Below are 72,089 nucleotides of genomic sequence, written 5' to 3' on the forward strand. Positions count from 1 at the left end.
TTTGTACTTTTATTTGGAGAGACCTTGCACATCTCTCATTAGATTTAATTCTATTTCACAGTAGTAAATGTTGTTGATCCAGCCCTTGTCATTGTATGACACATGTCTCTAATATTCTTTATTCTGTAATTTCTATTTGCTTTTCTTTCTGCTTCAGTTTTGGGTATGTTTTATTTTCTGAAATTTTTAGCCTCTCATCTGTTATTAAATTAATAATCAGTATATATTGGCTCAGCGCTCCCCTCAAAGTCACTATGAATCAGAGTAGCATTTTATAAATGCCCCAAGTTTCTTTGAAAGCAACGTGTATTCTCTTACGTTTGGTTATAGAGCACAGGCCCAGTAACTCAAGCTAATTTTGTTTTTGGATATAGTATTACATTTAGATTTTTCCCTCAAACTTATTTAGTGATAGAGGGGTATTGAAGTCTTCTACTGCGGTTATAGATCAACAAATTCTTTTTTGTTTTTTTGTCATTTTTTTCTTTATATATTTGGATGTAATGTAAATAAGTACATATAGGATTAGGTCTTTTCTTGTGAATTGTTCCTTTATATAATGCGGCCTTATTTTTTCATAGCAAAGTATTTCAGTACATTAATAAATGATCAAATATTTCTTCTGATAGACCAGGCACTCTTCCAAATGCCTTATGAATATTAACTTAGGGAGTACTAAATATAAACTTAAGAAGTGTGTACTAGTATCATCCCCACTTTAGATATGAGAAAACTGGCATGTCACTTGCCTGAGCTCTCTGCTTAGCAAGTGGTAGAGCCCGGATTTGAGCCCAGTGTCTCTGAGTGGCATAAGTGGTGGACCATCATGGAGACAGTGGTATATTTTCTAGATTCTTCTTTCAGGACTGTCACTCGTTCCTGTAGCTGCAGAAAGTCTTCTAAGGGCTCATCCTGCCAACCTCACCGGGAATTTCCTTGGGCCAAAGGAAAGTGCCACACCTAAGATTATGACCACTCCCAATGGCAGCCCACTTCCAATGACTGATTCACGGGGGCTTACAAAGGCCTAATTCCTTTGCCTCAATTTGATAAAGCCCTGAATGTTCACCTCAGCTCCAGAGCTCCCACTGGGATAAACTGTTGTCTCCGTTTTTAACTTATCATAGTTCAATCTCTTCTTCTGCCAATCTCAGTTCTCTTCTTTACAGATGGTTACCTCAAGCAAGTAACAAACTTTTTATGTCAAAGTTTCTTCATCTGTATAATGAGAACAATGAGAGTGCTTACTTCACAGACTTGTATTAAATATTCAATCAGCTACGATATGTAAAGCATTTATGAGACTCCCAGTATATAGGAAACATTATATATTACATCTTTTATTGTGAATTAATTTAAATCCATTGTAGGATTATACTGAGAAAAATGAGCCACACACAAAAAAGAGTAAATATTGTATGATTCTATTTGTATGAGTTCCAAGAACAGTCAAAAAATAATCTGTGATAGGAAAAATAATCAGAACAGTGGTTGCATCTAACCTCATATTGTGGAGAAGGGGTGAGGCAGGAGCAAGGATTGACCGAGAAGGGACATGGAGGAACTTTATGGGGTGAGGAGAACGTTCTATATCTTGAAAGGAGTATAGATTACATAGGTGTATGCATTTGTCAAAACTCATTAAGTTCTACACCTAAGATCTATGTGTTGTGCTATATTTAACATATACCTCAATTTAAATCAGATTCATTTTCCTAAGTGAAAGAAGCCAGAGACAAAAAGCCATTTATTGTATATTCCATAGTACGCCATTTGGGGAAAAACAAAATTGTAGTGAAGGACAACAAATCAATGTTTCCTGGGGCAAAGAGTAAGAAAGGGGGATGACTGCAAAAGGGCAGCAGAAAGGAATTTGGGAGTGATGGAATTGTCCTATCAAGACTGTTCATGTGTGTATCATGTTCGATAATGACTATGTTGATGGATACACAACTCTATGCATTTGCCAAGACCCATAGAACTGTACACCCCAGAGTGGATATTACTGTAGGTTAAAAAAATTAATCCACCAGGTAGTGAAGGGAACATAAAATGGAAAACAAGCTATAACAAATGAATCTAAATGTTGTGGAAAAGGAATAACACAGCCACAATGAAGGCTATGAAAAGGAAACCAAATTTACTTTGGAAAACTATGTTTCACCAGATCCTGTAAGCCTGGATCAAAAGAAGTGACCAGAAATCATCTACTCTAGTTCATACATAATGTTTCTCAGAATGGTATGGGTTAGCAATTCTGAAACTAGTTTAGGCATATATTAGATCTGAAAAACTAAGTAAATATATTGCAGACGATGAGAGCTAGTGTATCACAGTCAAAGAAAGATGTTATAAACAAGGAAAGAAAGAAGGCTAGCTCTTATTCCACTCCAACTGAGGCGTTTGATTGGAATAAAAGCTACTGTTATCAATTCCTGCTTTTCAAGGATGGATGGGTAGATAAAGAGAAAGAGAGAGAGAGATAATGTGTGTATGTAGAGGATAGTATATATTCATATCTTTCCAAGGCCTGTCAGCTCAGAAGACCTAGAAGAACGACACTCCAGTAATAATGACAATACCTATCAACCACCCAGAAATTGGTTTCTAAGATACTATTCTAAAGAAAATGGAAGAAACCAGGGCTCTCGGGAGGAATAGTGGATTCTAGGGCTATGGTAGAGGAAATACAACCTGATCCTGAAATATCACTGAAGGATATTCTAGTGGAAAATAAAGATTCACAAAAAGAAGCCCCTAAAATCTGCTTAAAAATCCCCCCTCAGGTCTTTGAATAGCACCTAACTTGTGCATGTGCAGGGAATGAATCTAGGAGACTTAGAAGAGAAAAGCCACTGAAAACTGAATATTGTGCAGAAATTTCGGAGATCACACATGCCAGGATTTGAAGTTTGGCTTTTGGAGTCATCTGGAGTGGAATGACCTTGATAAAAAAAAAAAAAAAAGTCCTGGCTTTCAATTATGATCCTAGAAATGTCACAGCCTGAGAGTCAGTGCCACACACTAAGAGTAAGATCTACATTTTGGGAGTCAGTGCAAAACTGAAATAAATATGTCATTTTAGGTTCTCCTTCAGAGGCTCAGCATGATCCATTCGTACGGGAAACCTAATCTTTAGAGGAAGGAAACATGATGAAGAGCTTCTACAAGGTATTTTTCACAAGATCCAGCGCACAATAAAAGATTAATAGACATGCAGAGCAGTAGGAAAATGCTCTCAATTATGAACATATAAATCAGTAGAAGCAGACCCAGAGACAATCCAGATACTGGAGTTAGCAGACAAGGATTTCAAAATAACTATGAATGAAAGAAACATGCACAACTGTAGAAAATGAAAGACAAACTAGAAATCTTTAAAACAACCAAAGGAAAAGGACACGTTTCCTTCAAAAGAGCAATAAGAAGTCTGGAAACTTTTCAAAAGAAACTGTGGAAGCAAGAAGACATGAATGACATCTGACAGCTAAAGGGTTGAATGGGAAGGAAAAAAAACCCTGCCAATTTAACATTATTTGACTTAAGAAAAATGTTCTTCAAAAATGCAGACAATTTAAACATATTTTCCAAAGGGGGTTTAAAAAAACAAGCTAAAACAATTAAACAACAGCAGAACTGAAATTCAAGAAACTCTAAAGAGCGTTTTCAGGCTGAAGGAAAACAATTACACCCAAAGACACATAATGTTAGGAATGATTATTGGCAGGAAACAAAATGTAAGTTTTTATAATGAATATTGACTTACTAAAACAATCCTGTACACTTTTACAACTTTTACGTAAGTCTCAACATTTTCAAAATAAAATGCGTTTAAAAACACGTTGAACTGATACCCGAAATCTAGCGATGATGGAATCCCTTCCAAGGGAATTCCCACTTCCCCCTCCAAGACTAGAGATTATGCAGCCCCAGCAAATTGTGCTCACAATCTGCATCCAACAGCAGATGTGACAGAAGCCCTTGCAAGACACCACCAGTTCCTTCCAAAACTAGAGGCAAGCGGAACGCAGATAACATCTGTCATCCACAAACACAAATGCTGGGGTCTGAGCAAGCAAGACCTCCATCCCCTCAAAACTAGAAATTATGAGACTCCAGCAAGAACCCCCTAGTACTTCCAATTCTAGAAATGACAGCAGCCCCATAAGTCACACACTTACCTGCTCCTCAACACTAGAAAATGGGATGCCACAGCCCAGTGACCCACCCAGTCTATGCCAACAATACCGACAAGGGCAGACCCAGAAAGAGAGACTTCTGATCTCCCACAACACTAGAAGAAAGGAGTTCTATAAAGACCCCTCCAGAGCCCCCTGACTAAAGATAAGTCGAATCTCATGCAATTATCCCAATCCTCTCCCTGAATTAGAGACAATGGCCCTCCATCCGGTGACCGCTCCATGTCACCCCAACACTTGAGAAGTGTGAGCCCCATACAAGCAGTGGTTCTCCAGCGTCCAAGCACCAGAGGCAACAGGAACCTCACTCTCATACCTCAGTTATCCCAAACATCATGAGGACTCCATCAAATGATGGAAGCATCAGCAAGTGATCTCCCACATTCCTGCAAGATTAGAGATGTGGGAAACCCCAAAAAGCAACTTACAACCCCCTATACACCAAGAAGAAGGGAGCCCCAACAAATACCACACCATTTTAACCAACACAAACCCCAGCTTGCCTCTTTACTCCTCAGACTAGATATGAGTATACCCAGCGAAGAGTAACCCAGTGTCCCCGCCCAGAAAAGAAATGACCAGAGTCTCCCTAGGCAACACACCAGGCTCTCCAATGTAAGTGTCAAACAGATCCTCAGAAAACTCCCTCTCTTCCCATTATCACAAAATAAGTGTCTATAGAAGCATCAGCAAGCAGCACTCAACACAAATGAGAGGAGCCCACAATGCAAGACTCTCAAGTCCCTATCAACAGGAGACGACGGCCCTTGTGGTGATTCCTCCCTAATCTCAAAAACAAGGATCATTCTGAGCCCCAGCTGCCAGCTCGTCAGTGTCCTCTTGCTATGTATATGTCTCTGTCCCCAACTGTAGTGGAGAGATGGAGCCCCATCTAATATCCCCTGCCCTGGGGAATGTTGAGGACCCAGTCTCAGAATAAGGAACACAGCAGTTGTCCTGACAAGCCACCAAACACCCCCAAGCTCCCTTTCTACAGAAGGTGACAGGAGCCCAGGAAGCAGACTTTCCCCCACCATATCCTACTCCAGCAAACCTCTCTTATCTGTTGCACATCCTGCTGACCATCAGAATATCCTTTACTGTTAAAAGAGTCACTAGGAGCCAAGGAAGGCTGGAGCTGGGGGAGAGGCTGAGAAGGATAGAGAGGGGAGAGGAGCAAGAGTAAAGGGAAAGATGAGACTTTCCATGTTGTCCCAAACACAGCCATGAATTCCAGAGGGCCCAAATAGCTCCAATCAAACCAGGTTCTCAGGGGTGAGCTGGAGCAGAATAAAAGGAATTCTGGGCTGATGAGGCTAGGTCGCCTGGAGGAAAGGTGGGTGTGTAGGCTAGCAGCCAAGATAGCCACCAATGCTACTTTCCACCTGTATTTAGGCCCTGTGCAGTCTCCTCTCACATCCAATTAGCCGTGAATTGTCATGAACCCAAATTATCAATACAGTGCTGCAGAAATGACAGTGTCTCACATCTGAGGCTACATCATGAAACACACTGAAGCTTCCTCCTTGGTCTCTTAGATTGCTCCCTCTCTAGGGGAAGCCATCCACCATGCCATGAGGATGCTCAAGTAGCCCTGTGGAGAGGTCCACGTGGACAGGAACCAACTTGTTAGCACCAATTGCTCACCATTCAGTGAGCCACCTGGGAAGCTCTTCCAGCCTCAGTCAAATTTTGAACTTTAATGACTATGTATGCTAGCATGTTTAGGAGTTAAGTATACTGCTGTCTGCAACCTACTTGGAAATGCATTAAACAGAGATGGATTCTTGGGTGATAAATGGATGGAGGTGGCAAAGTAAATATAGTAAATTATAACTGATGGAATGTAGGTGTGGGTTGTCTTCATTAGGGCTGCCATAGGAAAGTACCACAGACTGGGTGGTTTAAACAGTAGAAACTTTCTTTCTCATAATTCTGGAGGCTGGAAGTCCAACATCAAGGTGCCTGCAGGATTGGCTTCTCCTGAGTCCTCTCTCGTTGTCTTCCAGATGACCATCCTCTTGCTGCCTCTTCACGTGGTCATCCCTCTGTGCATGCGTGCCCCTGGCGTCTCTTGGTCTATATGTCCTAATCTCCTCTTATAAGGACAGTGATCAGATTGGATTAGTGTCCACCCTAATGGCCCTATTTTATCTCAGTTACTTTCTATTAAGTCACAGCATCCAAATAAATTCACAATAAGAGGTACTAGAGATTAGCGGTTCAACACATGACTGTTGAGGGGACAGAATTCTGTCCATAACTTGACTGTTCAACTCTTTCAAATTATCTCCATGCCTGAACATTTTTCCTAATAAAGTGGGTGCAGGTGATGTTCTAAGGCAGGAAAGAAAAAATGAATTGTTAACAAAAAAATTATGTTGAAACCCCCAGTTGTTCTGTGGAATAGGGATTATCATGGATTTAATACAAATATTAAAGCTGTGAAAGTCCTAGAAAAAAAACAAGGGAAAAGTATTTTATATAGCATCTCAGAGAAAAGATGGTCTTTTAAAAGTATAACATAAAACAAGAAACGAAGTTAACATTTTGATTTCCTTTAAAAATCTGCATGGCAGTCGTTGCATGGTAGCACCGACTAGAGGCAAAGACAAAAAAACAGAAAAGAGGAGAATGTTGGCAACTCATCACAAAAATCTAATTTATTAACATTAAGGAACACTTACCAACCAAAAACGAACAAGAATCCGTTGGAGAATTGGACCAATTACGAAGAACAGTTCACAGGAAACACAGAATGCTCTCAGTATAAGAGATGATTCTCAACTTCACCCACCAAAGGAAAAATACGAAGTAAAACACCAAGATTCTTGTTTTTATTTATCAGATTAGGAACATTTACTGTTTGTTTAATATGTTGATCTATTAGGATGTAGAGAAAGTGGCACTCTCATACCACAGTGAAGAGGGGGTAAATTTGAACAACCTCCGCCCCAGGACACGAGGACCTTGACAGTCAGAGAGAGCCCAGCTGAGCCCAGGATTTGGCAGGAAAGAGCGGAACTGTGGCAGTGAACTCGGAGAAAGCCGAAACCAGACGGAGAGAGAGGAACCCGAACCGCTGAGCCAAGGAGCGGCGGGGAGAGGCGGAGGGAGCTGAAGCGGGCGGAAAGAGCCGAAGAGAAACGGAAAGAGCCGAAGATGTGAAGACACAGCTGAGGCCAGGCAGAAGGGCCCGAAGCCTGGTTGGAGGAGCCAAGCCCAGCCGAAAAGCAGCGAGAAGTGGCGTAGTGAGCCGAGCCCAGGGACCGCTGGGAAGAGCTGAGAGGTCTTGGGCGGGCGGAGAGAGGACAAGCTGGCGGCGCCACAGAAGGAAGCGGAGGAGAGGACGGCGGAGAATGAAGGCGACCTCGCTGGATGGGAGCCCGGATCCTCCCACGCGCCCGAGCTGCCCCGAGTGCCCCGCCGGAGTGTCGTCGACCCGGTCCCCGCTGCCCTCCTCCCCGCTCCTCCGGCGCTGCCACTGCCCACGGCGCGGGGCAGTCTGGCCAGACAGCGGCGTGTCCTCCGCCCACGATGAGGACGCACGTGTCCCCCAGCCGTGATGGCTCCGTGGAGTCTGGCACCGATGTCCGTTGTGGGGACTGACCCTGGTGGTGCAGAGTCTGACCCACGCTGAGCCTGTGGACCCAGCCTGTGGGGAAGGCCGCTGGGGGGCAGTGACCATGCTGGCTGACCGGAGGTCTGAGAAGAGGCCCCCATCCTAGACCAAGGCTGGAATGCTAACTGTGGGCCCCTCCTGACCGTCTCCCCACTTCCAACTCCAGCGCCAGGCTCTCATTCAGGGCTCTTGATTGTGTCCAGCAGAGGATTGTTAGAGTAATCGCTCACAGAGCCTCTGGGAGGATGGGGATGGGCTGGAGCCCCGCTGAGGCTGCTTCTATTGGCTGTTGTCCAAATCCATTGTCATCAGAGCGTTGTTCCCACTTCCTGGTTCAGAGTCTGTGTGGGTGCTTCTGATCCACAGAACTGTTACCCTGGCTGCAGTGTGGAGGCTGCAAATGGACGTATCTGGCATTTTCTGCTTTTAAATCAGGAAGCTGGTGTTGTCTCCCCCCAGGATCACAAAGTGAGGGAAGCCAACAAACCTAGGACAGGGGTTCAGTGGCTGAGAAACCAAGAAGGATGACAAATGTCTACTAGGAGGCCCTGTACTTGAAGTTTGTTAAGAGGAATCACTGGAGACCACATGTGTCATCAACCTTGGGAATTTCCACTCTAATTGTTTAGGTTAAAGTTACTGCAGCTGGAAAGCATGTATTAGACTTGGTAGTCTTCAGCGCGGTGGCAACTACTGGTCCCAACCTCTGCCTTTTAGAGCCCTTGCTAAAGGCTCCACCAGTGTTTACATTGAGGAGACCTGGTGCCTAAGCAGACATGAGCTGACTGGATGGCAGTGAATACGAAGTGTGGTGGGAGACATTGATGTTGGGCTTCTGAAGGTGAGAGTGAGACCAGCAAAAGGTGGACCAGAGCAACCCAAATATCATCATCTGATGAATGTATAAACACAATGTGATCCGTATCTCTGTACATTGTATGTTCTTCAGCCATAAAGATATGAAGGACACGTGCTACACCATGGATGCACCTTGAAGACCATCTGCTAATTGAAAGCATCTAGTCAAAGAAGACCACTTATTATATGATTCCATTTACATGGAATGTCAAATATGGGCAAATCTGTACAGACAGGAAGTAAATTTGTGGTTGTTTAAGGTTGGGGGTGGGAGAAGGAAGTGCATGGGTAATACTCAATTATTTCTGTTTGGTTCTTTTTACAATTTCTATTTATTGATATTCTCTGTGAATTGAGACATCATTCTCTTTATTTTCGTTGGTCCTTTGTCCCTACTTTCCATTAGCTCTTTGAGCGTATATAAGAGAGTTGTTTTAAAGTCTTTGTCTCATGAGTCCAATGCCTGGGCGTCCTCAGGAAAAACTTATGTCAGTTTCCATTTTATTCATATGAACCGGCTATACTTTTCTCCAGCTTCATATCATTTGTAATTTTGTGGTGGTAACTGGACATTTTGTGTATTAGAATGTGGTCGTTGTGAGAATCAGACTCTTCTCTCTCTCCAGGTTTTGCTGTTGTAGCTTTTTATGAGCTGCAATCATCCTTTTGTTTAGTGACTTTTCAAACTATTTTTGCAAAGACTATGTTCTTTGATGTGTGTGGTCACTGAAATCTCTTTTCAGTTGTCTTAACAATCAGCAAGTGACCTGACAGAGATTTCTTTAAATGCAAGGATCCAAAAGAACATATTTTAACAAAAGAAAAACTTAAAATATCTCCAGTCTTTTTTTTTTTTGTGAGGAAGATCAGCCCTGAGCTAATATCCATTGCCAATCCTCCTCTCCTTTTTTTTTTTTTTTTTGCTGAGGAAGACTGACCCTGGGATAACATCCATGCACATCTTCCTCTACTTTATATGGGATGCCAGCACAGCATGGCTTGACAAGCGATGCATTGGTGTGCGCCCGGGATCCGAACCTGCGAACCCTGAGCAGCCAAAGCAGAGCGTGTGCACTTAACTGCTTGTGCCACTGGGCCGGCCCCAAAATATCTCCAGTCTTTGCTGCTGGGCCCCCGTAGCTCTTCCTTAGACTTTACCCCCTACCTGCATGGAGCCCACAGATCTGCCAGAGGTGCAAGCCCAGGTCTTCTCAGTTCATTTCTGAGCACCCGTCCATCCTGGGCATGCGCATTGCACTCCGGCTTCCCTGGTAGATGCAGTGGCCGTTCTAAGCCTTGATTCCCCAATAAACTTCCTACTCAGATGCCTCTTTTCCAGATTTTTATGTATGTCTCCTGCCCCAGCCATCATCCCTCACCCAGACATCTACCAGTAGCATAGACCTTTAAATCTTTCATCAGACAATGACACCACTTGGAAAGTCCCTCCTGCCTGAGGAGGAGAAATACCTGTCACCTTCTGCGCTGGTCCCTCAGGGATCCAAAAGAGAGATCACTACCACCCAGTCACACAATCACCCTATTTGAAGAAGCAGGTTAGTATTTGTCATCTGTCATGAGGGAGCCATGCAAGGAATCTTGGCTCCCATCCTCTCACATCCTCGGCTGTAGTAGGGTATGGCAGCGGGTAGGCATTAACCAAAAACACCACAGTACTTTCTTACCCAAATTCAGCCACATTTTCCTTCATTAATCACTCTTCTGGATGCTGTAAGATTTTTATTATAATTCAGAGTTCTGAAACACTTGATTCTGTCAGTTTTGTCCAACGGAACGGTTGCTTCAGTGGAGAGAATGATTCTGTGAGCACGTTAATTTGCCTTTTTTGTTAACGGAACTGGAGAAATGTTCTGATTTGTCACTTTGTCCTTATTCTCCTTCATGTTTATTTTGTTTGGTGGTTGGTTCTCAAAAATTCTTCTTTCATTTCATAGACTTTCTCTTCCATATGAATTTAAGAATCACCATCACGATTTCAAAAAAAGTTATTTTTAAGTTTATTATGTTGAATCAAGTACTTTTGAGGAAAACAACTCCTCCAATATTGTTGAAAACAACTCCTCTTATATTGTTACCATTCATATCTGCCTGAGCCAGCTCCCAAACTCAATTGAGGGTAGAGGATGTACTCGGTTGAATAACGTCTCCCAAAGATTCAAGTTCACCCAGAACCTCAGAATATGACTTTATTCGCAAACAGTGTCTTTGCAGATGTGATTAAAGATCCACAGATGAACTCATCCTGCATTTAGGGTGGGGCTTCAATTCAATGACTGGTGTCCTAATAAAAGGACAGGACACAGAGACATGGAGGGAAGAAGATCACGTGGAAAACGTAGGCATAGTTTGGAGATCTGCTGCCACAAGACAGGGAAGCAGGTACCACCAGGAGCTGGAAGAAGTGAGGGACGATTCTCTGCTGTTGGTAAACTGAATCAATTGTAGGGCTCCCCTTTGTTCTCACTCAAACCACCAAATCCTAATAGTACCTTGTCTTAAAAATTCTGATTATCACGTGGCTTATCATATGGATGTCCTGAAGATCATGGACCAGGCCCGATGTCATCATTTAAATTTCTCATGTCCACAATTATCACATATGAACACCTTCGTTTTTCAATGTAACTCATTGAAATCATGGTCTACATCTAAGAATTCGTCAGGAATAAATTAAAGGTATGGGAAAGAAAACCCAACTAAAGTTAACTTAAAATAATTTAACAAAATATAAGAGGGAAGAAAACATCCAATGAGGGAAGAAATCAGCTCATGGTAACGAGACTTAAGGAGTGGATTGTGTCCAGGCACTGAGATGCAGCATACAAATGAGGGGACAGGTCTTGTCCTGACCGTCCGCCAAGCCCACCCCTACTCTGCTGTCCTCCCAGGGGGCCTAAGACACTGTCAGTGGCTCCTACACTGTGATCTCTCTCAGCTCCACTCCCCAGAACTCTAGGTTTGGCAGGTAAGAACCCCATGTATACCCAGCTCTACCTCCTGTTAGATAAAGGGTCCTGTGCCTGGATCCTATTGGACCAGAGAGGGCCATTTGACACCCCCTGTCCCAGGACATCAGGGGGTTTGGAATATGCAGATTAGCTCACACTGAGGAATTAGAACAGCCTAATCCTAGGGAGGAGTCAGCCCCACACCAAAGCTGTGGGCTCCAGGAGGGAGCCATTGTTGTGTCAAATCCAGAGGCCATTGTCAGGAGCCACAAGGCACAGCTGTCCACCTCCACTCACTCTCTGCCCTTCTGTTTCTCAATCACTATGAACTTCTGAAATAGGCTTCCTTCCCCATGGCTGCTAAGACTGCTCTATCAAAGCTCTTCAAGAAAGTCCAGAAAATTCCAGATCCTTCCAAAACCACATCAGTCCTTTTCCATCCTGACCCAGTAAAAGTGTCCTACCATCTGACTTCTGCAACTTGACCCTTTTTGCCACCAAATATTGTTCATCACATATTTATTGAATAATTATGGTGTGACATACTCTGTGAGCAGGTGGACAAGTATCGTTGACTCAGGACCTAGTGTCAAGGTGAAGGCAGGGAGCCTGCTGCCAAGATTCACTCAGTGCAAAATGCTCCCAAACAACATTTTCCTTGTTAAGAATCTAAGGTGAATTCTATTTTAAAAAATCATCGAGGTTATTTTAGGTAACAGATAAGGCTGTAACAGGTAGACTAAGGGCTAGTTAAATTATATGAAAATGGCTTGTATTTGAGTTAGCATTTGGCAAAGATAAGGATACAACTTATGTTAGAATGAGATATAAAAGCAAGATTAGTAAAGTAAGACTTTTATGGAATCAAATTAATTTAACGTTAAACAACGTTAAAGCTCTTCACAATAGGTATCATCTTTTCCTGATTGCAAGTATTCTAAATAAATATAACTAAAAATACTAAATTATCCCTTAGGCCAAATTACCTTTAATATACAAGTGAATAAGAATCATGGTAAGCAGAAATTGCAGTATACAAGGACAAGTAAAGATCTTCTTTCCTGTCACATGAAACCCGATCTTTCACTCACACAACTGTCGACTCTTCACATTTATATCTCTCAAAAGAGTTTAATAAAGTACAATTATAAAATGACAAAGCATCACGGTCCAGAGCAAGAAGAGGGGTTGACATTAAATGAGGTGAGTGAAACTGGGGACTGTTCATGGGGAACCACTTCCCCAGGGCCACAATTCTTGGCTTCTTCAGCATGACCTTCTCCTATTTTCCATCAGGTCCCAGAACATCATTCCTGGCTCCTTGCTCTCTCTGCCTCCCTGTCAAACCTGTCTGCCCTCAGGGCATCAGTCAGTCTTTCCTTTGCTTTTTTCACTTTCTGACTCTGTCTCCAGATGTCTATATAAGTTATGGGCTGTCTGTAGAGTGGTTGGGGGAGAGTGAGACCCACTCCTGGGATCACCTCTGCCCAGTCTGAAGACTGTGTGGCAGTGGGGTTGAGGCTGGGGTTTAGAGACCCAGCACCAACACAGCCCAGGTATTCACCTGGACCACCTGGTGCAATTATATTTAAGGTATTTGTGATATAGAAAATACTTAAAAGTTCTCCTTCACTGCAGCAGGCCCGGAGTCCCTGCAGTATCCTGAATGCACAGACTTACGGAGGGTTCTGCAGGGTCTCCTCCCGTTGACTGTACCTGACCTCATTGCCAGGGTGGGAATTTATCCTTGTAACTGGTCTCTTGAAAACGCAGCTGGTGAGTCTTATAGGAAGTGCAGACCTTTCACGATGTCTCCACTTGCTCTTGGCTAAATGGGCCTGTCTTTTCTTCTCTGAAGTCTGTGGCATCATATTTCTTTTGAGCTTCCCCTTTCAAAACAAAATGAAATGTGAAATCTGAATAAAATGGGGGATGCAGACTGCCAGCCATGGAGAATGTTCTCACCTCATTTGGATCTTCCATCCTCCTGTATCCTGGAGAAATATCTCTCAAACTGCCCTGTGCATCACAATCATCTGGAGGATTGTTAAAATACAGATTGCTGGACCACAACCCAAGAAGCCCTGGGGAGGTCTAAGAATTTGCGCTTCTCATTGTTCCCTGATGATGCTGATGCTGCTGGCACAGGCACCACACACTGAGAACTAGATCCTGGGATATCAAGCTGATATGAGTCAAGGGCAGAGAGGACTATGAAAACTAGATAGTCGTGTGCCCAGAGCATAGTAATTTAGTGCCTCATCTCTAATGAAATCACGTTCCTCTCAGCAATTAGATGCTCACTTCACTTGCACACCCAAGTCCCATCTTCACTCAAATATTCTCCTGTTCATAAGTGAATAACTCACACACGCCATATTCCCATCACACAGTCCTATCCACTGTAAATAACCATTTTTCCTCCCCTGACTCTTCCTCTCTCCTCCTACTCCTCCCTGTCAATCTGGGTTCCACCATCTGACTTAACACAATTGATGCTTCTTAGAAGTCAATCCTGCTCTCACATTTGTTCCACTTCCACACCCTCTTCTAGGCCATCCCATCCATTTCCCTGGCTTCAAATACCAGTAATGAACTAGATATGCGCGGAGAGTCAGCACACATCTGGCTTCAACCCTGAGACCCAAATATCCATCTGCCCACTCACCACATCAGTGATAACTCGATGACTCAGCTTGCAGTTAGCTGGTCCCAAGTTGAACAAACCAGTTCTCCAAATAATCACCCATATCTCAGGGTCCCCTAATCTCACTTTTTGGTACTGATATCCTTTCTACACCTGAGTGCCATTCTGGACACCCTGCCACTCCACACTTGTACATCAATGAACCATCCGTCCTCCCTCCTGAATCCACATAAAAATTCTCCACTTTTGAATAATTCTTAAGCACCTTTCAGATTTCCTACAAAATGCCATTTCCACAGAGTGGCATTTGCTGATCCAGCCATCAAAATTAATGTCACATTGTCTCTGTTAATTTTTAAAATTTTTAATTGTACGTGTATTATCATCTATTTGTCTCATAGTGTTTTTCTCACTGAATTGGATACTCCATGAAGTGAAGACTAATGTGGACTGTAATGTTTTACACTGCCGTATTCACTCATTGCTGTGCCCTTAGAAGGTACTCAATATATTAATTGAAAGAAATTATTCAAACTCCAATGCTTTCTAAAATTTTCAAAAAAATTCACTCGACTGAAGTTATACCAGGATATAACATGTTTTGTGGTATACTGCAATAAATTATCACTAATATTGCAAATCCTTTCTGTCTGTAATTCATTTTAAGTGTCTAGCAACAATAATCTATTTGAAATGTAAACCTAATCAGTGCACCTTCCTTTACAATCTTTCATTTCTGTCTTCAGTTACTCTTTTTTTCTGTGTGTGTGAGGAAGATCGGCCCTGAGCTAACATCTGCCAATCCTCTCTTTTTTTTTTTGCTGAGGAAGACTGGCCCTGGGCTAACATCCATGCCCACCTTCCTCTACTTCATATGAGATACCGCCACAGCATGGCTTGACAAGAGGTGCATTGGTGCACCCCGGGATCCCAACCGGCGAACCCTGGGCTGCCTCAGCAGAGTGCACACACTTTATTGCTTGCGCCATCAGGTCAGCCCCTCAGATACTTTTTAACAGTGAAGTCATAAATCTCGTTTCATCCCTGTTGTCCTGCCGTAATGATTAATACCATCCCTTTCATTCTACAACATGTCCCAGTTTGGAGGGAAAGTTATTTGATCCTCCCATTTATAGAGCACCTATTATAAGCCAAGTTATGTACTAAAACCCATGATCCAGAATTTAACTTAAAAAGTCACTGCCCCTGTTTATTTTAATCTTAGTGAAAGGGATGAGTTAATAAAGAGACTAATGAATGTGTAATATAGTGTTAGGTATAATTAGATCCTGTAATAAACAGTAAGGGCTATGCAGAGAGACAGAGACAAATGGAGGGATGGAGGAAGAACAGTAAGGAGTGATAAAGGGAAAGAAATTACCTACAATTATTTCATTTATTTATTTATTTTGTGAGGAAGATCAGCCCTGAGCTAACATCCATGTCAATCCTCCTCTTTTTTTTGCTGAGGAAGACTTGCCCTGTGTTATCATCTGTGCCCATCTTCCTCAACTTTATATGGGATCCCGCCACAGCTTTGCCTGACAAGTGGTGCCTTAGTGCGTGCCAAGGATCTGAACCCAGGCTGCCAGCAGAGGAGCGTGCGCAAATAACAACTATGGCATGAGGCCACCCACCTACAATTATTGATGATGAAGAGATTAGGGAAGGACTAACTGATGAGGTGATATTTGAGCACAGAACTGAATATTTTTTAAAAAAGACCAATCACATTGTGGGTAAAAACTTTTCCAGAGATGGGAACTATGTGAAAGGTGCAGGGCTGAATACTAATTCCACTTCCCAGTGATTTTGTTGGTTAAAAACAAAACAAAACCAATGTCTGGCCTATTAACCCAAGAAAGCTACCTCTACAGAAAAGTACAATACCTTGAACATTACCTAACAAACATTAACACCTAAGAAACAACTTTCAGTAAGGTTTCTTCTTGTTTTAAGAGCTACGGCCTGCTCACTTAAAGAGGTTTCACAGAAGGACAAAGTGCAGAAATGGACATTCTTGCCGTCCATATGGATTCCACGCTCACCAGAATAGGCTGGCTTGGAAAACAGAACAATGCAGATTCCTCCATGGCTGCAGAGTTGTCCTGCTGACCCCACTGCTGATGTGCAGACAGCCTGTGGATTGCTGGAAAAGGCAGGGACTTCTGCCTCTGATTTCCCTTTTATGGAGGAAGGGAGTGGATAATCCAATCAGTGGATGATCCAGAAGAGACATCTTGTCTCTTATCAATGGGATTTGAGAGATTCCTAAAGCTTTATACCTAAACACAAAAATGTTGGATTATTGACACTGTCAGATACTGTTGGTAGATGAAAACATTTAATACAATTGTGTGGGGAGGTGGTATTTGCAGTTTCTATCAATATTTTAATGTATCCTTTTTCTTCCACTATGGATACCTTCTGTAAAATTAGAAATGGATGTGTATACGTACAAAATGTCCATACAACTTATGTTTTAATAGGAAAAAATAGAGACTGTGTAAACGTTTATCAATAAAAGAATGTCCAAAATTTTTATTAACAATTCTCTAGAACATAGCACACAGCCATTAAAAAGAATTTAGTATTTTGTGCATTAACATCTCAGGTAATTTCCAGTAACCTTGTAATTATTTCAACCGTCTTACTCTTTCCCTTCCCTTTGACCTGAATAATTAATGTTCCTTTACTCTCTTTACTTCACTGATGTTGATTTAACACTTTTATTATTCCATTAATTCCTCTATAAACTTATTAGTTGAAATCATATAGAAATCTTTAATTGAACTAATGGTTAAATCCCGAATCCTTAATACAGTCTAATATGAATAATTACTTTTACCATCTCCCCCAAATGCTAATACCTTCAACACTTTCAATTCTATTTTTAACCTTCCTGACATTTGTATTACTGTTTTCATGCATTTTATTCTACATATATTTTAATCTCCATGAGAGATCTCTAGAATTACTTCACAAAATAAAATTCATTTATATTTATTTATAAATTATCCTTTCCTTTCCTCTTCAGTCCTTCCTGCATTCCTGATTTTCAACCTGGGATCATATTCCTTTGGTTGTGATAACTCACTGCAGTATTTTGTCTAATTCAAGGCTACTAACAATGAAAAGTTTCACTTTAAGTTTTTCTAGAACATTGTAATTTGGGGCACTATTGCTGCTGGGTGTAGAATACTGGTTTGACATGAGATTTCTTTTAGCATTTTAAAAATGCTGCTCTGTTGATGTCTATCTTATTTTCTTTATGGGTATAAATCACCAATTGGCCTTTTTCTTGCTTATTTGGCATCTCTAGTCCCTAAAATCCATTACATTAACTTTGGATTTTAGACCATAGTTTATTTCATTAATATTTCCTGTATATGCACTCTGCTTAGGGAATCTTGAATAAATTGAACCTGTGGATTGATGTCTTTCTTCAACTGGGAACATGCTTGTGTATTTTCACTTCTGATATCAATTCCTCCCAACGTTCTCTCTACTCCCCTTTTAAGCACACCCCATGTGTCTTCTAATTCTACCCTGAATTTTCCAATGTCATTGACCCTATGGTTTTCTTGAGAGATTTGCTCTTGAACTGTCTTCCACTTTAGTAAACCAACCTTTTGCTGGAAACAATTCCTTCTTAATTACTTAAGTTCTTAATTTCAGTTCTAACATAAACGCAATATATAATTGAATTTTTTTTAAAAAGTGATAGCAGAGCAGTTTGACAATAAGGAGAAAATGATTTCCTTTTGATACAATAAAACTTTAATAGATAAGAGAAAATTATATATTGGATCATATTAAGATATATGAGGAGCCAGTATTCATTAAAATTCACCAGTAAGACAGAGTGGGTGGAAAACCTGAGTATCTTGTCTTTGTACTGATGTGGACTACATTTTGAAATGATAATATTTAGATTTCTTGGGTTAAAGAAAAATGTTATAAAATCCAGTTTCATCTGTTTGTATTTACTTCTTTAACATGTGTTCTGGAAAATTTAAATGACATAGGTCACGTTGTTATGTCTCTGTTGGTCTTGGTTGGATAGAGCCATGATGTGATGGTTAACTTTAGGTGTCAACTTGATTACACTCAGGGGTGCCCAGATAGACTGTTAAGCATTATTTCTGGGTGTGCCTGTGAGGACGTTTCTGGAAGAGATTAACATTTGATTCCATAGTCTACATAAACAAACGCACTCTCACTAGTGTGTGTGGGCATCATCTAATCTGTTGAGGGCTCAATAGAACAAAAAGCAAAGAAAGGCTGAATCCACTATCTCCTGCTGAGCTGAGATGTCCATCATTTCCTGCCCGTGGACATCAGATGTCCTGGTTCTAAGGCGTTCAGACTTTGACAGAATTATATCACTGTTTTTTCTGGTTCTCCAGCTTGCAGATGGCAGATTGTGGAACTTCTCAACCTCCATAACCTTGTGAGCCAATTGTTACAATAAATCTCCACTTCTATATGTTTATATATATTCTATGGTTCTATTTCTCTAGAGAATCCTGACTAACACACATGGATAACAAATTGCATATTAAGTGCACCTGGAGGAAATTTCCCAAGGCATAGGAGGCTCCCTCAACTCCCAGGAGGAAGCAATTCATCCCATCTGGCAGCAGGCATGAGCACGTGCGCACATACACACACACACACACACACACACACACACACAAGACAAATAATTTGAAAATGTGCTCAAGCTCAAACTCTCAGTCTCTGCCTTATCGTTCATCACAGCAGTGATTTCTACATGGCATGTTATACATCCTTTGCCATTTATGATCTCTTTCCTCTCACTAAGATTAAATCAAACAGGGGCAGTCAGTCTGTATAGTTATTTTGTAGATCACGGGTTTTATACCAGAGTTTTGTATGTAGTAAGTGCTTTACAAATAGAATGAACAAATAGTTTTCCCTCCAAAATGGAACATATCAGGTAATGAAAACTGTAGTATTAATATTTGTGATAAGACAACAGGAGAAATATGTGCTGAAGATAGAAATGGAGGATTCAAAAGTTAAGATGAACTGATCACTTTTGCATTTTAAACAGATCATTGTAACTAGAGTCTCGTGATTGGATTACCAGGAGAAAGGATTTGGAATCTTAAGCTACTCTTGCTAATTTATTGCAGTGTACCACTATAAAGGTGGTATATTTGCACAAGAGTAGTTAAGTGGAGGGGCCGGCCCTGTGGCTTAGCAGTTAAGTGCGTGCTCTGCTGCTGGTGGCTGGGGTTCGGATCCTGGGTGCACACCAATACACTGCTTCTCTGGCCATGCTGAGGCCATGTCCCACATACAGCAACTAGAAGGATGTGCAACTATGACATACAACTCTCTGCTAGGGCTTTGGGGAAAAAAAGGAGGAGGACTGGCAATAGATGTCAGCTCAGAGCCAGTCTTCCTCAACAAAAAGTGGAGGATTAGCATGGATGTTAGATCAGGGCTGATCTACCCTGGAAAAAAAAATAGAGTAGTTAAGTGGATGGATTTAAAATATTTCATGAAGCAAAGTTTTAGTGTTTGAATTTTATATGTATATAAATATAAAATATATATTGTGTACATGATATATGTGAGCCCTTTTTGTGTGCAAAGCCATATGTGAACACTATTGTGGGAAAATTTGGAAAATCCATATTAGTCTTGTCTTCATGGAATATCTAATTTAGTGAGAAAGAACCAAATCTTGAAAGAAATAGATAATAATGCGCATATAACTAAAATAGGAAAAAATCAACAAAGAGGAAATATGGGGTTTTGTAATTTAGGTTACTAGAGCAAGAGAGTTCACTGTGTGGAAATGCTAATTCGTAGGAGAACTGAAAGGTGATTAGAAATAAATCAGAAGTGGATAACTTGTAGGTAGATTCAGAAGGGTGGATGGATGGTTCATTGATATGTGAGTGTGGGGTGGCAGGTTGTCCAGAGTGACACCCAAGGGTAGACAGGTTATTACCACAAATAAGTGAGTTTGGGGACACTGAGAGAGAAGCTAATTATTTGGGGAAGCGATTTGTTCAACTTGGGACCTGGTCATTGTGAGTTGAGTCATCACTGATGTGGTGAGTGGGCAGGTAGAGAAATGGGTCTGGGGATCAGAGTTAAGTCTCTGTTGATTCTTTGGACATGTTTGGCTCATTAGTGGTATTTGAAGCCAGGGAAATGGATGGGGTTGCCCCAGAAGGAGGGTGCAGATGGGGAACAGGTGTCAGAGCAGTGCTGACTTCTGTGAAGCATCAGTCGTTGTGGGGTGGTCATAAAGAGAAGCCAGGAAATTGCTCAGGAAGTTTAGACAGGCAAGAGCAGGACAGTGTAGGGTGGTGAATCCCAAGGACAAATGGTCTTTTAAAAGGACATTGGAGTCCGCAATGTCACGTGCTACTGCAGAACGTGTCAGATCAATCATGAAAAGTCCCTAGTGGATTAGTAAGAGACATGGCTTGTGAGGTTAGCAAGAGAAGCATCCGCAGAATCTGAGTGGGATTGGGTGGGCACTGTGGAAACAGAGGCATTGGGATATATGTGAACTTTTCACAATGGATCCCTGGCAGGAGGAGGAGAGGAGGGGTGTGGAGGGTGAGGACTATTAAGAATGCTGGATGAAAGATTGGTTTGTAGATGGTAAAGATTTGTGCATATTTGAAACTTGAGGGATGATTCCAGTAGTGAAGTTATGGAAAGCACAACAAATATTGAGGGCATAATGTCATTGAAATGGAAGGAAAAGATAAAAATCAGAGTGGTTTCAGCCAAAAAATCAATTTCTTTGCATATAACAGAAAAGGTGTGAGAAATGAATTTCTCATGAGGAATATTTGTAGATCTGATGACTAGAGAGTGAAATAGTTCTTTTCTGGGGGTTAACAACTTATCTGTGAAATATGGAGGAGGTCGGAATATAGAGATTTATGGAACTCAAGAAATTGAAAGAATTGAGTAGAGCATTCAGGAAGCATTAGAGAAATGCATATAGGTCCATTGGTTGCTGTTGATTCTTTGTTGGGATACACAGACTTCTGGTGCATTCTCTGTTCAGTGCAAGTGTCAACATGGCATGGCAGGTATTTGAAATCATCTGAAGTGTGCAGGGTGGATATGATGGCAATAAGGAGTCTGGGAGCATGGTCAGTGGATGATTGAAATGATGGACTGTGGAAACTGAGATTAATAGACAGGAGTATGAGAAGAAAAGAAAGAGAGGCTTGTGAAGATATTCCTGCTGGAGTAATCTAATTTATTAAATAATGATTATTTAGAGTGGATTTCTTTGTGTAAAAACTGGAAATGTGGAAATTTGTGTTGGGAATACGGTGTTTCTGAATTACTGATTTGCGAGCAGGAGAATTTTGGGCGAAGATAGGATCGGGGTGTGGAAGTGAATGACTAGGGATGGAATAGTGAATAATGTCATGAGAGATGAGGCACTAAAAGGAGCTATGGAGTCCTTGGAACTCGTGTGTCCCAATAACAGTGGGCTGTGGGGCACCAGCATGTGTGTATTTGACCATGACAGAGAGAGGGGGAGAGGAACGAACTGAAGCAATATGGCGGACGGCAAGTGGTCTGGATTTGACAATGGATAATGACCTTGAGCTTTCTGTCCTTGTCTCACATCAGCTTGATGGTGTCACTGAATCCTGTTCTCCACGTGTGGTCCCTGTACCAGCAGCATCAACATCACCTCTTAGAAATGATAATTCTTCATTCCTTCCCCAGACCTACTAGGGTTGAGGTCTAGCAATCTGAGTTTTAAAAACCCTCCTATGATTGTGATGCACAGTGGGATTTGAGACACATGTCTCCAGGGATAGAAGGAGGGTGGAATATCCACGCGAGCTGAGAACGTTCTCCATGGATAATAGTCTTCATCCTCCATTTTGTTCAAATTTCACATTTTATTTTGTTTTGAAAATGAAAGATCAAAAGATATGCCCCGACTTCATAGTGGAAATGGTAAGACCATGAAACTAAACACAACCAGAAAACTGAAGATCTATGAACCCTGAAGCCTAAGGAGCTGCATATTCCAGAGGGCAGTTACTGGAATAATTTCCCAACCTCGCGGTGAGGTCAGATGCAGTCAATGGGATGAGACCTTGGTGAAGCCCCAGCAAGTCTGTGGATACAGTAGACTGCAGGGAATCCAGGCCTTCAGCAGTGAAGGAGAACTCTCTAAGTTCTTTGGAGTCGCAAATACCTTCGAAACAGTCGCACAGGCTGGTCCATGTGAATCCCTGGATCATGCAGGGGCAGAGGGATCTGCACACCAGCCCTGATCCCACCCCGGCCCACTGTCCATATTGGGCAGAGATGAGTCCAGGAATGGGTCTGGGTCTCTCACTGACCCTCTGCAGGCAACAGGCATCTTCTAGAGATATCAGGAGACAGACACAGAAAGTGAAGAAAAGCATGGGAGAGACTGTGGTCTCGAGGACAGACGAGATTGCCGGGTAAGCAGACATAGCAAGGAGCCAAGAAAGACATCCTGAAAACACAGTGAGGAAAGCAGCTTCAGTGTTGAAGAAAAGGTGAGTGGTGCCGTTGAGAAATTCCCCATGAGACCGGCTTGACTCTCACAGCATCTCTTTGTAACGTCCATCATGATCTTGACCTTTCATGGTAAACCTCAATATTTATTTATTTGAGTATACTTGGTGAGTTTTCTCCTTTTTATATTAAAATTGATAGGATAATTGAAGCTGAGGAATTAGTGTTTTGAACTTACATTTGTTTTTTCTAGAACTTACACTCAATGAAGTGATGATACCTACTTGAATGAGATTTGTCTTTTAATGTATATTAAATCCGATTCCAGACATTTTTATTGTGATTTTGTATTTTTTTTTTTTTTTTTTTTTTCTGAGAAAGCTTCACCGAGATAACATTTGTTTTCAGTCTTCCTCTAATTTCTATACAGGTCACCGTCACGGCGTGGTTGCTAATGAGTATTGTATGTCCGTGCCTGGTAACTGGACCTGGGCCACCAAAGCACAACATGCCAAACTTAACCCCTCGGCCAGGGGCCAGCACTATGATTTTGCATCTAATTATAACATCAAATCCATCAATCTTTTTCTTCATTGTCACATGGTAATTCAGAAATAGGTGATTTCTATATCATGAATTAAGTATCTCTTCTCTGTTACCTGGCAAATTTGTGTAGCTTTGATTTTGGAATCTAAACAATGAGCATACCCCCGGGGACATTATGTTCCACTCAGAGAACCTTGCAGCAGGCTCATTGCCTTCCTTCCCACATTAGATCCAGAGTCGTGGAAATGTGTTTGCCTTGCACACAGCACAGAATACATAGGAATTACTCAACAAACATGTGATAAGTGAACAATTGGTGGCATCATCAGGTCATTCACAGAAACCAGACTGAGAGAGAACTTCCTTAGGTCATCAAGGAGAAGTATTCCTTTATATTTGTGATGTTATTATTTGTAACATTGCAATGTGAACAGCAAGTATACTGCTTTTATCAAAATTGTGTTCTGAAGGTTTTCAAAAATCTCGAAATCTCAGAGTAGAGATAAATCAATCTCTGTGAATCTGTGACTTGTTTCAAAGATTGTCAACTCGTATACCATCTGACTTTGTTTATCCTCACACCAAGACCCTAAGAATTAACCAACTGAGATGGCTGAGAGCACATAATTTCAGCTGTAAATATTTCAGTTTCTCTTACAGCTGAGGGATTTTTGAACACAAACACAATAACGTTATCACATACAAAAATAAAAATGTCATTCGGATAAACAACTATCTAGTCAGTATCCAAAGTCTCCCAGTTTTGTCAAGGTTATTTCCTGGTTTTACATTTTATTTGAGTCAGGATCTTAATGAAACCCTTCTTTTGCAATTGGTTGATCTGTTTCTGAAGTCACTTTTAATCTCTTAGTAGTTCATGCATCTTGGGATTTGGGTGGGATATGAGTGTGTGTGTTTGTGTGTCTAGACCGATGTGTGAATTCTTTCTTTCCGGGATGATAGGGCCCTGGAAAGAAGGGCCTGGGCTGTGGGAACCAGGATTTCTACTCTGCTTCTGGTTGAACTGAAAAGGCCTCCCTGGGTGACACTTACAGTCTTCAGAAAGGAGGGGGAAGAAGTACCAAGATATTCAAGGCAATGGCCCTTGTCTTACAGGGTGTTTCCAGGGCATGATGTTCAAAATGGTGGGTGGTAACACTTTAGCTCCTGGTCCTGGGGTGGGTTCTTGGGGTGAGCTCTGAGCAATGTCTGTTCACCACCCACGAGGGGAGCATTTCAGTATTTTAATTGGTAAGGTTGTGTCTGTTGTGTCTGTGGTGTTTAAGATTGGTGATATTCCCCTGCTGCACCCACTTCTATACCTGCCCCTCTCCTGCCTCATCTTTCAAAACTCCCAACAGGAAAGTTTCACATCCCTGTAACACAAATCCACATAACCACAGCACAGACTGGAGAAAAGAACACAGATGTCCCAGGGGCTATGTGCTCTATGTGCTCAGGCCCAAATGCCCCTTTGGGACAAGTCAGTAACAACACGACTGAGTGTGTAAACTAGTGATTGTCTGAGACCATGGACCTCAGAAGCACATGGGCCCAGATGTCACCCTGGGCAGCAAGGGACGGTGTGGGTCATTCAGTGGACAGGATTAAGGTCTATTGTCCTGGCAAACCAGAGCTCACCCCTGATCCATCAGGCACAGTCGGGGAGGAATGGCCACGATGTACTTGACAGAGAGGCTGGGGGCCTTCTAGCGAATTTCTGTGCAAAGAGAATCATACAAGGAAGTGCGGGGATGCTGTAAATCCTAGTTCACAGAGAGCAGTGAGGTTTATGGAACAAAGTCTGATTGTACCTTTAAAATCTGCATTGTCAATCTTTCCCTCTGGATATGAAACAAGCAGGAAAAGGACTTCCAAGTGCATGGGGCAGGATCCTAGGAGGATTCCAATCGAGGTGAAGGGTGAACAGGGAGCCCTAGAGGCGGCCTGAGGGGGATGTCCTGTCGGTCCTTAGTCTATCTGCACATGGTCTTCCTCTGGCCTTGTCCCTTCCACAGGCAAACTTTTCTCTTTTGACTTTTTTTCCTCATTTAGTGTAGATGCAAATCCAGAGACTGATTAGAAAATGGCAAGTTCCAATATCTAATCAAAAGAAACCTCAACAAGAGAAGCAAAAAACATTCCTTCTTCCTTGAAAGCTGTAGAAAGACAGCCACTATCCTAGGGAAGGACATGGTCCTGGTAAGTGCTATTTGAAAAACACCCACATTTCAGTGGTTGTTGCTCTGCCTGGAAAAGTCCCTCCAACCTCTACCTCCAGGGAGATCTGAGGGGCTGTCTCTGCTCCTGTCCCAGGTGAACCACAATAAAATGCACCTGTCTTCTGAGGAAGGGGAATTGAGGGTGTCATTCAGTAGCCAGGGAGGAGACTTGTCCTCCCCCCTCCCTTCTGCCACATACAATAAGCTGTAACCATACATGAGTTCTTAATTCAAGGAGGAAAGTGAGATTCTGTGTCTTGTTTACATGAGCATAAGCAGTGAAAGAACCACACCACAACACCCAGGCTGTGACAGAAACAGGATATAACATAAGAGTCAAATCTACCATTTACTATTAAAGAAATAATATTGCTCCTCACCAATGGGTTAACAGTCGGTGCGGTGCACATGTCAGGGAGTTGGAAGGGGTTCGGCCCTCTCTCTGGGGCTTTAGGGGAAACCAGAGAAAGTCTTAGGATGTCCTCCTTCACTCAGGTGGGAAGATCTGGCCCGGTGCACCCCGAGGGCGCCAGTGTCCCCGCTGCTCAGGAGGAGCTGAACTTGTGGTCTCCAGAGTGTTATGGCTCCTTGCCAAGGGCACAGTGGCTGAAGAGAAGAAACAGACTATTTTGGAGTGCCTCCCTGAGATTCACGGCACACTTCCCTGCCCCCCTGCACTCTGATCCAAACCCTGTGCCGAGTGCTCAGTCCATCAACAGCACCCCGTTTGTCCCTGATGCGGGAGGCATCATTTAGCATCACCCACTTCAGAGGAGGCAACCGAGTCCCAGAGAAGAGAGGGGAGCAGCCTTTCACAGCCCTGGTCAGCAGTGGAGCTGGGATCCAGGCCCATGCTTAGCCTGAAGCTATACTGAGCCACTGGATTCAGCCGCTGCTGGTTCCAACACTCACTAGGCCCTGAACTGGAGGATGGACAGTTCTTTCTCTTGAAGAGCCGTGTTTTGCTCGCCTTCTGGTGTATGGGCTCCAGCCAGCAGGAGAGGCAGTAGCTACAGGACAGAGCGGCCTGTGAGCTACCAGAGCCGCACCTCAGGTGTCCCTCCCAGAGCCTGTCAGCAGCTGAGTCCTGGTGCTCCATGGGTCACCATGCATTGAGGTCTGGGGCTGATAAGGGAGCCAGGCCACACGCTCTGAAGCCGGCCATCAGAGAGAGTCTGGCCTGCCCTCACCCAATTCCTATGCCCTCACCTCTCATCGACACTGAGGGGCTCCATCGCCTGGAACCAGGCCCCAAATCGCCCTTTGGGCTCCAGGTCATACTTATTTGCAGCCTGCTGGAGAAGCTGGATCCTCCTGATGACTTTGCATTTCTGGGAGGAAAGACAAGGTGCAGACAGGGCTTGGGTGGGGAACTCTGCCAGGGACTTGTGGGGAGTGAGGATCTGGTCTGGGGTCTGTGCTCACTCGGGAACCCTCCTGCTTTCCCACTCAATTCAGGACTTGCTTGTCCTCAGAGTTGGCTTGAATTAGTTCCTCATCCAGGGAGGTGTCCTTGATGCCAGCCCTTCCTGCACCCGCCAACGTGATGGGATTCCCAGCTTTGTGGATCTAACTCATCCAGTAAATGTAAGACCCGAGGGATGAGGACACGAAACATCTTGCCACACGAGGTCTGTGATTTCCAGTTCCCCACCCGCCCCACAGCTGCTCACCTCACGCAATTTCTGGAGGTGCACCAGATTTCCCTGGAAAGGAGACAGCGAATGTCCATCAGAAACAGGCCCCCAAGCCCATAACCAGCCCCTATCCCACCCATTCTCAGGCTGCAGGACTGTCAGTGCCCAGCAGAGGGCAGAATTTCCACAAACAGAACTTGACACTGGGCCAGGCTCTGGGCTCCAGAGCAGGAGGGACAGGGGAGCTGAAGCCAGAGACCTTGTAGCCCACCCATTTCTGGTGACAGACGGGAAGACTGAGGCCTCAGGCAAGAAGGGACAGCTGGACCACAGATGTGCTTCCTGACTTGCAGGGGCTGATGGGACTCCCCCAGGGGCAGGTCCTGAGGGGGAGGCTGAGTGCAGCTCAGACACAGCCTCCTGCAGCTCGGCAGGCAGGCAGCTCTGAGCTTCCCCAGGCTGGGGAGCCTCGTGGGGGGCTTACGTGGAGCCTCCGTTCCCGCATCGCTAAGATAAGCCTGACTCCCCAGCTCCCAGGGGTGGCCGTGGGGCTCTCATGAGAGGAGGTTTGCCAGGTACTGAGAGCTCAGGGGCCAATGCAGTGCTTTCTCATCCCAAACCTCAGGTTCCTGCTCCGTGGCCCACCTCCATGTTCACTCACTTCCAGATCATTCTCCATCCCAATGTTTAGCAGCTTCAGGTGATAGAGGTACATGCCCAGGAAGGGGATGACACACTGTGAAATCAGGGTGGGAGGGGTGATGAATCCCACCTCTCATGTGCCCCCATGGACTCTCCCCCAAATCACTTCACCCCATCCTCCTGTCCACCACAGTCTCCCACAGAGAGCAGCCTAGGACCCTCAGCAGCCTCCTCCCAGTTGCCCCCTCCAGGACCACCCAACGTCCCCTGTCAGCTACCAGGGGCGGCTTTTGGCAAATCCCAGGTTGTGCGATCCCTGCCACTCCACCCCCAAATCCGTCCTCGGCCCAGCCATTCCAGGACTCCTCCTGGTCACTTCCAGGGCAGGCATTTCAGGCTCTGGAGCTCTAGGAGCTTGGCTGGAGCAGGAGGGACCCCTCTCTTGGGGAGGCCTCCAGCTGTGAGGGAGGTGACCACCTCCTCTGACGCCTGGACCCTCCCCCTCAGGCCCCCTCACCTGCTGCTGCCTCTCCTTTACTCCCTGGGGGTCCATCTCCAGGGTGGCCCATACAGAGGTCACATCCTGCAGTGTCAAGGACAGGCTACGGAGGCCATGCGCCCTTCCTCGTGTCTCCCAGGCCCCTGATCTTGGACCCTGGACATCTGGTGTCTATGGCTGCTCCCATTCTAGAGTGCTCTGATTCTAGTCAATCCCAGCTCCAACACTCCCTCCTCTGTGCCCTCAGGCCTTCCCAGGCCCCTAAGCCTCTCTCCTCATCAGGAAAGTGTGAGGAGGACTCCCCATGCCTCTCAGGGTCCCCTGAGGATCCAGTGTCATCTGACTGTTACCAGTACTCTCCCCTCGCACCTCGAGGAGGAGGAGCACAAAGCTCCTGCACATTCCTCTCCCCCTTGTACCTCATCAAACCCTGTGAGGCCTGCACCACAGATCATATCCCTCCATTTCCCAAATGAGGAGACCGAGGCCCACAGAGGGCCGGTGACTTGCTCAAGGGCCCACAGATGAGAGATCGCTCCCCCTACCAGCCAGAGGCCCTGTCCCCCGGCCTTCACTCCTCCTCCAGACACACCTCTGACCAAGGTCCTGTCCTCTGGACTCTCGGGATGTGTCTAGGCCCTTAGTCAGGCTGAGGCATGGATGGGGAGGCAAAAGGTGTCTCAGGGGGCATATCCAAGTGGATTCTGCCTGTCCCAGCCCCCTGGGATTTTCTGACTCCAGGCTGGACCTGAGGCCATGCCAAATGCCTCAGCTCCCTAGGATCCCATCAGGATTGTCCCTGCACAGAACTCCTCCTTCATTCACTCAGGAAGGGGACCCCCTTCTGCCACATCTGAGTGACAGTGTAGGGGGTGACCAGGGTGCTGTGTAATGGTGACATTTGCATCCTTTTTTACTTGGAAACTTCTAATGTCCTGCCAGGAAGGTCCATTCAGAATCTGTAGGTTCCCCGATAATTCTCATTGCCATCTGGGGCGTATCCTTGTCAACAAGGCACCGGGGTAGACTCTCACTGGGTTGTCAGTAATGACCACTATCGGGATAGAGTGCAGAGTCCCAGAGAGCACACAGATCTGTCCCAGATCCACCATACGTTCCAAGGCTGGGCAGCCCGTGTGTCCACTTGGCCTGTGTGACCACACAGTGCCCGTCCCTGGGGCAGGCAGGGTGCTCTTCCCTGTGAGGTGCAGTGAAGACCGAAGGAGCAGCAGGGGCCTGGCTTCCTGAGGACAGCCTGGGCTGTTTTAGGAAGAAAGAAACCCCACCCACTCCATCCACTGGCCAGCCTGGAGGAGGATGAGGGCCAGCTGATGGGCCTGCATGGAAGCCAGAGACCTGCTCATTCTGCCAGCTCCTCACCTCCTGGAACAGTCCAACCAACACCACTCTACGACATGACAAAGGCCTCCTACCCCAAACAGTCCCCACCTGCCCCTGCAGCTCACACCCTCCGCTTCCTGTCAATCTTGACAAGACACACCGTTATTTCTCAGGTAACCTTAAGTGAAAAACTTACCAAAGAACACCCTGCCTGGTCCCTCCTCCCCCTTCACCTTCCCTCCTTCCAGATCTCGAGCCTCCACTCATCTCCGTGAGCAGTTTCCTCCTCTCCCGCTGGTCCATTCTGCACAAGGTTTTAAATATTTTACAGTTCCTCCTGAGGAGGGAAAAAAGGAATGAAACACTCTGGGGTGGTTTAAAGGTAAATCCCTTTTGTTTGAAAATGCAGAATTATCCAGACAGCCTGGATGAGCGTTTTCAGTGTGTCCCCTGAGCCCAGAGGTCTCTGGGACTGGGGAGGGGGCTCTCCTGTTGTCACCTGGGGCCTTCATTCTCTTATCTACTGAACAAACCTGTTTTAAAGAGTCTTGATTTCAAGTGGACAGAGAGTTCTGTTGCTGCAAAGCAAACACTTGAAAATCTTCAATTTGGTTCAAGCCAGGGTCTGGCACTTCGGGAAACTGATTCCTGAAGCAGAACCACTGGCCTAAGTTTCCAGAAAGACTCCATGCCTCCCAACCAGGTCAGAACCTGTCCCCAGGGTTCATCGTCTCCCAGGAGGTCCCAGCTTACTGAAGGGCAATGGCAGCCCTGTGGGGGGGTGTCTGGTCCACAAAGGTGGTGCTCTCATGGAGAGAGGCCTACCCACCTGGACACCCATCTCCATGTCTTTTTTAAACGCTGAATGGAGGGGCTCTGCATTGCCCAGAGGATGGCATGGAGTGAAGACAGGTTCCTCAGGCCTTGGCACTTCTAGGGAAGGGAAGAGAATGTGTTGTGAGGGGGAACTGGAGCCCTCCTTCCTCTGGCTTCTGTCCCCTCATGGACGTCTCCTGTCCTGGATGAGACAGAGGCTCAGGAAACCCGGGAAGAGCACAGCTGGACCCTGATGAGGAATACTCCCAGGGAGGGGGATTTTAGCTCAAGCCAAGGAAGGAGCCCAGGATGGGGTGAGCTTCCTACCACTGGGACCAGGAGTCAGGTCATCGAGGCCATGGCAGGAGGGGCCTAAGGATTATGCGAAGGCTCAGATCACAGACTTCAATCCTGAGAACTGAGTAAGGAGAAGGAACTGTTCCCATGACTCCAGAGAGGGGTTCCCAGGGCCTCCCACATCTAACCTTGGCCACCTGGATGCAGAGCTCCACCACCCTGGCCCTGTCCTGGGCCGTCATGCTCGGGTCCCCGAGGCAGGTGGTGAAGACACATTTGACCACTCTGCTAAAGTGGGTCATGGTGGCATGGATATTGGGTGCAAGGTGCTCATTGGCCCTGTTGTCCCACTGGGACCAGATGGAGTCCAGGAAGTCATGGGACATCACTTTCTTGAAGAGATCCTGGGGAGGACAGGGAGTGTCACTCAGCCCTGCCACAGCCCAGCTCAGCATCCGCAGCCCCCAGTCCCAGGCCAGATCAGTGATGAGAGCTGGAGCTCAGGAAGCTGAGAATGCGGCCTGAGGCTTGTGGGAGTCCCTGGGTGTTGCCTGTGTCCCCTGAGGGTACCCAGCACAGGATGACCCAGGACCCAATACTGTGGCCCAGGGAAGTGGCATTTGCTCACCGCCCAGTCTCACTTCGTCCAAGCACCAGAACTCGGCTCCTGCTTGACCATCTCTAGGGGCATCTTCCACCCATTCTGATCATCCTGGGGTCTGACTCCTCTTTCAGATGCACATTCCCCCAAGGGAGCAACAACCACGGGCTTTGTTTGTCTGCCATGTAGTCATGTACACATGAGGTGCCTAATAAGTGCTGAGCCTGTTGAGGCGTCCTGGGCAAATGAGTGAACTACCCAAGGACCAGACAGCACTTCAGTGTGCTTCCCTCCCTTACCAAAGCACAGAATATGCCCAACTTTCTCTCTGCTGCACCTCATCCATCTGTACAGCCACTCTGCATGGCAGCTGCTCTCAGTGTCCATCTCTACTGTCCACATGAGGACAGCAAAGGCTTGGGAGTTAAGAAGGCTGCTCAGGTTACATGAGGGTAAGCAGGGAAGCTGGACCGAGATCATGGGATTCTGGATCAGAAAATGGCAGGTGTGGGGCAGCTCATGGCACAGGGAAGGCCGGCCCCATCTGCCCTGAGAGCCCCACTGCTCACCACATCCATCAGTGTCAACTGCTCTGCCACCAGCTGGGGAGGGAACTCCAAGAAGTCAGGCTTCTCCTCCCTCAGAAGGTTCTTGGTGGTCACGTCCCAGGGGCAGGTGTGTTCTGGGGCTGGATCTGGCTCTGCTGTTATCTCTCCAGGTGGAGGGAGGATTCTCCCTGGAGACAATGGTCCATCTGACTCCTGCTCAGGAGCTGGCACTGGGGCTGGAGCTGATGTTGGTGGTGGCTCTGGCCCTGGAGGGACTGATGGAGGTGACGGTGGCTCCAGCTCTGGCACAGGTGGTGGAACTAGAGCTGGAGCTGGATCTAGCCGTGGAGCTGGCCCTTGCTCTGGCTCTGGAGCTGGGGGGAGCTCTTGAGATGGTACTGCAGCAGGAGAAAGAAACAGTGTCACTCAAGTAGCTGACTTCCCCTGTGCCTGTCAAAGACAGGAAAGACCCCACTGCCTTGAAGGGAACAAAGCCTCTGAACACTCAGCAAATTTTCTTCCCAGACTGCAGTCACCTCACCTTCCAGCTCTGCCTCAATGGGCCGTGGATGCTCCAGCTGGACCTGGAGAATGTAGGCGTGGCCCTGCAGCCCCGAGCCAGGCAAGCTGACATGCAGAGAGGCCAGCTTCACCCTGAAACAGGGATAGTGCAGTGGTTCCCAGAAATCCTGCCCTGGGTCCAGGCAGGTTCCCACCAGAGAAGAGATGGCACTGGGGGAGGCAAGTGGGCAACAGAGTCAGAGGCCTGGCCTTTCCCTCCACACTTCTCCCCCAAGGCACCTGGCTTGGGACTGGGCGCCTATGCCTGCCCCTTCCCATCTAAGGGAGAGCCCCAGGGCAGCAGTGGTCCCTGTGACGCTATCCTCGCAGTGGCAGGCCTGCTTATACAGCAGGTTGAACACAGATTCTGTCGTGACTCTCTTCTCGCTGCCACTCTTCTCCCAAAGGGCTGGGACACAGCCCAGCCCAGCCCTCCATGCAGTTGTACAACTGGACTGAGCACTGAGGCAGATTTGTGAGCAGGTTGCTCACAAATCTCCTATCTTGGGCCTGGAGGTTGATTTCAGAAGAGGTGGATGTGGGGAGGCAGATTTTGATGGGTCTGTGGTGGGAATGGGTCTCTTGGGGACAACTCAGCCAAGCCACCCCTCTGATTTCCAGGGGTCCTGACACCCATCCAAGCTCTTTGAGTCCTGTCCTCTTGGATTGGAAGACACCAGACCTCGGCCTTTCCATGGAAATCAAAAGATGCGTGAGATGTGGGTTCTGACAGGCCCGCCCCAGCCACAGCCCCCATCTCTCCCTCCACGCCTTGTTCTGTAGAGACAGGAAGCCCTTCTTCGGGACCCAAAGACCACTCACGTTTTCAGATGGTCCTGCGCTCTGCTATCCTGGCTGGAATAAGGAAAGATGCCTCTAGATGTAAAGGAGGCTATCAGGGCACCACTTGGGATGTATGATGGAGGACAGGACCTGCAAATGATGTCCAATGTGACTGTCTGACTCTCAGACGACAATTGAGGCCCAGCGATTGTATCTCCTTTATTCACTGAGTTTTACTAAGTGTCTCCAAAAGTCCTGCATGTAGTAGGTGCTTAATCTACATGGTTGCATGAGTGAAGTCCAACCAGAACCATCTCAGACACCTGAGTGGGACTGGGGCCCCTCTGCTGCCACAGAGATCCCTGATTGGCTACCACAAGGAAAACGACCAGGACCAACTGAACAGAATCTCCACCTCCTTGACAGGGTGGTTTCCATGTGCTTTTCCAAACTCAGAAAGGCCACATCCCAGAAAATGATGAGGCAGACTACTTTTCGTGACAAAGAGAGAAATAATAACCATGAACAACCACAGCATGTCTACAGCCCTCTCTGCAGATTCAGGCACCAGGTAAGCACCTGCCATTGCTGATCCCATTAGTCCCTACAAGATCACCATTAAATTTATGCCTCCCACACTTTTCAGAAGAGCAAACTGAGGCTCCGAGTGATGCGGGGATTTGCCCAAGGTACAGAGCTGGCAGAGGGCAGATTCACCACTGTGCTGAGGAGGGAGTGGCTACTCACCTAGTAAACAGCTGGTCCAGGACCCGGTAGGATGTGTCTGAGGCTGATTAGTTGACCATGAAGGTGGTGAAGTTGGAGATGTTCCTACTCAGGAAAGCTGGTGCCATGGACTCTGTCAGCTTCTCCATTATGCTGCCTGGAGGGCACACATCCTGCAGGACTCATTTAAATTCACAGTGGACTCATGCTCACACTGGGGGAGAGGAGGAGGGACGTACAGTCAGTGACACCATAGTGAAACACCAGGAGGACGAGGTGACTTTCTACCCTCCTGTGTATCTTGTGGGGTGGAGTGGAGGTCCAGATTCCTTTGGGAGTGGTACTGTGGGGCACTCTAGTGGGAAAATTCTGGGGCAGCGGTTCCCAGCGGAATCTCAGATTTGAGTCTGGATTCTAGTACTGCCTTGATCATCTCAGGATCCTGGGTGTGAAGACCCCTCTGCACCCACACTCACCTCAGACCAGCCCTAGTCATTAATGGACTGGTGCACCTGAGTCCACTCCAGGGAGATGGCAAACTGGAAAGCATCCACCAGCTCCTCGACCATCTCCTGGGTGCAGCTCTGCAGTGACAGTGCGCAGCACTCAGGCCAGGGGGGATCAGGGGCCTGCCTGGACTTTGCCACAGTGGGAAACCCAAACACAGATCAGGCACAGAGCGACATCTGCACAGACTCCACCAGGGAAGGAATCCGAGGCACCTTGAGGTCCTGGCATTCACATGCACATAGAGGAGCTTGCTCCCCAGCACTTAACTTCCTCTCCTGCAGCCAAGATCTTGAGTACCAACATGACAGACTGAACGACTCCCACCATCTAGCTTCCTGCTCCTGCCCAGCCTGGATCCTCCACATCCCCAACTTCCCTAACTCCACCTCCCACACACACACACAATGAGGGTCAAGGGGTGTGGGGCTGTTCTTTTGGGATCACAGTTCTGGCCTTACCTAGAGTGGCCTGCCCTGGCCTAAACTGTTACCTGATGGTTCCTTCTGCCAAAAGGCCACACACATTCGAGGTGAGGGCTGAGCCAACGTCTAAAGTGACTTAACACGCACTCATTCTGGGCTTTCTGGGGGCCAGAGCCTCGGAAAGTCATCGGACAACACCAGAACATCCTGCTGTGTTGAGTGTCTCCACTCAAATGAACTGGACAGGATGCTGTGATTACAATGTGGGTGCCTGGTAACCAGAGTTCTAAGTTCTGTTGGGGGCTGTCACCAAGGAACTGAGGTCACTTCTTCAAGGTTCTATTACTTGACCCCTTACTTCAATGAGACCCACCCAAGACCCCCACTAGGCTGTTGGCTGCTCTCCCTCCTTGCCCATGTCATCTCCATCACTGTACACAAATACCCATCACCAACCTTCCCACAGCTCCTTGGGAGTGGATCCAGGCCCCAGCTTTGAGGAGACAGAGCTGAGGTCAGACCTCTTTTTTCCTACCAGTTCTGTGTCCTGGAAAAGCTGCTGTGCCTCTCAAGATCTCCCCAGTCTCCCAAGCTGCACAATGAGGATTGCGCTAAAAACAGCTTCCTAGGGACCTCATCAGGTGTATATGCGATAATACCTACAACACCTGTGGGCTGGTGTCACATGTGTCTAATGCACACACTTAGAGATGGAAGAAGTACAAGGAGTAGGACATCACATAGAATACCAGTCACAACTTCTCTGGGTCCCAGATGTGTGATCTTTGGTAAGTCACTGCCGCTCTGAGCCTCATTTTCTGGTCTGCATCCTGAAGGGGTTGAAATTAGAGGAAATTCAGACATTGTGATCCACTGGCATTAAGCCTTCCACGGTGCCCTGTTTTACTCAGAATCAGTCCCAAGATCCTCATGTTGGCCTACGTGGTGGGAGCCTCCACAACGTTCCCAATGCTCCTTGCCTCCTGGAATACACATCCTTGTGTCACCACTAAGTGGTCAGTATCTGGCTTCTGAACAACAGAACACAGCCAAGGTGATGGGATGTCACTTCCAAGTTTTAATTACAAAACCTCTGTCACTTCCCACTTACTGACTTACTTGGGTTCCCTACTTACCTCCATCCTTCTGTTTCCATCTCTATCTCTCTCTCTCTCTCTCTCTCTAACTATCCCTCTCTATCAAATCACCAGAACTGGGAATGCAAGTGCTGATGTTGTCAGTTGCACTACGTAGAGGCTCCATAGGAGAGAACTGAGGGAGTTTCCAGCCAACAGACAGACAGGAGCTCAGACTCTCAGTCCAAATAGATCCTGACAAAACCCATGTGAGTGATCTTGGGTGGAAATCTTCCCACATTGGAGCCCTGTGGAGGCCACAGCCCCTGCTTCACAGAGAGTTTGAGGCAGAGGCACCCAGCTAAGCCATGCCTGATGCTTGGCTCACAGAAATTGTGAGATGTTAAATATCTGTACTTGATAGGTGGCAACTTTTGGAGTAATATTGTCACAGAGGAACAGAAAGTAACAGTCTACCATGTCCCAGGATCCAGCCTGATCATCCTCCTCTCTCCACTCCTCTCTCTTCTCAGGCTCCCTCCAGCCACACTGGCCACATTTCTGACCTTCCCTGGTCAAACTCGCTTCTTCTTGTGAGTCTCTGCACCAGGGAGCCTTCTCCTTGAAGCACTAACTCTTCCCAGACATACGCAGGGGTGCTTACAGTGTCATTCTGGTCACAGCAAAGGTCTGAAATGCCTCAGGGCAGCCTTTCAGAACCTCCTAGCACAGTCTCTACCATCACAAATTTCACATCCAGAAGATCATTACATGATTTCCTCCTCCTTCCTCCCATTGAGATAAAATGAGTGCATGAGGAAGGGCTGTCTGCTTTCGCTGAAGCAGAGGCAACTCCTTCTGCTTATACCAGGCACAGGACTGTCTCTTCCAAGCCGAATTTTTCCCACCACGAGTCTATTGTTTAAGGAAACCATCATTCCCTCTATTTCATGGGTCTGGTTTCCCCAAGAACACAGTGAACCATCCCCTCTCCCTGTGCTGCATCACCATAAACCCACAGCCAGAAGATAAACACCAGGTTAAAACACCACCAGATCCTGAATTCAGTCATTGCTGAGACCCTCCCATCAATGTTGTCATTCAATGGTGACTCCTGAGGACACCTTTCCCCTGAGACCCACTCCCAGCCTGTCTTCAGCTTCTTATATCAACACTGAGATTTCCTCAGAGTCCTCCCAACCTGGGCAAGAAACATTCTGACATGTTCTCTGTATTAATTTTCAGAGACTGGAGACATTGATAGATGTAATGTGAGTGTGTATGTGCAGTAGTTTCTACGCAGGTATTCTATTTTTCAGACACAGATAAAATAGTGTGGCTACTCAATGCACCAAGAAAATGGATAACTGATCAAAGTTTTTCATGATGTGAAGTCTTTAGAGAGTAAATGTCATGGTTAAGAGCACAGACTATGGAGCTAACTCCTCACGTCCAAATTCCAGCTCAATCCCTTATTAGATATTTGTATTGACTGAGTTCTTTACCTGATTGGTGCCTCAGTTTCTTCATCTGTCAGTTGGCAATAATGCTCAGCATACATATTTTGCAGGTTTATGGAGAGTATTAACGGAGTTAATGTTTGAAAAATGCTTGGAACACCTAGTGTATTACCAGTGCTGTACCTATATATTAGAAATAAAATTTAGAAATTCTTCTGACGCTGCTTGTGAGCCCCAGAGGGTTAGCCTGTTGTCTGGATGTATGCAGAAATCACTCCAAGACATACGATGAATAAATGATTGAACAACATTGGCGAATGCATTACCAATGTCACCTATGTCATCCTACAGGCATTCCTAAGCCGAACCACTGGCAGACATTCCTGCTCTGTCCTGCATCACATTCCCTGGAGGAATCACTGGGGCTTCTTGGACCCTGGTAACCGTGCCCACTAAAGGTTCTTTTCTGTCAGCAAACCCCAGTCTTTGTCCAATTGCTGCAGCTCACAGGTTCTGCACTCTGATCCCTGTCTTCACTAGAGCGAGAAGTGCCATCCCCAGAGTTGGACACACACAGATCCTGAGCCTTGGAGAAAATGATTCCCTGGCCCTGGGGCAGGTTGAAGAGCTCAGGGACAGAGTGGGATTTGGGGAAAATCCTCCAGGTGTTGTCAGAAGGGATGGAGGCAGGGGATGTGTCAGCAAGGACTGGTCTGGTTGGTGGGCCTTGGTGGTTAAATAGTAGGGAGGCTGGGAAGTTTCGTAGGTTCTAGCATAATACAATCAATATGACAATCATGAAATCAGAATCAGCCTAATTAAGGCCAAATTAACACAATGTCAGCTGTTCCCTGACTCTCTAATCGAGGAGTGACTTATAATAAGGGTATTCGTGTTCTATCATCTCCTTTTCATTGATTGGCTAGAGTAATTATTCTTTACATAGCCTGTCTATTTTTACATAGTAAAGAAAATGTGAGTTTTAAAACAACCCTCCTCGGAAAAGTCTCCCTAACATATTGAAAAAATAACAGAAGCCAGGACAGGAAATTCGTCACATATCTTGAGTTTTAGTCTCTGGTTTTAGATCTTCCTAACTGGTAAATTACCTTGACTTCTGCCTTCTTTCTTGAGATTAGTTCACTTAGGACTAAGTAGGAGTGCAACCTCATGCCATGGGAGAAGAGGTGGGACTCTAGGAAGAGGTTTTTTTCATTCTGTCAGTGTGTCTGTGTGTCTGTGTGTGTGTATGACAGTTTTTACTGCATCTTGCAGTGTGGGTCAGTGTAGACTCATTTTCTAGGGAAAAAATTTCCCTAACCACTGTCTCTGGACTTTATTTTCACTGATGGCTTCAACAGCACTGTCCCATAGTAACATTAAGCACTCTATATTATCGAATTTAATTTTTTTCTTAACAGCCACATTTTAAAAAATGAAAGCCAACATGTGAAACTAGTCTTAATAGTATATTTTAACCCACTATAACCAAGATATCATCAATGTGGGTGCACTCTACACAAAACTTCATAATGAGAGAGTTTACATTTTTTTCATGGGTTTAATAAATCCAGTGTGTACTTCCCTCTTACAGCACAATCTCCATTTGGAAGTTGAGTTTTTTCAGACATATTCTCCGTACTGAGATTTAATGTTCACAGTTGTCAAATAACAGTCAATAGGAGTGGGGTGGATGATAATTTCACTACTGACTTAAGCTCTATTGGAGCTATGAACACCAACTGGTCAATGGGCTTATTAAATGAATAGTCATATAGTACAGAAGAACGGTATGATTTGGGATTTAGAAAAAGACTGGGGACAGTGTGTCCTGACAGGGAGCACCAGGGATTTTGTTGTTGAGAGAGACAAGGACAAAATGAGAATAAAGTCATACTCATAAGTGTCTAACAACATGGGGGAGAAGAAATGACCTGCCGTAGTCCTGAGTTTTGACCTCGAGCTTTCTGTTCTTGACCCAAATCTCGTTGATGATGTCCCAGGACACAGGTTGAGATTAATCCCCACAGGGAGAGAGGGAGGGTAGAAGTACAAGGCATCTGACATAATTGTCCTGGGAAGGCAGGCTTCGTTTATCACTCTGATCCACAGTCACAATTTATTTTTATAGGGTAAGAGGAAAAGAAGTATGATGGTCAAATCATCACAGAGGAAGCGACATAATTGTGGAAACCAATCCAACCCAAAGCCTGGTTTGAGCATCTCCATCCCTTTGAGGATGTCCAGTTACATATTCAAGAGGCCAGTTACTAGAATCTCATCCTATCCTGGCAATGAGGTCAGATGCCATCAAAGGGAGGAAACCTTGGAGCAGCCCCAACAACTCTGCTGGCAGAAGAGACTGCAAGGTCTCCAGGCCTGCAGAGTGCAGGAGAACTGTTAAGTCCTTTGGACCTTGCCAAAGCCCTGCTGAATCTTGCACTTAGTTGCACAGGTGCATCCCTGTCATGTGTGCTCGCAGGTGGTCTGAACTTCAGTACCATGCCCACCCCTGCCTGGTCTTCAGATTCAGCAGAGACGATCCCAGGAGCTGCTCTGTACATCCCACAGCTCCTTTGCAAACAATTTCTCGTGACTGAGGAAGATATCAGGAAACAGGAAGAGAAAGTGAAGACAGCAAGAGAGAGCCTGGCGGTAGCATTCATGCAGACAGACTTGCTAGTGAGGCAGGGAGATTGAGGGGCCAAGAAGGATGTCCCGACAAACATGATGAAGAAAAGACAAAACGGTGCAGATGACCTGGAGCTCATTCTAAATTAATGCCTCTGCAGGGGTCCTGATGTCTTCTTGCTTTGAGCTCTTGAAACTTTAATATATACCAATAGTTTTCTTTTCTTTGATTCCTTTGCATGACAGAGAAGATACAGACAGTGAACCTTCTGAGGTGAGAGATTGGGTTTCAGGTGAGGAGAGAAAGGATTTCTTTCTTTCTCATTTTGTTCTCTCATTTTCCTTTCCTGAGTGTTATGCATTTGTATTTTAAGATCAACAGAGAGTTATCACAGTCAGGGGATTCTTTCGATTTTGCCCTCACAGTCACAGAGAAAAATTACATAGTCCAAATGGATTGTCCTTTTTGTGTAATATTCCAATAGATTCCAACATAATATTTCACGAAAGAGCTGTTATATGTGTCTTCTCAAAAAAGACACCTACTTCTGGGTCTCTATTTTTCTGGTATTTGTTGCATGTTGAATCACAGCCGCACATAATGAAATACTGTATTTTCCCTTTTTTTAGATTTATATGTGTTGGAAGTTTCATTCATGAAAATTGATATGCCATTGTGGTATCCTGTTGTCAGGAGAACGACTGTTTTCAGCATCACAAGTCTCACAATAAGCCAGTGTGTTGGGATTTGTCTATTTGCCTGATCGAGTATGTTGCACTCTTCAAATCCTCTTTATCATTACCTACTTTTGTCCCACAGATTTATCAGTTTCTGAGAGCAATGTGTTAAACAATAATAGAGTATCTTAGTATTTATATCTTCCCTAAAAAATGAGGTATTTTTTAGCTAAGTCTTCTCTCCTCTATTCTTCCATGTGGTAATCATCTGGAATTTTGGTTCGAATGTGTTTTTAATGTCTTGTTTTAAAACTAATACTAAATTAGACAGACTGTTTTTTCCTTTCCTCGTGACTCCTGTTATGTTTTCCTGGGTTCACATTTCTTCTTCCTGATGTACACTCTTTACCGCTTCTTTCACTGTGGGCCTGTGGGAGGTCAACTTTGAGTCTGTTTGTAAGTCAGATAACATCTTTCTTTCTTTGACACATATTTTGAATAGGTGTTTATTTAGGCTTTGTAGTAATTATTTTCCTTCTTTGTCAACTTATTTAATATATCTGAGCCTCCTTATTTTTAGCTTAAAATGGGAATAAAACCATAAAAATAGTGACTGTAACTAAGATAATACACACAGAGCTTGCCAGTCAAGTTGCTTAGCAGAAATTAGTCAATAATCATAGCTATTATTAATCATTATAATGATATTATTATAATAATGTAATATATAATAATATATTAATGTATAATAATAATTATACATTAATTTATAATTATACTGTACAATGTATAACGTATAATGTATGCAATCATTAATAATATTATTAAACATTATTATCTTCAAGTGTGCATTCTCAGAGAATCACTGATTAAGATTGAGAATGTGAAGCTCACACACAAAAATTATGAGAGAGTGGCATGACTGTGAATTTAATTCTCAGCCCTTCGGTATTTTCACCTGTGGTCGTCTGCACAGTGTGTACAGATAATGTAATCTGTTCCCACAGACCCATGGCAGAACAGCGCAGCCTGCCTCATACCTGGGATGCTCTAGACTGCTTGTTGGGGAGCCTCTGCTGTGTGGCTAATTGGACTCTGTACAGAGAAAGATGAAAAAAGACTCTTTCTGTTCCCTCAGATTTCTCCCCCCGAGTTTTATTCACTTTTACATCCAGAGCAGATACTCTCTTCCCAGAGCCTTGGTGTTACTCTGGGATTCAGGCTTCCCAGACACCTAGTCATTTCAGCTCCCAAGGCCCAAGGTGACTGCAGAGTCATGTCTCACCCATTCCTCCCAACTTGGCCTGTTTCTCATCATGGAGGACCCATGAGTGGGTAGAGGAGCCATCGAGGGAGATTGATCTGGAAGTCCTGGTGAATCTGAGCTTCAGAGAATGAAGCAGAAAAGGGGAACCTGAGACTGCCAGGCCTTCAGTGGGGGAGGAATATGGAGGAACTGAGCAGGGTGTGATGGCTGCACAGAGTCAAGGGGAGGGATGTTTCAAAGTTTCCTAAGAAGGGAAACCTTGCACTGAAGTGGGGATTCAATTTTACACGATGGCAATATCTGTGCTTGTTTCACCAATTCTGGTGTCCCTGAGGGATGAACTGGTGTGACACCACAGGACAGAAATTGTAGTCATTGTCAGGACTTAAGGAAGGTGAAATCTTTCAGCACAGTCCCCTGTAAGCCAATTAGGGGCCAAGTCTAGAAAGGCTCGGAGCCTGTGTCCGTCCAATGTAGGTTCGTTATGTTCCAGCCAAGATCCTCTGGACACCAGCTGGGAAAACGGGACATCAGACCTAGTCAGATCTAGTCAACGCAGCTTCCATAGGTCGCCATGAGGCAGGTAATAGCCCAGACGTCGTCAGTGGAGCTCACAGTTGCCCTCCTTCTTCTGCTGACAGACAGTGACTTCTGAGGTGAGGAGAGTGCATCAGAATGGTCCAGTCAGCTGCCCAGTATGGGAGACTCCAGGGGAAGGAGATGCCAAAGCCACAGAGACCTGATGCCTCCTATGTCTCCCTCTTCCTTTTTTCCACTTAATTTTCACCCTCAGTCCTCTTTTCCTCCCCTTTTCCCTCTTTTGGCTCTCTCTCCCTCTCTTTCCCCTACATGTTCTAGCATAATTGAGGTATTAACGACATACAGTAAATTGCATACATTTAAAGTGAACAATTTGATACATTTTGATTATAACTTATTGAACCATCACCACAATCAGGAAAAGGAACACCCATCCATCCCAAATTTCCTCATGCTCATTTTAATTCCTCCTTCCCTGCTGTTTGCAAACACATTCTCATTCCCAGGCAACCAGTGATCTGGTATATGTCCCTATAGATTTTCCAAGAATTTTTATAAATGGGATCATATACTATGTACTCATTTTTTACTGGCTTCTTTCACTCAGCATAATTATTCTGAGATTTATGCTTGTCATGGCATGTACTATGAATTCATTCTTATCCCCAAGACTTCCCTGGCAGCACTGTACACACGCCTGAGTGCTTCCCAGGTTGGCGTGAGAGCCAATAGTACTGCTGCATCCGCAAAAGAAGGAATGCATCTTGGTGCAACTCTGGGAGGGGTTGGCGGCAGCCCTGGACCTGCACATGAATGCTTTCCTGGATGGTTGGAAAGCCCACCGTGCCACTGCAGTCCCAATGATTGGGGAATGCTCAGAACCCGTGAAGAAGTCCCACCCGCCAAGCACAGAGGCTGGCATGAGCATAAGAAAAGGCTGCAGCAGATATGCGCACACATGCAAATGCTTTCCGAGATGGCACAAATACCCATACTAGTGCTGCGGTCTCACAACTGGGTACGTGTCTCTGTGTAGCAGCAGCTCTGAGCCCATTGTGAATGCTTTCCCAGCGGGTGGGAACAGCCACTGTACCCACACAACTTCCAGCGTATGGGGTGGGATCAGAGACACAGCTCATGCTTCCCCCACAGCGGTAGCAGGTGGAATCTGTGACCCGATACTACCACAAATATGCAGGCAAAAGATTAGTTCATCAAACACCATAAGAAACTACACTAACAATTCAGAGCAGAAGGAAATGACAAATCTCCAGAAATGAACCTTGAAGTCACAGAAATTTACAATCTAAATGACAGAAAATTCAAAATAACTGTCATAAAGAAACTCGCCAAGTTACAATAATGTTCAGACAGTTCAACGAACTCAGGAATAAAATTAATAAGGAAAATGAATACTTCATTAAAGAAACTGAAACTATTAAAAAAACAAGCAGAAATTCTGGATGTGAAGAACATAATTAATGAGATAAAAAAGAATCTAGAATCCTTAAAAAATAGAGCTGATATTATGGATGAAAGAATTAGTGATTTAGAGGATAGAAATATAGAAATGCTTCCAGTGGATGACGAGAGAGAACTCAGATTTTTAAAAATTAAAGGAATTCTTGGAGAAATATATGACTCAATTATAAAAGCAACATAAGAATTATACGTATTCCAGAGGGAGCAAAGAGGGAGAAAGGAGCAGAGAGCTTGTTCAAAGAAATAATAGCTGAGAACTTCCCAAACCTGGGGAAGAACCGGACCTACAAGTACATGAAGCCAAGAGAACCCCTAATTACATCAATGCTATAAGACCTTCTCCAAGGTATGTGATAGTAAAATTGGCAAAAGCCAATGACAAAGAAAAAATATTAAGGGAAGCAAGATAGAAGAAAATAACCTACATAGGAACCCCCAACATGTTTTCAGCATATTTCTTGGCAGAAAATTTACAGGTAAGGAAACAATGGAAAGATATATTACAAATACTGAAAGAAAAAAACTTTCAGCCAAGAATACTCTATCCAGTGAAATGATCCTTATGATACAATGGAGAAATAGAAGTTTTCCCAGATAAACAAAGGCTGAGAGATTTCATTGCCACTAGATCTCCCATACAAGCAATGATCAAGACGCCCTCGTACCTGAAACAAAAAGAAGGCAAATGTATACAAATCTTTGACAAGAGTGATAAATAGACAGACAAAATCAGAAAGCTACAGCTGTGTTTCACAACAAGGTAGCAAATACTTAATTATAACGTAAAAGAAGAAGGGAAGGAAAGCATCAAAAGTAACAATAAACACTTCAACTTAGTTACAAATGCACAACTCAGAAATGAATAACATGTGACAACAATAACTCAGAAGGAGAAGAAGAAAGGGATGTAACCTGCTTAGACTAATGGAGATAAGAGGCTATCAGAAGATGGACTATCTCATCTATGAGATCTTCATACAAACCTCACAGTAACCAGCAAACAAAAAATCAGAGCAGAGCCATAGATCATAAAAAAAGAGAAAACCTCCACAGAAAACCCCCAAAATGAAATGGTAGTCAGAAACACAAAGGAAGAGAAACAATGGAAATATAGATGAGGTGGGATTAAGTCCTCATGTATCAGTAATCACTCTAAATGTAAATCGATTGAATTCTCCAATCAACAGACACAAAGTGGTGGGGCGGATTAGAAAACAAGACCCAACAATATGCTGCCTCCAGGAAACACATCTCAGCTCTAAAAACAAACAGGCTCAGAATGAAGGGATGGGAGACAATACTCCAAGAAAATGGCAAATAAAAGAAAGTAAGTGGTGCCATACTTATATCAGACAAAGCAGACTTCAAGATAAAAAAGACTATGAGAGACAAAGAGGGGCTGTATATAATGATAAAGGGGACTTTCCACCAAGAGGACATAACACTTATAAAGATGTATGCACCTAACAGAGCAGCACAAACGAATATAAAGCAACTATTAAGAGACCTAAATGGAGAAATTAACACCAACACGATAATAGCAGGGGACCTGAACACCCCACTTACATCCATGGATAGACCATGCAGAGAAAGGCAACAATAGTGGAATTAAATGAAACATATGATCAGATAATCTTAATGGATATAGAGAGAGCATACCCTCCCAAAACAGCAGAATACACATTCTTCTTAAGTGCACATGGAACATTCTCAACGATAGACCATATGTTGTGAAACAAGGCAAGCCTGAATAAATTTAAGATTGAAATCATAACAAGCTTCTTTTCTGACCACAATGCTATGACACTAGAAATCAACTACAGTACGAAAGATGGGGAAGTCACAAATATGTGGACACTAAAGAACACACGACTGAAGAAACATTGGATCCATGAACAAATGAAAGGAGAAATCAAAAAATACCTGAAGACAAATGAAAATGAAAAGACAACAAAACAACTCTTATGGGATGCAGCAAAAGCAGTTCTAAGAAGGAAATTCATAGCAATACAAGCGCACCTCAGCAAACAAGAAAAATATCACATAAGTAACCTTAAACTACACCTAATAGAACCAGAAAATGAAGAACAAATGAAGCCCAAAGTCAGCAGAATGAGGGAAATAATAAAAACTAGAGCAGAAATAAATGAAATAGAGACTAAAAAAACAGTAGAAAGGATCAATGAAACAAAGAGCTGGTTCTTTGAGAAGACTGAAACAACATTGACAGACCCTTAACCAGACTCACTAAGAAAAAAAGAGAGAAGTCTCAAAGACATAAAATTAGAAATGAAAGAGGAGAAATTACAACAGATACCACAGAAATCCAAAGGACAGTAAGAGAATACACTGAACAACTTACATGTCACCAAATTGGATATCCTAAAAGAAATAGATAAATTCATACAACCTCCCAAAACTGACTCAAGAAGAAATAGAATAAATGAACAGACCAATCACAAGTAAAGAGATCGAAATGGTCATCAAAAAACTCCCAAAAAACAAAAGTCCAGGACCAGATGGCTTCCATGGAGAATTCTACCAAATATTCAAACAAGATTTAATACCTATGCTTCTCAAACTATTCGAAACAATTGAAGAAGATGGAACACTTCCTAATTCATTCTATGAGGCCAACGTCACCCTGACAGCAAAAGCAGGCAAGGATAGCACAAAGAAGGAACATTATAGGCCAATATCACTGATGAACACAGATGCAAAAATCCTCAGCTAAATATCACCAAATCGAACACAGCAATATATTAAAAGGATCATATAAGATGATCAAGTGGAATTTATACCAGGGATGCAGGGATGGTTCAACATCCGGAAATCAATGTGATACACCACATTAATAAAATGAGGAATAAAAATCACATGATCCTCTCCACAGATGCAGAGAAAGGATTTGACAAGATCCAACATCCATTTATGATAAAAGCTCTCAATAAAATGGGTATAGAAGGAAAGTACCTTAACACAACAAAGGTCATATATCACAAACCCACAGACAACATAATACTTAATGGCGAAAAACTTAAAGCCATTCCTCTGAGAACAGGAAGAAGACAAAGGTGCCCACTCTCGCCACTCCCATTCAACATAGTACTGGAGGTTTTGGACAGAGCAATTAGGCTGGAAAAAGAAAACAAAAGGAATCCAAATTGGAAAGGAAGAAAGGAAACTCTTGCTGTTTGCAGATGACATGATTGTAAATATAGAAAACCCTAAAGAATCCATCAGAAAACTATTAGAAATAATCAACAATTACAGCAAAGTTGCAGCGTACAAAATCAACTTACCCCAATCAGTTGCATTTCTATACTCTAATAATGAACTAACAGAAAGAGAACTCAAGAATACAATCCCATTTACAATGCAACAAAAAGAAAAAAGTGTCTAGGGATAAATTTAACCAAAGAGGTTAAAGACCTATACAATGAAAACTATAAGACATTATTGAAAGAAATCCATGAAGACCTGAAGTAATGGGAAGATATTCCATGCACATGGATTGGAAGAATAAACACAGTTAAAATGTCCATATTACCTAAAGTAATCTACAGATCCAATGTAATCCCTATCAGAATCCCAATGACATTCTTCATAGAAATAGAACACAGAATCCTAAAATATACATGGAATAACAAAAGGCCTCAAATAGCCAAAGCAATCCTGAGAAGAAAGAACAAAGCTGGAGGCATCACAATCCCAACTTGAAAATATATTACATAGCTATAGTAATGAAAATGGCATGGTACTGGCACAAAAACAGACTCATAGATGAATGGAACAGAACTGGAAGCCCAGACAGAAAACCACACATCTGTAGTCAGTTAATCTCTCACAAAGGAGCCAAGATCATACAATGGAGAAAGAAAAATCTCTTCAATAAATGCTGTTGGAAAAACAGGACAGACACATGCAAAAGAATGAAAGTAGATCATTATCTTCCACCATACACAAAAATTAACTGGAAATGGATAAAAAGCTTGAATCTAACACTTGAAACCATAAAACTCCTAGAAGAAAATATACGCAGTACAGTCTTTGACATCGGTCTTTGCTGCACCCTTCCCAATACCATGTCTACTCAGGCAAGGGAAAGAAAAGAAAAAATATACAAATGGGACTACATGAGACTAAAAGCCTCCTGCAAGGCAAAGGAAATGATGAACAAAACGAAAAGACAGGGCTGAGCCCGTGGCTTAATGGTTAAGTACGCACGCTCCTCTACTGGCGGCCCAGGTTCGGATCCTGGACATGCACAGACTCACCACTTGTCCGGCTATGCTGAGGCCATGTCCCACATACAGCAACTAGAAGGATTTGCAACTATGATATACAACTATCAACTGGGACTTTGCGGGAATAAAAAAGGAGGAGGATTGGCAATAGATGTTAGCTCAGGGCCGGTCTTCCTTAGAAAAAAAGAGGAGGATTAACTCGGATGTTAGTTCAGGGCTGATCTTCCTCACAAGTAAAAAAAAAAAAAAACACACGAAAAGACAACCCACCAACTGAGAGAAAATATTTGCAAATCATATATCTGACAAGGGGTAAATCTCCAAAATACATAAGCGACTCATACAACCCAACAACAAAAAAACAGACAATCCAATCTAAAAATGTGTCGAGGATATGAAGAGACATATTTCCAAAGAAGATATATGGAACGCCATCAGACAAATGAAAAGATGTATAACATCACTAATTATTAGGGATATTCAAATCAAAACTACACCTGTCAGAATGGCCATAATTCCCAAGACAAAAAATAACAAATGTTGGAGAGGATAAGGAGAAAAGCCCACCCTCACACACTGCTGGTGGGAGTGTAAACTGGTGCAGCCACCAGGGAAAACAATATGGAGATTTCTCAAAAAAATAAAAATAGAAATACCATACCTTCCAGCTATCCCTCTACTGGCTATTTATCCGAAGAAATTGAAATCAACAATTCAAAGAGATTTATGCACCCTTGCGCTCACTGCAGCATTATTCACAATAGCCAAGACATGGAAGTAACCCAAGTGCCCTGCTACAGATGAATGGATAAAGATGTGGTATGTATTATATACAATGGGATACTACTCAGCCAGAAAAAAAAGACAAGATTGTCCTGTTTGCATCAACCTAGATGCACCTTGAGGGTATGATATTAAATGAAATAAGCCAGACAAAGACAAATATGCATGATTTCACTCATATGTAGAAGATAAATATACAAAGGAATAAAGAGAACAGATTAGTGGTTTCCAGAAGGGAAGGGGGCTGGGTGTTGAGTGAAAGAGTTAAATGGACACATATGCATGGTGATGGATAAAAGTTAGACTACTGGTGCTGAGCACGATGCAGTCTATACAGAAAGTCACAAATAATAATGAACACCCGAAATTACACAATGTTAAAACCCTTTATAATTTATAATTTCAATAAAATAATTAAAAAAGAAAAAAATAATTCATTCATTTTTATGGTTGAATAGTATTTCAAGGTGGGGATATACCACACTTTGCGTATCAATTCACCAATAGATGGACATTTGTGTTGTTTTCTGTTTTTGTCTATTATAAATAGGTTGTTATCAACACGTGTGTACAAGTCTGTGTATAGACATATGGGTTTATTTTCCTTGGATGGATTCCTAGGAGAGGAATGGCTGGGTAGACGTATGGAATTATTAAAGACACATCCAAGCTATTTTTCACCAGCACTCGATGAGAGTTTCAGTGACTTGACATCTTCAACAACACTTGTTATAGTCAGTCTTTTTAATTATAGCCATTCTCAAGTGTGGTAGAATCTCATGATGACTGTCACTTACATTTCCCCAATGACTCATGTTGTGAAGGAGAAGACAAGCCATGTACAGACTTGGAGAAAACATCTGCAAAACATATCCCTAGAAAAGGACTTGTATTTATAGTATATAAAGAGCTCTTACAACCCAATAGTAAGAAGACAATCAACACGTTATGTCTTACCAGGAGACAACAGGTCAGGCCTGTATAAGCACCAGGAGTCCCGCCAAGAAGATAAGGATGAGGGCCCAGAAAAGGAGGTCTGGGGACACAAGTGGTGGGGTGAACCACCTCCTGTCATCGCCCCAGGGCTCCTGCTGACCCCACTGTGCCTCAAGCCTCCTTGACAAGGGTTGGCCAACTTTCCTCATCATCCAAAAACCTGTCCACCTGGTTCTCTTCGATGAGGCACAGCATCAAGATACTCGCCTCCTACCCTGGGCTGGGGCTTCCTGCAGGCTTACCAGGCTTCACAATCAAGGTGTCATCTCTGTTGGGAGAATATTCTGGAAGTGAATAAAATGGAGAATGCATGTGAGTGTGTTTCACTCTTTTTAATATATCTTTTTAGACACACAGAAAAATAAAGGGAACAGTCTCATAAACATCCATCATCTAGATTTACCAATGTATATTCCATCCAATTAAAACAATATTTCATCAATGTATAAATTATTAACACTTGCCACACTTGATTAATCCCACTTATTCAATGAAATATTAACATCAAGTAGACATCATGATGTTTCACCCCATTTTAGTTCCATCTCTAAAAAGTGAGCACACTTTGCTACAAAATCCAAGGCCATTATCACAGAACAAAAGTGTAATAAATTAAACCAAATTCATACCTCTGGGCACAGATGAGTGAATTTGAATGGACTTTCTTACGACGGCCAGGGGGAGAATGGGTCATCACAGTTGGCAAGCCTATGGGATCTCTCTAAATTTGTAAATTCACACTGAAAAGTGTTCTTCCGTGCCTAGGAACACATCATCCCCTTCTCCTTTATCTATTTGCTTAATATTCATTTTCTAGGATTAACCTACAATGTAATTTCCTGCAGGAAGTCTTCTCTGATTTCCACCTGCAAGTATGAGTTTGTTCACATCAAATAATTGATAAGTTTCAATTCTCTATTCTTGTTATTGCCAGCTACAACATAAACTCCAGGAGGGGAGGACACACAGCACCCAGTGGGCATGGGGGCAGGGGTGCAGGTCCCCCTATGTGTACCTCTATCTAGAAAACCACTTAGAGGTGTGCTGTCTGATATGCAGCAGCAACAAGTCTCTTTTTGAATTAAAATTAACTTTAGTTAAATAAAATAAAAATTTTAGTACCTCAGTAACATTAAAAATCAGTAACAATAAAGACGACTCACAATACCATCCTTCGAGCACTCAACAGCCACATGCGGCTATGCACTGGACAGCACAGATATAGAACATTCTACCACTGCAGAAAGTTCAAGAGCATTGGTGCTCATCTAGAGTGGGACTTGGCAAACTATAGCTTGTGGATCAAGAACCACATCCACCCACAAACCTGTAAGTCTGCTTCACACACAGCTGGAGGCCCTCACTGACCATCTGGCCCAGTGGCTTTCAGTGCAGAGATAAGGAAACAAATGTCCAGAGAAGGGCAGTGACTAGCTTGAGGTCACAGACCTGTCTAGGAGATGGTGAGGGCATCTTATATTACACTGGTATCCTTTTCTCTCTCTCAATGGTGGGGAAAGACTGGGGGACTGTGCCACCACCTGCCAGTCTGAGAAAGTTCAATGCTCTCTCAGGCCCAGGAATCCAGAGTCCCCAGAAAGGCCTCACTTCCTTTCCCAATGACCAGGGAGCCTTACCATCCCCAAGGACACTCTTCCTGTCCAGGGTAAAGTTCTGCAGCTGGGTACCATTCTGGTTCAGCCACAGGAATTCCTCATAGATGGCAACTCTGTCCAGTCTCTGTGCCAAGGTGGCAAGGTACACAGGGAGTCCACTCCAGTGTGGTTACTGTGGGGGGACAGACCTGGAAGGGCACAAAGGATGAACAAGGGTGTCTGGAATTCTACCCTGATTCTAGATACCCTGTTTCTGGGTCCTGTCCAAGAGAACTTTCTGCAGTAATGTAAACATTTGTCTGCACTACCAAATACACTAATTATTAGCCCCATATTGTTATCGAGCACTTAAAATGTGGCTAGTGTGTGTGAGTGAGGAACTGAATTTCTCATGTAATTTAATTTCAAGTACGTAATTTATAAATAAATAAGCACAGGGAAAATATGTTTGAAACTTTGGAGTAAGGACTTTTGAAAATGCATAAAAACAATGAGAACACTGGTAAAAATGGTCAAAATCAACTTTTCAGAATCCTAGAAATTAATCAAAGGCTTGTAAGAATCTGAGGAGGCTTTAGTGAAGACACACGGTGGAATATTGATAAAGGTAGCAAATTTTGTGTCACTATAACTTGCACTATTCCCATCCTGCTCTCACAATATCCTCCATAACTTTGAAAACCATCAGTCTCAGAACCATGGTAGCTGAGACAACCAGCAGCCAATAATCCATAATGGGTTTAGAGCTCTGAAAAGAACCATCCCCATCGAACTGTCACTAGCTGACATGCCTGGCATCTCCCTGAAAAAGCCCCATGTTCAGGGCTTGTCCTTACTTAACTCAGAGCTTGCCCAGGGTGGAAAGTCGGTTCCAAAGGCACTTGGTAAAAACAATCAGCACTAATTGTTTTCTATTGTAGTGGCCTGAGGGAGTGATTCCAGTTGAGGCAGGTAAGAGGTGAGCCAAAAACATAGAAGAAAAATTGGAGGAATGAGATGTCCACAGGGGGCTTTGAAAAGCTGCAGTGTATTTGTGGGCATCTAGAAGGCCACAAAGGCTCAGGGATGTGGCAGGCCCAGGACAGACTTGAGAACATCTTAATCTCTCACCTCTAGTTGAAGGGTTGGCTTAATAACTGAAAACTTGATTATGTAATACACCATATTAATAGAATAAGGGCCAATACCACGTATTTGCAACCATATATATAGAAAAGAATTTCACAAAATACAACGCCCTTCAGGCCTAAAAAAGAAAACACTCAACAAATTAGGAATAGAATAAAACTTTCTCAACTTATAAATAGCATCGATGAAAAACCCAAGGCTAACACCATATTCAATGTGAAAGACTGAAAATTTCCCCCTAAGACCAGGGACAAGACAATGATATCTTCCCTCATCTCATATGTTAATAACAGGTACTAGAGGTTCTAATGGGGGCAATTAGGCAAGAAAAAGGAATAAAAGAAACCCAGATTGGAAGGGAAGAGGTAAAACTCTTTGTTTTGCAGATTAGAAGATATTGTATATACAAAAACCTAAAAAGTACAACCCCCCCCCACACACAATATGTGAATCGTATCCCAACAGGTGTATAAAAATTAAAATTGCCCCATGTGTTTAATGGCTTCACTATTGGAGAGCACAGTTAGACTGCTGATATTTGTTGAAAGTCTCCAGAAGAAGAGGAGGAGGAAGATGCTGGAGGTTGGTGGCCTCAAATGTTAATGCTTTTCTCAACCCCTGAAAACCTATGGATGGAGATGGTAGGATTAGCTGACAGGGATGTGGGGGAGAATGGGCACCATGTAAGTGACTTCCAGATCAAGGATGTGTCACGGGAGCTCAGAGCCATCAGCCATCAGCTCAACCAATGCTTCAAATCTCCTCAACCTACATCAAGTCGGTGACCAGGCAGGAGTGGAATATGTCTCTCAGCTGGCTGGCTCTGTAGAGCTTGGTGACCTAGAACAAATGGGAGGGAGAGTGGGTGAGATGGATGTCTCCTGGGGATGCAGGGGCCACTGGAGCAAGTGAAAGATCACAGACCTTGGGATAAGGGAGACCTGACTTCAAATCCTGGCTCTGCCCCTAACTCATTGTGTGACCTTAGGCATAGTACTCCCCTTTCTGAGCTTCAGTTTACCCAGGTGAGAAATGGGGAAGGCAGCCAGGACATCACCTCTGGAAAGTGAGAGAACCCAGACACGCAGGGAAAGTGAAGGATTGAAACAATAATTTAACAGATGTAAGTCAGGCAGAGGAATGAGGGTGCTCTCAGGGCAAGGAGAGACGGGAGAGGGGAGACCCAACCTGGTCCTGGCTGTCCCTTCAGCAGGGCGGTGTACTCCGAGGATGTGGGTTCCGGGTTGCTGAGGTTCGAGCTGATGCTGCGGAAATGCAGCTGGTGTTCTCTCTGCATGCATAAACTCCAGGGTTCAGAGCCTGGAGCCACTGAGAGGAAGAGCAGACAGGTGGAGACTCTCAGCTCCCAGCACAGAGGCATGGTGACACACGGGGTCAGGGTGGTGGGTGCAGACAGCGTCCACACGGGTGGCTGCCCAATCCTTCTCAGGCCTGGGGAGAGAGGGACGTGGCGAATCTAGAGAGAGGTTCTGAAACCTCTGGGGTTTGGGCCAGAACAGGAAGGAGGAAATGGGAGGTAAGTGGGGAAACTGAGAGAGGGGTGGTCACAAATGAAGTCATTAGTGGCAAGTGCTCAGGGGAGGGTCTTACCTGAGGGAGACCAGTATGCCACTCAAGGGGAAGGGGCCCAGACTGCTCATCTTGAACAAGGATCCAGCTGGGGAGGAAGGAGGAGGAGGATGAGCAGGAGGGATAGGGGTTGGAGGAGGGGCTGTGTGGGATTTAACCCACCAGGAGCTGCTGGGACCAGGGTCTCACCAGACTGTGCAGGACCCACTCAGTGGAGTTGAACGTGGCTGAGGAGTTGCTCCTGTCTGATGAATACCAGAAGGTGGAGATGGTGATGTTGACTGTGAGGGTCTTCAGGTTGTGCCCCAAAGCTGCAAAACGAGAGGGAGCGCGATGGCCACCACTGAGAGCTGGCCTGAGACCACACCAGAGTACTGCACTCATTATCATCTGTCGTCTTCTCTCACAGTGGCACCACCACCCACCCGTGTGGTCACCCAAGTCAGAACCAGTATATCTGCTCAGCTCCTCCTCCCTCCCAGTAATACCCATTCACCTTGCACACTCGTCCTCACATACACTCCATTCCTGTCCCAACTCAAGTCTTAACTTCCTTCACCCAGACCAACACCCCATCAGGCACACTGGATGCTCTGTCTAAAGGATGTTCTACATGGACTACTAGAAGAATCTTTCTGAAATGAATACCTCACTAGGGCCACCACTGCTCTAGTACCACCCATGGCTCCCTATGGCCTTCAGTGTTTAGTTCAACCTTCTTGACCTGGCACTCAAGGCTCTACTCAATCTGGCTCCTGCTGACCTTTCAGTCTCATTTTATCCATCTACTGCGAGTTAAACTTCATGCTTCATGCAACCCAAATTCGTTTAAATTCTCCCCATACTGCATGTTGTTTCTGGCTGGAGCCTTTGCTGATGGATTCCCCTCTGCCAGGAAAACTCTTCATACTCTATTTGCCAGGGTCCATCCTACTCATTCTTAAAGACTCCATTCAGGTGAAACTTTCTCTAGCAAGCTCTTCCCCTCCAAATTATGCCAGGTGCCACTCCCCAAAACCTCCCACATTGTGTTATAATGGCGTGTTAATTCACAAGACTAGGGGCTCTCTGAAGGCTGGCCTTAGACTGAATCATTGGTATAATCTTTGTGATCAGCATGATTGTCCTAAAACCAGATTTCACACTCTGGCTTCCCAGATCCTGGATCACAACTGGCTGGTAGGGGCTGGAGAGCTTCTCTTGGGAAGGAAAAGGCACCCACAGATACCTGTGGTGGCTTCTGGTGTCACAGGTGATGATCAAGTATGCAGGGATGTGGTGGCTGGCTAGGGAGCTGTGCAGAGGGCTGTCATCAGGGAGGGAGAGAGTAGGAGGAGCTCCCATGCTCACCCAGGCTCCAGCAGTGCCTGTCCCAGGACCACCATTCACAGGTGAAGCATAAATTAGAGTGAGGGGACGAGTCACTGTGTGAGTAGAGGGATGAGCAAGCCTGTGGATGAGAGGAGCCCAAGAGAGTGAGATGGGTGAGTAAGAGAGACTGAACACAGAGGAGAGAAAGATGGATGGGCAGAAAACTGGACAGACGGATGTGATACCTGGAAAAGGAGGACCAAGTGTGGGGCTTCAGGAGAATAAAAGTGAAAACCATGTGGGGTCAGAATGTGGTGGAGAACATGTCTGTGTCTAAGGCTTTCTCACCCTGGGCTGGGACTCTACACCAGAACCCAAGAGAGAGAGAATGGATGAGTTAGGGCCCTTCCAGGTCCTTCCCTCACCAAGGGCAGCGGGTGAAGGAGAACAAGTGCTCCCCAACCCCAAATGCGATGGGACCCAGGACATCAGGGCCAGGAATACTCACTGGTGGTTGTCGGGGCTGCGGCTCCATAGGTATAACCTGTGGAAAGAAGGTGAGAGGAGCTGAGCAAGGGTTGGGGTGAACATAAAGGATTAAGGGTGAGGGAGGATGTAGGGACGTTTGTGGGAAAACCAGAGGGAAAAGCAGAGGGGAAGAGGGGAGGGGTGTTAAGGGGGGTGGCAATGAGGTGGAAGGTGGCTGAACCCAGCAGTCACACCATGATGAGATGACTGAACCCCAACCAGAAGGAGAGAGAGATGGATCAAAACTCACTATAGAGCAACAGAGGCAACACAGAACTTTGACTGGCAGAGAGAGCATGTCTGTAGCCCAGCCCCTCACCACTGACGTAGAGGCTGTCCCTGTCCAGGGTGGGGGAAACCAGGTGGGTGACGCCCATGTTCTCATGGCTCAGCTCCCAGTAGAGTCGCTCTCTGTCCAGCCTGGGACCTGCGGGGCTCAGAGTGGAAGGTGCAGACGGTGTCCACCCCGCTGGCTGCCCCACCCTTATCAAGCCTGGTGGAGGAAGAACATGGGGCTGTGCAATACTGAGCAGGTGCCCTTCTGGGTGTGGAAAGTGGGAGAGTGGAAGGGAAGAGGCTGAGGGAGAGGCTGAATGGGCTGCTCTGATGTGTGGAGGGGCTCTCCTTGGTGTCTCCCGTCTGAGACAAGCCCCTCACAAGTAAGGCCTGACTTCCTTTAGTATGTGGAAGGGGGCCTGTGAGTGGCCAAGTGGGGTGAACACACAGACCTGGGTGAGGGGACACCTGCAGGTCTACACGGTCAGCAGCGAGGAGAAAAGTCAGTGCCCTGTGCCATCTGACACATGCAGGCAAGAAAGTACCGTTACATTCTCTCGGTTCTACACTCCAAGGTCTTTTCTTTCTATTTCTTTCCTACTCCACAGCCATCACCCGGACCTAGGGAACAATCATCTCACTCGTAATCTTCTTCCCAAGACCTCCTATCTGCCTCTTAAATATTCAATCTTAACCCTCAGGTCCATTTTAACAAAAGTGCTTAGACCAAACGCCAATCACATCAGCCACCTGTTCGCATCTCTCCAGAGTGTTCCCAGTGGTCTTAGAACAGAGTCCCAAGTCACGCCTGACCTGGCCCAGCCTGTTCCCCTCGCTGGTCTGGCTCACACCTCTCCCCCTGTGTTGACTCCGCTCATCCATGCCTCTTCTCAGTTCATGGACACAACAGGCTCTCTGCTTCGGGGTGTCCTCATGCGGGTCCCTCTGCCTGAAACGCTCTCTTGAACACACTCCCACACCCTCACTCCAGTCTACCCTTCAGACCAGCTAAATCCAGTCCCAACTCTAGCTCTCAAGCTAAATATCAATCCTTCTCAAGAGGGCTTCCCTGCCCCCTCAGGTTGAGTCCCCTTGTGCCAAACTCCCACATCACTCTCATCATTAACTGTCTAAAATCCAAATTCCCAAATACAATATAAATTCCATGGAGGTGGGACAAGGTCTCTCTGGTTCTCCAGGAACCCATGCATGTGACCCAGGACCTGGCTTATGAGATGAGGAAACATCCTGGTTTGTCTAGGACTACCCTGGTTTGAACACTAAACATCCTGTATCTTGGAAAACCCATCCGTTCTGAATGAACGAGCATGGTGGGTCACCATAAATTATACACTCAAAGACTATCTATTGCATGACAAGCACACATTCCCCTCAAGAACGTCACAGGAAAGCTAGAATGAAAAAGGCACACACACACACAAACACAATTATTAGAGGCCAACAACTAAATACAAAATCATTTAACAAGATTCTCTGCAACATGAATCACCAGACTGTTATTCCAGAAAAGAATCAAGAAACAAAGTTAATTCCCTTTAGAAGTCAAGGTGGAGAGGACAGTCTTTTTGGAGACTAGTGCCCTTCCCTTCAACCTACAGTGTTGCTTAGTATTCCTCCAAATGATTTGAAATGTCATAAAGAAAAAAATGCTCAAAACAAATCTGGCTACTGGCAAATTCAATTCTAAATTTGTTATTAATACAAAGTTCCAATCATCTTTTTCCCTGAATGCTCCTTTATTTCAAATTTTTGTGGAGGATTTATAGGAATTTAGAAGTCAAATTGAATGGGTCTAAGGAATGTTGCTGAGTATCCCTGCTAATATTTCATGGGATGTCTTCTAATACTACATACAACACGCAAAACATTTCTGTGTTTATATTATATATAAATCCTGACTTTTGAGTATTATACAATGCAAGTAAATCTATATTTTCTACTATAATACACATTTGCAGTTATTTAGGTTTGTTTCATGTGTTCTTATTTGCATATAACTGTACTTACTGAAATATTTACCACAGAGAACCACACACAGCTTACCATCTTTCCATCCATCAAACGTCAATAATTTTTCTCAAGATACCCTCATTCTCAGTAACTCCATGTGGTGACAACCTGAGCACAGGAAAGCCCACTGGCAGGTCTTCTGCCCAGTGGAGGCTGCCAGAACCTCTTGGTACCAGGTCCACAGGGTACTCACCTGGTCACACAGAAATCCATGGATCAGAGAGGACGGGTGGACCCTGAGCCTGGTTTCACCTCAAACTTGAGCTCCACGGATGCTTTGCGTGTCTGAGGGGGGAAAAGAAAGCGCATACAAGCTTTTGAGGCCTTTTATAGGGTGTTGGATGGAAAGGCCACACCATTCACTTTTCTTTTTTTGTATTTACTGATTTAATTGTAACTGCTGGCTGTGACTGGATTTTCCCGATTCCTATCCAGCCACCTGCTGCCCAAGATGGGAGAAAGCAGCTTCGTGCTGTGTGTACTTGAGTCGCTCAACTCATTTGGCTGGACAGAGACTTTTTGGTGACTCTGGACCCTTTAAACAAGCTTGTCATTTAGGGACCCTGTAAGTGACTCACTGACTTGTCAACATTTTCCACACTTCATTCAGGGCTCGGGAGATTTTCAGGCCCTGGAGCAGATTTCCCAACCTTGGCACAACTGTCATTTGGGGCTGGATAATATTCTGTCTGGCTGTCCTGGGCCCTGGAGGACGCTGAGCAGCATTCCTGCCTCTCTGTCTAGACGCCAGGAGCGCCCCCAATAGTAACAACCCAAACACCGCCTCCAGAAGCAGCTAAAGCCCCCTGGGGACAAAATCACATGGAGGACATTGAAGGGGACTCTGAGGAGGGGACGGCGGCACCCGGAGCCAGGAGGAACAGCAGCTTCGGGCGCCCTGAGCAAACAGCCCAGGGGAAAAGGGGCTGCGGGGGGATGGAGGGACGCCGGGCCCTGACGGGGCTGCCCGCTGACCAGGCCCCTCCCTGGACCCCTACCCAGCCGGGACCGCCAGCCGCTCACTGCTGCCCGCCCCTGAGGGCGAAGGTCCACGGGAATCTGGTTCCAGCCCAGAAGACGGGACACACTGGGCAAACACGCCCCATCCATCCAAGGCGCCGCCAGTGCTTCTGCTTCTGGTCTCGGGCGGGCATTCGAGGAGGACGAAAGTTTGGGGGCAGCGAGTTGAGGCAGCTGGCGGGTCAGGCGGGGCACCCGAACCTCCTCGGGGGAGGTGTCTAGTTTCAAGAGTGAGTGCAATGCTGTAAAGCGGGCTGGGTGAGCACCAGGGACAGGGACAAAATCTAGGGGCGGGGCTGTGTGCGGGAACCAGTTCTAAGGGTGGGCTGTGGGCGGGGACAAGGGTGTGAGTGACACCAGGCCCGGGGGTGCGCTTCTGTGGGCGGAACAAGGGTATGGGCGGGGCAATGAACCAGGACTAGGCTGTGGGCGTAGGCCAGGCTGTGGGCGGAGCCAGGCCCAAACGTTGTGGGCGGAGACAAGTTCCAGGGGTGGGAGGAGGTGGGGGTTGCACTGGAATAAGTCAGGCAGACTTCACAGGGGGAGGAAATCAGCTCCATGGGCGGAGCTGGAAGTGGGGCATTCCGTGGACCCCTAGACTGTACAGGTAGCTGGATGTTGAACAGCTGTTCTTCAATCCTTTCGCCACGTTTTTACAGCTTAATAGAATGATGTGTCCATATTTAGAATTGTAAATTTTATGTGTTTTTTGTTCTTAATTTCGTTTAAAAATTGGATCATATATTCACATTTCTCTACAACTTGCAGTCCCAAGCCAGTAGATAAGGATATAACGCTATTTTAATTTTAAAAATCTGGGGGAATGGAGGCCAATACGTCGAAGATGCACGTATAGGAAAACTTCAAAGAGTGGTACAAAGTCAGTAAAATATTCTCACTCTACCACTGTCTCCCAGTCCTTTTTCACAGAAATAAACATCCTTTTCTCCTTTATCCTTCCAGAAATACTGTGTATATGTGGGCCTGTGTATATGTTCAAGACCAAGAGGGATGTCCCCAAGCAAAACCTGAAGCCCATGAATTGTCTCATGCATCAGAAGTTACTGAGAAGAGATTTAAGTTTCTGGTGGAAGGAGATGAACCAGTGATGAATCCATAGGAAGACAACAAAGAAACAAGAGAATTTTACCATTTAAACGGTCAAAGGAAAAAGTGAGAAAGAAAACGTATTCATAATATCTGATATAGCACATCTTTGGATAAGATTCGTATGCTATAAAATGGTAAACACTTATGTCATAAAACAGTAGACATTGAATTTTGATTTATCCTAATTCATTAAATAGATATATTGGGCAAGGGGAATTATGTTTTTAACATATGTAAGAACACTTCATGCTGGATTTTTCAGAGAAGGAAGAAACTATAAATAGTCAAAAGCTGAAAATGTAAAAGCTGTATGAGTAGCTAATTTAGAAATATAGATTTTCAACCAGAAAATTAAAGAAGTTGTTTTTGGAACCAGAGTCAAGAGTGGGGAAGGTAGCTTTTCGTTATAAGGCTTAAAGTATTATTTGAGAGATGTGCGTATAGACACACATACACACACACACATGGGAGCCTGAATTTGTATTCCAAAGGGATCATTTAACTCTACAAAGAATTTGTAAAACGGATTCACTTTACAACAATAGAACATATTTTGAAAACTACAGACTTCAAGCGTAAAAAAAGCTGTCATCATCCGGGTGGAAAAATGAATGGGGCATCACTTTCCCACTGACAAGGTGATAAGCATTTTACATACATTACTCTTGAGTATTTTCACAGCAACCCATAAGGAAGATGGTATTATCTATCTCCATTTTGCAGATGAGGAAATTGGTGACAGCATATTGCTAAAATTTTCATATAAGTTCTCAATAGATATTTTATGATAAAATTGTTTATTGAATTTTCTTTTCATTAATAAAATGATATTTGCCATTCTTACAAATAAGCAAAGGATGTGTAAAAACAATTTAGCAAAACGACAGTTTTCTTTTGATATAATAAAATATAGCAGTCACTTTATTATTTTTCTGCTCTCTGCCTCACATCTAGGAAGATACATCCTATCCTAAAGGCTTACTAAAAAACTCTACTAAAAATCAAGTATCAGGGAATACCCATATTACGCAAAGTTCCTGAATACATGCAAAAAAGGCATTATAGCAAATTTTTGTACAAAAATCTTAGATCATTCATGAACTGATAACAACACAAATCATGATTAGGCAAGGTATTTCTGTAGAATGACAAATATTTAAACTTTAGACATTTGGAAAGGTAGCTCATTACAGTAACTAATGTGTATAAGAAGAATTTTTTCAAACTCACTAAGTGCCAGGAAATAGTTTGACAAAATGCTCTGCAATATTATTCACAATAGCCAAGAGATGGAAACTACCTAATTGTTAATCCGTGGGTGAAAGGATGAAGAAAATCTGGAGCATCCATACAATGGAATATTATTCAGCCTTAAAAAGGGAGGAAATCCTGTATTCAGAATTGCTTGACCGGATCATTTCAGTAGCTATGTGTTTTCTTGCGTAGTCCCCTCTGGTCCATTCGCCAACCAGGAACCATGGTGATCCTTTTACAATGTAAGCACCATGACCTCTAATGGATCCCTAAAAGAGATTTTGAAGGTAGACTGCCTGGGTACCAGCTGTGTGACCTTGGTCAATTATACAACCTCTAATATTCCTCATCCATACAATAGGAGTTAATAGTATTGTCTCCATAGCAACGTTGTGAGGATTAAATGAGGGACTACATATCAGATGCTTAGAGTGCCTGGCACATGGTAAGGCAACATGAAAAATTTAACTGTAATTATAACCAAATTAAATATTGTGATGGCCTATTAATTAAGTTGAACCATATGAAATTTCTAATATTCAACAATTTTGACCCATTTTATTGTTGAATAAATGACAAAACTCAGTCTAGGTAGGTTGCGTAGAGTTAAAAAGGATTGGATAAATGAAAATATTATTAGAAAAAATAAGCTGAAATAGATTGCTTTGCAATTTACAAAGCAGTTTCTCATACTTTGTTTCATTTAATCTCTATAGAATACTTTTCAGTGTATTAACAACACTGTCTCTGAAGGAGTAATTGACTTGCCCCAAATCACACCACATTAAATAACACAATTAGAGTGGACAGATCATTTCGAGTATAAATCCCATATGATATTTTTTTTCCCCTTCATAATATCGTCCGTCATCTCAAGAAAGTGATGAAATAATGCTGATTCATAGGAACTTAGTCTTAAAGAGACATACACTCAGATGATAAACACTATGTCTTTGAAACAGGGGTGTTGCGAGAAGAAACTTGGGACCCATGTTTTCCATGTTTTCTGTGTTTTCAAGTCCATGCTTAGAGTTCTGGGAAACAGTTAAAGAAGGGAAAGGGTGAAAAATAGTCCAGAATGAAAAAAGATTGACATATATGTGACTTTATTGATCACCTCAATATTCTCTTTTTGTTTATGGTCTGTGTCACCCTACTAGAATACAAATGCTCTTAGGGTAGATCACTGCTATCTTGAAGCAAGGGGTAGGCGCTGAGTAAATATTTATTAAAGGAATGAAAGTGGCTTTGAATACATCTGCTCTTTACTCACCAGAGAACAGCCCCATTCCAGGCAAATGGCATCATTAGCAAAATTTTAAAAATCATATCCTTATTAGCTCGTAACCATGGATTCAAGGCTCCCATTTGTTTGATACATGTAAGTACAGAAGAATTCTGGTGTATTAAGGAATGTTTCCACAGCCTCACTGTAAAATAAAGCCAGACTTTTTGGCCCATTGATTGCTGGTTCCAGCAGGGCCAATCTCTATACTTACCTCTAAACAATTAACTATAGATTTGTTATCCCAATGAACAGCCGTTTGGTATGGAACCTGTTTTAACAGTGTTATGCAAAAGTAGATATTTGATATGTCTTTAAGTGGTGATATGGATAATAATGTTGATGCAGAGGAAGACAACTAAAAATTCTCTCTGGTCTTTGTCAAGGGCATGTGGGTGAAGGGTATCTTGGAGTCACTGGATTTCAGAACTCAAAAAGACTCGTCCAACTCTACATGTTACAGGTGAAGAAAATGAGGTCTAAAGAGGTTGAGAGATTTGACCAAGACTAATTCCTGGGACTAGAGCGAGATCCTCTGATTCTAGTTGGCCTCATTGTAATAACATCTCCAGCTCCAAACAGCCAAGAGAAGCAAGTCTGTTGATTTCCAGCTAGCAATGATTCCCCTTCATGTTTTCATTTTCTCTCTCTTTGATGACTGCTCTGCCCTGACAAGGAAATTATCTGATGTTTACACTACACTTAAGAAGAGGAAAATGCTCCTGGCAAACACTAGTGTGATTCAGTGTGGCACTGGAGAGCACAGTCATGAAAAAATGAGAATCAAAAGAATAAGAGGTAAATAATACTAGAGAAGAAGAGAAAATCTATTATTTTAGTGGAACATAACTTAAAAGTTTAGAAGTGGTAAATAAGTGGAGTAATGTGAAAGGAAGCTAGATTCCTATATGAAACATCAAAAATACTGTTACATGAGCAAGAATTGGTTTAAACATGTACATAATCATTCCATTCACAAGAACAATGAATTCTTTAAGATAAGTAGTTAAATAATTGGAACTGCACATTAGTTATATGAAGAACATTATAGAGAGATACAAAGTGTGTAAAAGCTCTGATTAAATGGAGAGATATGCTATACTTGTGACTGAAAACAGTGTTCCAAGATATCAGTTTTCCAAACATTACTCAGATTCCATATGCTTCAAATCAACTTTTAAAATGATGTTGTATTTGTTTTATAGACTAAATGATATCCATTTGTAAAATAAAACACTGGAACATCAACTAACATTATTCATAAGTAAATCATTCCAAATGGATTATAGGGCTACAATTAAAAGTAAAAATCCCCCATGTATAACAGTGGTGGATCACAATATAGAAGAATATCCATAATCTTAAAATTAGTGAAGATATTCTTAATATATATGCTTAAAGATGTCTGGTTGAAAAGAAGAAGGAGAAAAAGTAAAATGGAACGTGATATGGTCTCTGATTTTCTTTCAGAGACTTCATCCAGAGAAGGATATTCCAGTCTACGATATTGGATAAAGAAATAGAAATCTGTGATAATTACACAAATAATGAGAGGACATATATAAATGGTAGCATAAAGTATCAGTTAGCTTCTGCTCTATAAAAAATCATCCTAAAATTTGGTGACTTCAAATAAGAATACTTTATTTTTTCTCAAGATTCTGTGGGTTAACTGGGCAGTTATTTAGATCTGGACCTATTGGTGGCTCAGCTGGGATTGGATAGTCTAGGATGGCCTTACTCACTCTGATTGTTGACGTGAAGTCACCTGGAGTGAGGGAGATGTGTAGTCTATCTAGACTCATTCACATATTGATGGCCTCAGGCTTCTCAAGGACAGCCAGAGAAGGACAAGTACCAACAATGAGCAAGTGTTTTTCAAGCCTTTGCTCATGTCATTTGCTAATGTCCCATTGGCCAAAGCAAGTTACAAGTCCAAGTCTACCCAGAGTCAACATGGGATGCCATGACCAAACAGACAGAGGGAGAGGACTAATGTGTGGCCATTTTCCCAATCTCTCCCACATAATTTGAGAGGAGAATTAGTGTGAATATTTTTGTATTTGTTCATTTGAATGCCCGAGGAAGATTGTACAAAGCCAAAAGAAACGTAAAGCAAAGAGTTAACTGGAGATGTAAGGTAAGTTTAGTTGATACATAAAGTAGGTCTGGAAAAATGTGGTAGTTTTGTTGTCAAGTGTATGCGAGTTCTTGTGACCTATGAAAATAACTTACATTTCAATTATTTTCTCCCTGAATGTGTTTTATTCGTTAACACTTTTGATGTGCTTCTCTCTGGCCTTAGGAAAATAATGTAGCACTTGGTAGCAAAGATGCAGCCTAATAGCTCCACACTGGAGGCCAAGATGGAGAAGACCACCACGGCCACCATGACCTTGGCGTTGGTGCTGTGGTAGACGGGGAGGAAGGTGACCCAGACACTGCAGAACACCAGCATGCTGAGCGTCAGGAACTTGGCTTCATTAAAGGTGTCAGGCAGGTTCCGGGCCAGGAAAGCCACAGTGAAGCTTCCCAGGGCCAAGAAGCCCAGTTGGCCCAGGACACAGTAGAAGGCAGTGACCGAGCCCTTGTTGCACACGATGAAGATGTGGCCATGTTCAGAGTGTGCATCTGTGTCAATGAAGGGAGGAGATGTTCCCAGCCAGATTTCACAGAGACTCAGCTTGATAAAGGAGCAGATGGGAATGATGAAGTTAGGTGTCCCTGACACCAACCACTGCCTCATCCTTCTCCCTGGTGCAGTGACCTTGAAGGCCAAAACCACAATCATATTTTTGGCCAAGACACTGGAAACAGCCACAATAAAAACAACTCCAAATGTGATTTGTTGAAGAAGACAGGTGGCTGTGTTGGGACGACTAATGAAGTGTAAGGAGCATAGGAATCAGAGGGTGAGGGAGATGAGCAGGATGTAGCTGAGAGTCTGATTATTGACCTTGACTATGGGAGTGTCTTGGTGCTTCACAAAGACCCCCAGGACCACAGCTGTGAGGACAGAGAAGTACAGACCTGTGCAGGCCAGGGCCATCCCTAAGGGGTCCTCATAAGCCAGAAAGGTCACAGCATTTTGGAGGCAGCGATCTTGCTCTCTCTTGGCCTACTGATTATCTGGACACTTCACACACTGATCCATATCTGGGGAGAGATGCAAAGTGTCCTCAGCCCAGGTTCAGTCACTCTCTCTTATTCGCATGCCCGCAAAGAAGGCATTGGGTAAGTTTAGAAAATTGTCTTCCTTTGTTGCTCCATGCACCAAATAACAGAATACTCTGCAGAGAACCGTTCCCAGTTAATAGTACCCATCTTCTTTATGGTTAAGTAAACAAAGCTATTATGCTTCTCAGTATTTATCTTGCATAATCATGAAAGCACTTTTTTCTCAGCAGAAAACCAAAAGTGCTCCCTGTCTCTCTGAGCTATACCCCTGTAAGCTATGGCCTAGATTTACACATTCAATGAACAAGCAGTTATAGGAAAACCTCCATCAGGCAGATAATATGCTACATTCTAGGGAAACAGAGATGACCAAGTCATAGACCTCACTCCTAGGGAGTTTCAAAATGAGACCCTTTCTACCATCTAAAATGATCTCCAGTAAATTTCATCTTGATTTCACTTCCACCACTTCTGTTAAGATTTTAGTCACTTCTCTCCTATGTTATCATAAGATCTTTTTACTCTGGTTCCCTGCCCTTGTCCTGCATCACAAGTGATACTTCCACATGTAAGTGGAATCATGTTTAGCCTCCATTAAAAAATCTGACAAACTCTTAGGAAGACCAAAAAGACTGTATAACCTTGGTCTTGCCTACCTCTACTACCTCTGCTCTGATTTTTAAGATTCCCAAATCTTCCTGTGGTTCTGAAAGTGTTTCGTGCGCACTCATCCCTGCAGGTATAAATACTTGTTTTTACTTCTACAGGGGCATTGCTCCTTCCTCTTTACGTCCCTTTAAATTTTCTCACTTTTCATGTTTAGAACTACAATCTGTCTGATAATGATTTCTGTGGATGGTGTGAGTTCGGGTTGGCGAGTCATTGTCTTCTCCATGAAGACAGCCAATTTACCCAACATGATTTATTGAAAAGTCTTTCATTTGCCCACTCCTCCTCAGTGTTTCCTTGTAAATCAGACGTCTATACGTGAGTCCCTATATGAGTAGCTTGTATCTGAACTTACCATTTGGTTCCATTGATTTTCTTATTTATCCTCTTGATGAACCTCCTCTATTGTGATGCTATAATACTTGATGTGAGGTAGAGTAAGTACTCCCACTCTATTCTTTTCTTCAAGATTTTCTTAGTTAAGTTTTTCCTTTATCGTTTCCATAAGAATTGTATCAATTGTAATTTCCACAGAGCGGGTCAGCATTTTAGCTGCAATTTTGTGGAAACTGTAGATTAATTTGGACAGTTTTGATATCTATTGACTTTTGAGTCTGTTCAGTCACGAACTTGGTTTATCCCTCCACTTCTTTCAGTCTTCCTCTATTTTTCTAAATGCTGTTCTACAAATTTATGGACAGAAATCTTTTGAAAGTCTCATTAAAGTTATTTCTAGGTACTTCATACTTTAAGATGTTGTAAATGTCATTTTTTAAAATTTAAATTTTGGATGCCTTATGACAGGTAGATGGAAGCAAAATTTTCTATATTAACCTTGTATTCAGCCACCACTAAGCTCAATTAATACGTTAATTTACATGGATTTTACATTTATATCATAATATCATCTGAAGATAACATCAATTTTACTTCTGCCTTTGAAGTAAATTATTCCTTTTATTTCTTTTCCTGCCAAAATTGTATCAAGCAGGACCACCAGTGTAACGTCTAATAGAGGCAGTGATGTTGAACATTATTCTCTTATCGTTCCTTTCAACAGTGCACCTTAAAGTTCCATTCTGTGACTACTGTGTATGGGAGTAAGAGAGTTTCCTTCTGTTCCTGATTTAGTAAGGGTTGTTCTGTTTTTGTTGTTTGTTTTAAAATATGAATAGGTGTTTAATTTTACTAGTTTTTCTTACAGTTATTGCGATTACTATTTCTCTTTTTTCAGAGATTAGTATACTGAATTACATTGCATGAACCTAATTTGGTCATGATACGTCCTTCTTATAAAATATAGTTAGATTTGGAACATTGATTTGATTTGATTGTTTTTTTTTTAGGATAAATTAATTTAATCCAAGAAAGAGAGTGGCCTGTAATTTCCTTTCCTGCAATGAATTTGTTAGATTTTGGTACCAATGTTAAGCTAGTCTCTCATAGGGAGTCAAAAAGTTTTCTGTTTTTCCTATTCTCTGGAAGAGTTTGAGTAGATGTATATTATTTCTTTCTCGAATATTTGGGAAGATTCATCAGCTTTGTACCAAATAAATAGCCTACAATAAAATTTTGTAGAAACGTTTTAAAGTATGGTCTCAATTTTTCTAATAGGTATGGCAATATTCAAATTTTTCATTTTTTCGTGAGACGGTTTGGTAACTTTTATTTGCCTGGAAATTTGTGAGTTTCCTCTAAATTTTCATTGTATCAACATGATGTTATTTATGTTTTCTTCATGTTAAAAATTTTCCATATGATATACACAGATTAATCCTTTTCAGCCTTGGTATGTTTTTGTTGCCATTTTTCTCTTTTGTTGAACACTAGTACAAGGATTTTATTGAGTATATTTGTCATTTATTAGAATTTAATTTAGTTTTATTTATCCTTTTGATGTTTGTCTTTTATTTTGTTAACACTTCCTCTAATATTTATCATTTTGTGTTTTCTATTTTCCCTGTTTAATTTTCTGCTCTTTTTCTAGCTTGTGATGATTGCTTACAACTTAGAAATTCAACCTTTCTTTATTTAAATATACAAAAAAATATAAAAATATATATATTCTAGGATTATACATTCCTCTCTAAGTACAGTTTTAACTCCACCCCATAAGATTTGATGAATAGTATTTTTAATTGGAAATACATTCTAATTTCCATGATAGTTTACTCATTAATCATCGGTTGTTTACAAGTGTATTTATTAATCTCCAAGCATGTAGGAATTGAAGTTAGTGGACGTAGTGTTCTTTAGATGTGCATATGGAACATATACCAAAACTTACCACACGACAAATATGCACGTGGAAGCTTTATCCAAATTGACGATATGCCAGACTATATCATCAATCTCAGTACATTTCAAAAAAATTGAAATTATACAAAAGATATTGTGAAATTAAGCTTCATATCAATCACAAAAATAAAATTAGATAATGCCACCATTGAGGGGATTCCAGCATTGCACCATTTAATATCATAAATCTGAGTAATTCCAAGATATTAATTATGGTATGAAAAATCTTCAGTGTTGGTTTTCTGTCCCTCTTCTACTTCATGACCCAACTCCCAAACCCACATTATCTGGGTTCTAGTCATGTTGAACCTTTTCAGCTCCCTAGAATATTAAATGCAGGGCTAATTTGCCAGTTTCTGCCATTTCTAAGAATTTCACCAAGAATTTAATCCGCCTTCATTAGTCTGATATAATACTAATGTTACTGCCTCTATGAAGAAGTCCATGACAGTTCTCTCTCCACAAATATATATACTATCACTTATTGCATCCCATGCGTCTCTGCGTACCTATATTGCAGCCCTATGTCACCACCTTGAATTCACTTCACTGCATGTTGTCTCCCCTACTCACCTGCGAACTCTAGGACATCAGAGAAAAGATGTATGTACTCATTGAAGGAAGCTGGACCCTAAGCTCGTTGCATACCATGTAAATACTTACCCCTTAAATCAAACACAACGTTTCTGAGCTCCGTCTCTGTGCCAAGAACAGCACCAGACTCTGGAAAAATAAGGATTTGTTCAATGTGATCTAAATGTAGATTTAAAGAAGATGAAAAGTAAGAACTTATCATATCATGTGTTAGATTCCATGAGAGAGATTTAAGTTAGGTCCCTGTGAAGTGGTCAAAAAGGGTTTCCTTGAGATAATAATGCCTGAAATGATGCTAAAATGAGTCAAGCAAGCTAGTTCAATGTAGAGAGAGAGTGTATCTTTTTGGGTGGAAATGACAAAAACGTTGGCTTTTTCGGCTATAAAAGTTAAATTATTAAATGGAGGAAGGAAACATTTGGACCCAAAAGGCCTCATCCAGAGCTTTTCCGTTTCTTTGGGAGAATGGTACATACAAAAGAGCGGTGGAGAGCAAGCCCTGATGGCCTAGTGATGAAAGTTCAGTGCTCACCACTTTGGTGGCTCCGGTTGGTTTCCTGGTCATGGAACCACACCATCTCTCTGTGAATCGCCATGCTGTGGTGATGGCTCACATAGAAGAACTAGAATGATTTACAACTAAGATATACAACTATGTACTAGGGTTTTGGGGACAATAATAAAAGAGGAAGATTGGCAACAGATGTTAGCTCAGGACAAATGTTTCCTTTCAAAAAAAAAAATAGAAGTGGAGAATGTCGCTGCAAGGCAATCCTCACTTATCTCATTGGAAATCTCATTCTCTGGGCAAGGAATTCAATCAAAATAACAGGCAGCCTTGCTCTACTGAGGGCTCTTCCTGAATCCCGGACTGCAGCTCTCACTGAATACAGAGTGTGTAGTCTGGAGAAAATCAGATGACACTTGGTAACAGCTGTGACTTTTACCTAATTTTCCGGTAACTAGAGTGTTTTAGAGTATTGGGCCTTGACAAACTTAATCTTGAATTATCTAAATCCAATTCATTGGCTGGAAGCCATGCTTATTGTATGATATAAAAGACTGGTACGCCTCAGACGTATTGTGGGTTTGTTTCCAGAGCACCGCAACAAATCAAATATTGCAATAAAGTGATTCACACCAATTTTTTGATTTCCTAATGCATAAGGAAGCTATGTTTACACTATACTGTAGTGTACTAAGTGTGCAATAACATTATCTCTAAAAAACATGTACATAACTTAATTTAAAAAAAAATTATTCCTGAATATTACTAACCATCTTCTGAACCTTCAGCAACTTGCAATCTTTTGCATATGAAGGTCTTGCTTCCCACTTGGATTGTTGGTAAATGAAAAAATTACTTCAGTTGGAAGTGAATTGTTAAATTCCCATATGTGGCCCTTTATAAAGCTCTGAGGGGACACAAAATCCCAACAAGATTTTGGTTATTCATGTGTGGTGTAAGTAATTGTGATTGGGTTCAACCCACCTCAGTAATTCCTGTGTCCCACTCCATCACGTTCTCAGATAAAGACAATTCTTGATCACGTCGAGCATGTTGGGAATATTCACCTTAAGTCCAAGACCTTCGGGAAATTTCCAAAAGTTGAGAATGGTGTACTCTGAATCTGATTTTCCTTCATCAGCCAAATTCACTGAGTCACCAGCAGGATTGTAAATTCTATGTTCCCCAGAATGGGGTGCAGCTAAAAGAGACACATCATCCTGAGGTGAAGTGGGACCGGGTGTTAAAGACAAAAACCCTGAATTGGGGACAGCCTTTCATTGTCTGTAATCCTTGCTTCATAATGTACCTTTATTACAAGTATCCAATGAAGTAAAGCAATGAAATCATATGGAGAACTAAATTATCATAATGTTTCTAAAATATCAGTTAGTTTCAAGAGAAAATGCCTAAAGACAAAAATATCAAGATGATCAGTGGTGATAGGATTCAGACAAATCTTGAGTACAACGTCCAATCTAGCCACCCTCATGCACTCTCTGAATTTTCCCAGACCATCAATCTGCAAAATGATGTTAGCAATACCTAAAGTTGTTACAGAATTAAAT

At 43.5% G+C, this 72,089-nt stretch overlaps 1 long non-coding RNA gene across 1 annotated transcript; it reads right to left on the reverse strand.

Annotated features, from left to right (window-relative positions):
* Positions 1-35,735: 35,735 nt before the first annotated feature.
* Positions 35,736-53,695, reverse strand: LOC131402740 (uncharacterized). The gene is made up of 3 exons (XR_009218930.1): positions 53,643-53,695; positions 50,295-50,410; positions 35,736-35,796 (listed from the first exon to the last, which is right to left on the reverse strand). It is a non-coding gene; the product is annotated as an uncharacterized LOC131402740 (long non-coding RNA).
* Positions 53,696-72,089: the final 18,394 nt, after the last annotated feature.

This window comes from Diceros bicornis, unplaced genomic scaffold (assembly GCF_020826845.1).
Source record: "Diceros bicornis minor isolate mBicDic1 unplaced genomic scaffold, mDicBic1.mat.cur scaffold_251_ctg1, whole genome shotgun sequence".
NCBI lineage: Eukaryota > Metazoa > Chordata > Mammalia > Perissodactyla > Rhinocerotidae > Diceros > Diceros bicornis.